At 32.7% G+C, this 72,089-nt stretch overlaps 2 protein-coding genes across 2 annotated transcripts; both read right to left on the reverse strand.

Moving 5' to 3' along the window:
- Positions 1–4,549: 4,549 nt before the first annotated feature.
- On the reverse strand, positions 4,550–40,714 carry fax (failed axon connections). Its single transcript, XM_035369717.2, has 5 exons — positions 40,408–40,714; positions 25,394–25,596; positions 23,427–23,559; positions 21,769–21,906; positions 4,550–5,728 (listed from the first exon to the last, which is right to left on the reverse strand). The coding sequence occupies exons 1-5, from the start codon at positions 40,615–40,617 to the stop codon at positions 5,366–5,368; spliced, it is 1,047 nt and encodes a 348-aa protein (XP_035225608.2). The 5' UTR covers positions 40,618–40,714; the 3' UTR covers positions 4,550–5,365.
- A 17,517-nt stretch (positions 40,715–58,231) lies between these two features.
- LOC118198113 (uncharacterized protein F54H12.2-like) lies at positions 58,232–59,515 on the reverse strand. The gene has a single exon (XM_035369718.2). The coding sequence runs from the start codon at positions 59,513–59,515 to the stop codon at positions 58,232–58,234; it is 1,284 nt and encodes a 427-aa protein (XP_035225609.2).
- Between the last annotated feature and the right edge of the window lie 12,574 nt (positions 59,516–72,089).

A 72,089-nucleotide genomic window follows, 5' to 3' on the forward strand; every position in this document is an offset into this window, starting at 1 on the left:
CATCACAAACCCTCAATTAGTCCGTTATACGAGGGCCATCCAGGAAGTAGATTACGTTTCCGTCTGTGTCCGCTAGGGGCGGGGCTAGCGCGGCCATCTTGGGGTCAGAGCGTTGCGCAGCTCAGTCTGCATCTAGCCGTTCGTGCTGTAGAGGTTCGTGCTGTGCTCCGTTCAGATACTATGACGGTTTGAAATGTCTGCGTTAATTGAAAATCCCGCGAGCTGCGAGGTGCGCTCAGTAATAAGGTTTCTGACTGCAAAAAACTGTAAACCGATAGAAATCTATCGGCAGCTTCGTGAAGTGTATGGGGACAACATTATCACTGAAGGTGGAGTGCGTCAGTGGGTCATAAGATTTCAAAATGGCCGAACCAATGTTCACGACGAAGATCGAAGTGGGAGACCCAGCATAGTGACCGCCGAACTTCTCGAAAAAGTCGATGCTAAAGTCCGTGAAAATCGAAATTTCACAATAACGGAACTTTCTTTGAGTTTTCCACAAATTTCGCGAAGTTTGTTGCACGAAATCATCAGCGAAAAGCTTGGTTACCACAAGTTTTGTGCAAGATGGATTCCAAAAATCTTGACAGAGGACCACAAAAATCAGCGAATGGCTGCAGCGTTGAACTTTTTGGACGCTTACCATAAGGATGGTGACTCTTTACTCGATCGCATCGTTACTGGTGACGAAACATGGGTGAAACATGTGAACTGTGAAACGAAATTGCAATCAATGCAGTGGGGGCACACAAGTTCTCCCCAAAAACCCAAGAAATGCATGCAAACAATGTCGGCAAGGAAGATGATGGCGACTGTTTTTTGGGACAGAAAAGGTGTAATTTTGGTGGACTTCCTGGAAAGAGGCACTACAATAAACTCTCAAAGGTATTGCCAAACTCTCCAAAAACTCAGAAGAGCAATTCAAAACAAGCGCAGAGGAATGTTGAGCTCTAAGATCTTGTTGATTCACGACAACGCCCGGCCCCACACGGCAAATGTCACTCGTAAAGTTCTTGAATCTTTTAAGTGGGAGTTGTTTCCTCATCCGCCGTACAGTCCCGACCTGGCACCGAGCGACTTCCACCTATTCCCAGCAATGAAGAAGTGGCTGGCTATGCAGCATTTTGATGACGACGCACAGCTGCAAGAAGAGGTAACGAAGTGGTTGAAGGCGCAGGCGGCCGAATTTTTCGACGAAGGAATTTCCAAGCTCGTGCATCGCTACGATAAATGCCTTAATTTGTATGGTGACTATGTAGAAAAGTAGTATTTAAGTGTGGCTTTCATCTGTATATAATAAAATTTGTTTCCTATACTTTGTTTATTTTTTTATTCCAAAACGTAATCTACTTTCTGGATAGCCCTCGTATCTCAGACCACGGACCATTTCCAACCTATTTTGAAAGATTTGGTATTTCACAGACCAATATATGCAGTTGCGGTTAAACAGGAACGCCTGAACACTATATCACTAACTGTCCGTTAACCAAAGATTTTCATATAAACATGCCTTTTACAAATATCGAAACGTTTAAAAAATTCTTAGTTAAACAAAAATATATACTAGTACAAAAAATCACGAAAACAATACAAATACTAGGAAGACTAGGAACAGACCTATGTCAAGTTATATAATTTATTCAAATGCTAAAAAATCAATATCATTTAAAGGATTCTACTTTCAAAATTACCTCTAAATATACATATGGAATGCATGTAATAAATCGTGATATTAAGATATGTCAAATAAAAATAATAATAATAAATAAATTTATTTATTCAGAGAAATACCATACATTCATAATGACATTGAATTTTAAAATATGCATTTACTATGCAGAAGAAGAAATTTGTAAAGAAGCAATACGATTTAAGGGTAAAAGTAAATCTAAAGCGCAGATCTTTCAACTGTTCCCTTAAAGAATATGGAGGCTACCTATGAAAATGAAGCATTTAATTCTTACAGGAAGATTCTACAGAGAAGAAAGAGAAATTTAGTTAACTTTTATAAAAAGAAGTTAAAAGGTAAAAGGACAAGTAATTCATGAAGAAGGAATGTTTTTCTTAAGAAACAAGAACTAACAAGAATGTTATTCTTAACTGTCCAATAAAGGAAGAAGGGGAAGGCTATACATGATTCAGCCATAGAACCTATTTATAACTTAATATTTGATTGCAAAGTTTTTGCATTCATGGTAATATATGTTTAAGATTTTTTAAAAACCTTTAAAACTATTTTTCAACAACATAAATATATCATAACTATATAATTTTCTTTAATATCTCTAATGATTTCCATGCTTTTACAAGCTAATTTTTTTAAATTTATACCATCTCAAACAAAAACAAAAAAAAAAAAAAAAAAAAGAGTATTTGATGAGTCAAATTTCCCATATCAGAGTCGTATATAGGGTATCTTATAAAGTTATTCATGTAGTATATAATAGTACCTAGTTTCTATATTTCAGCCAACTTGTGCATTTTTGTTTTAAAAAACTCAATACTCATTCACAAATGAAAAATAGGAAATTTGGAATATACTTGACTACTATTTAGAGTGGGTGATTTTTGGTACTTGTTCCTGATATACTTTAGGAAAAATAATTTAAATAAGTAAATTTAAAAAAAAGCATTGATCCACTTAAAATAAAAATATACTACTTTGTATGAACACCACACTTTTAAACATGAGCAGGATATGCTTTTCAAATGAAAAGCTTCCTTTCTTCATCAGATGCAAGTTGGCTCCTTTGCAGCTGGTGAAGTATGAAAGGTTTTTGTTCAAAATGTGCATCCTACTCGTGTTTAAAAGATTGGTGTTCATACAAAGTATTATGTTTTTATTTTACTTAACACCAGTTTTTTTAGTGTTTATTTGTAATTAATCCACTTACTTTTTTTCTGGACATTGCTAAGTTTATAAGCACTTTAATATGCAAGTAACTGAATAAAATGGGCATTTAAAATCAGTAGAAGATGTTTTTAAAAATAAAAAATTCTTTACTACCATACATTTCCAGAGTGCAAGTACTATTGGTAACACTGAAAGGTCAGAGGTAAATGAAATTCTTCCAAAAACTATTTCTAACTTCAAATTAAGTAAAATTATGTTTAGTAAAATATTTTTTCTATAAGATTTCAGTAAAATTTATCTTTTTGTACCATAAACTATAAGTTTGGAGAGTAATAGTTTATGGTTCCAGCTGAAAGCCAACAGTTTATATGTACACCTATTACAATGTGATTTTCTCTTTAGAATGCAATGCATTAAAAATAAAAAAGATTTTTTACCCCTTCAATTATAACAGTATTGCAATTAATTTTTAAATATTATTCAAAAAATAGTTTCCATCTCAGTTTTATTATTTTATATTTTCTTCCTAAAATTATTAAATAAAATTTTATATTTAATTAAATATATATTCCATTAATTGTATATTACAATGTAATTTTCTTTTTCTCTTTAGTGACTCTCTTTTACTCTTCTGGTTTTCTTTTTCTCAATGCATTAAAAAATAAGAGTTTTTAACCCCTTCAAATACAGTATTGCAATTAATTTTTAAAGTTTTTTTGATGCAGATAATCCATTAATAAATGATATAATCAAAAATCCCGCACAAATTAAATCAAAAATTAAAGAGACATGGCTGTAAAATTCTTTACTGCTGGATACTTGGTCAAACAGGAATAAAGAGAAATGAGCCAGTGGACAGAACAGCAGTCTGCATCTGTATTGTTAAATCTGCCTGTCCTCTACAGCGGCATCAAAAAGGCTATCTCTGGCAAGATTCTTAATACATGGTGGGATGGTCAGCTGCTGAACAAACTAAGAAACGTGAAGCCTAAGGAAAAGCACTAGAAACCAGAGGGAGGAAGTGTTGCTAAAACGTCTAAGGATTGGTCACTCTCGTGTCAACATAGTTTGAAGGCTGAGAGTGAACCTGTTTGTTCTTACGGTGGGAGTGTTCTGACAATGCGTCACTTTTTAATTGACTGCTTATATTTTAACACACCTCGATTAAAGTATTTTAATGACTCTGACTTTCCTTTTGACCGAATAACCGAGAAAGAGGTCCAATACTAATGTATTTCAGTATTTGAAAGAAACAGGTTTTTATCATCTAATTTGGTAATACCCTTGTATTTTAATGTAATTTACACTTTAATATGTCATGTTTTAAGATTTTATACCTACTTCACATTTCCTATTTTTATATAAATCATGAGTAACTTCATTTCAATATTCATCATTTTATTACTTTTCATTTTATATGTCTGTTGTGTTAAATATGTGATTGTGCTTGTTTTCTTTGTGTACTCTCAACATGCATCTGGCGCTAATAACCTTTCCAGGTTGTGCGCCATATAAAACACTAATCCGTCGAAATTTGATAACTGAAATTTTTCGTGATTGCAATACATTTACTTTTTACAAGGAATTTAAAACAGTTTTGTTAACAGAATGACACAAAAAGAATTCAGGGACAAGCAAGTGCTGACAGAATTATATTGAAAATACTTTGCAGTTTAGGCAGAAGTAAACAAGATACACAGTAAAGCTTTGTTTATTAACAGTAATACACAGTACAAAGGTATACATAATTTAAAAATGATTCTTGGGATATACACAAGACAGGTCACAGACTTAGTGCAAAAAGCTTGACAAATATGCACAGCAAAAGGTATAATCAGCATTAAAATTTATGAAATCTTGTACATATTACAATCCATTTGAACAAAATTTTTCTTGGTGGCCCATGTTAAACAGTGGGCCGATTAAAATGTATGATACACAGATAAAAAGTATGACATTGATTAAAAATATCACTCAAAATACTACTGTTTTAGTTTAAAATAATAATAAAAAAAAAATCATTTGGTATGTATATCTTATAAACGAAAAATGTAAAAGCCCAATAGGGGCACATAAAAATCATAAGATAAAGCTTTAATCCTTAAGTAGGTACAGAAATACTGCAATTAAAAAAGCAAAAAATGCATTCATGCATAAATGCAGTTTCACCGAAGTATAAGACTAGTGTAACAAATACAAATGACAGGAATAAAAATTCCTAACATTAAAAATTTGAGCAACACCCAGAGCTGCCGAAGACTTCAGACGCGTGTGCGCAGAGTCACTAACGTTGAGCTCGCCAAGTCTGTTAATAAAATACATCAAAAATGAAGAGGAAAATTCATTAAAATTGTAAAAATGGAATGAAATTTAAGGATACTTGAGCTACAACAAAAGAACAGCTGCAGTAGAACAAGCACAATGACACAACACTGATCCACTTAAAGCTTTGACTGAATGGGAGAAAATCACTTCTCATTCCTATTAAAATTATCCACATAATTACAAGCTTCACTCTTTTGTTTCATTACTGTCCTCTTTTGGCTTTTCAGAAGCTTCTTCTTCCTTGGTTTCAATTTTTTCATCCAATTTCTCAGCCTTATCCTCTTTCTCATTTTTCTCCTCGGTGGGTTCTTCGGCCTCTTTACTCTCTTTCTTCTCACCTTCTTCCTTTGGAGGTTCCTCAACTTTCTTCGGGAGGTGGGTATTTAATTCCAGAGTCTTGCACATTTCTTCCCAGTCAGGCCAATACCTTTCCTTCATGCGTTCAACAAAGGACAAGAGGTTTGTACAGTCTGACTCCAGGTATTCTTTCAAACCACCAAAAGGGATGTACACAAATTGGCAGAGATGTGAAAATGCCACACAGTCAAGCTAAAAAGATACCAAATGCAACGGTTAGAATTTTGAAAAGAAAGTGAGAGATATTCATTATCATCTTTTAAATATTCTGTTGAAATTATGATAACATTTTATAAGCTGAAAATCTGGACACAGAAAAGGCTAAAAATTAAAAATTCATAAAAATGGTATTTCCAAAAGTTAAGATTTATTTTAGAAATAAAAATCAATGGTCTTATACACATATAGCTATAAGAAATAGCAAACAAAGGCAAAATGCAATAGAATCTAAATACATTTTGAGATATTAAAAAGTCATTAAACTTTCAAATCTAACTTAGTTATATTAAAAATGAAAATTTAAATAAAGGAAATTAGTATTAAGTATTAAATTCAATAATGCAGTACTTCACTATTTTATGATATACTCGGAAGTTTTATAACTAAGCCCCCATGCATATGCAACTCTAGAAACTAATATAATTAATAATTCCAAGATCCTAAATCTACATTTTCTAGCAAATTTTCTTTTTCCAAACAAAAATTCATTCACAACATATGCACTGGTAAGTCACAGGTGAAATTGAATACTTAATAAAAACAATACCACTGACTTTTCTTTAAAAGTCAAAACACATCAACAGCCTCAACCATAAAATTAGTTCAATGCATTTATTACATCTGGAGTCTACATGTGGGAAGAGAATCATGGAATTGTAGGGAAATTTCTCAATATATTTGCGCAAGCGTTCTATAGGAAACAGCTCACAATCCTATAAATTACTTTGCAGTTTTGTAGCTTCTTCTCCCACATATTTATATAACATAACTATAATTTTCCCCCCAAAATATTAACTTATTAAGACAAATATCCAGATAATAGTTATTTCAACTACATAAAACATACCAATTTGCATTACAATATCTATGTATTCATGTCATTACATGAATACAGAATCTACATTTAAATTTAAGCTGAATAAATTTCAAGTTGCATTTCTTACTGTGTTAATATGATTTCAGCATTTTATAAAATAAAAACTTTTCTTAATACATTCAAACTAAGCTTGAAAAATTCTCAGTGAACTCTTACTTTCTACGAACATACTTTTCACTACATATACAAAACATAATTATTACCTTTTCAAATTTATAGTATTAATGTCAATAAAATAACCCTCCACAAAAACAGAGAAACAACATATACATTCTAAAACAGGTTTCACATATATTTCTGCATATGGAAATGAAAAAAATTAAGGATCTATCAACTAATGGGAATTGAATAAATTAATGCAATTATCATACTTAAAACTACCACTATAAGAATAAATCATCTCTAAGTAAGATCCATTATAATTAAATATAAGCTAATATTCAACAAAATATTTTTAAAAATACAGAATGAAAAGAACTTTATAAAATTTATCAAGAAACTAGCTTTACACTGCAAAATTTTTTGAAGCATTTATATTTTACACTTAAAATAGTCCAACATATTTTAGAGATGATTAGTGATGCTTTATTCAAGTTTTACTAACAGTTAGCTTTATGACAATTCTTTCTTTTAAGCTGTGTTTCATCATTCAGTCCAAAAGCGGTTTCATGGCCAGAAGCTTATACTAAAATGAGTAAAATCATAATCAGCATGCTTCATAGCAGAAAATCTTACCACTGCTGTTGTTTGTCCAGAGAGAGCCACTTAACCAGAACAGACATGAATGCCCGGTTAGCAAGTGCTGGAAGTTAGTAATGCTGTGGCTGTCTAACCCTGTTAATGTCATTGTTTTGCATAGTTGCTGGAATCCTAATCCAGTTAATATACTTAAAGTTCCAGTAAGCCACTGAAGCAAAACAGTGAAGAAAATTGTATTATTTTAAATTTCACTAGTTGTAAATAATAGCTTTATGTTAATTTTTGCATTTTATCTTGTACCCACAGTAAGGATTAGGGAAAGCCAGTAACTCACTTTAACATGTAGAGCATAACTTCCAAGCATGTGAGTTAGTTACAAATAATTAAGCAGTTAAATACCCTTACATGTTATAGATTTACATGGCTAATTAATTTTATTAAAAACGTAAAAGCACTATATTCACAATTTAAGAACATTTTATAATTTTAAATATCAGATAATTATACATATAATTCATGACACTGATTCTACAAAAATATTAGGATAAATTATGTTACAAAAGTTATAAAAAATGTACGTAGCATATTCGGAAACTAAGTACCGTTTCATTCTAGCGCCATTGCAGCGCTGTAGTAGGCGTCCCGCGCATGCGCACTAGCCTTTCTTGTTCACTGACTTTCAATTGTCGTCATTTTGGTTGCTCTATGTTGTGTTTTCAGTTTGCTGTGCACATTCAAAATGTTTAAGACAATTAGTTCTTCCGCTGACTGTGAGATTCGTGCCGCGATTAAATTTTTGAATGTGAGGAATGTTAAACCGGCTGAAATTTATCGTCAAGTGACAAAAGTTTACGGTGAATACACGATAAGTGATGGAATGGTGAGAAAGTTGGTAAGAATGTTTAATGCAGGTCGAACAAATGTCCACGCCGAGGCTCGGAGTGGTCGGCCTTCTGTTGTCACCGATGATTTGGTAAGGAAAGTTGATGAAGGAATTCATGAGAACAGACTCTTCACAATGACAACTCTTTCAGAGGCATTTCCACAAATTTCACGTACTGTTTTGTTCAAAATTGTGTCTGACCGCTTGAATTATCGCAAACTGTGTTCCCGATGGGTTCCAAAAATGCTCACTGATGTTCACAAAACAAAGCGACTTGGTAGTGCCCTGACATTTCTCACGCGGTACAGTGATGAGGGAGAAAACTTTTTAAACCAAATTGTGACAGGTGATGAAACTTGGGTGTGTCATTTCACACCAGAATCGAAACAATCGATGGAGTGGAGACATACTCATTCTCCGAAAAAACAAAAGTTCAAAGTGACAATGTCATCACAAAAAATCATGTGCACAGTCGGGATAGGAAAGGCATTTTGCTTACTGAATTTCTTCCTAGAGGTGAAACCATTAATGTGGCACAATATTGTGAGACTTCAACAAAACTAAAGGGTGCCATTCAAAACAAACGAAGAGGAATGCTCAGTAAAGGAATTGTGTTGCTCCATGACAATGCTCGGTCCCATACTGCTGGTGTCACTCAATCGTTAATCTGACAGTTTTATTGGGAGCAGTTCGATCACCCGCCGTACAGCCCGGACTTGGCGGCGGACTATCACGTGTTCCTGCACACGAAGCGCGAGCTTGGTGGCAAGCGCTTTGGATCTGACGATGACACGAAAAATGCTGTGGAGTCGTGGTTATCGAAACTGGCAGGAAGTTTCTTTGACGATGGTATACAAAAACTGGTCACCCGCTATGACAAGTGTTTGATCATTGGCAGAAACTATGTTGAAAAATAGTTTAAGACATGTATTTTCATGTAAAAATAAAATTGGATTCGAAAAAATTGTTTTACTATTTTTTCTTTTTTTTTCAAAACGGTACTTAGTTTCCGAATACGCCTCGTATATTTTATAGCAACAACATAAAATATTTAGGTGCCTTTTTAATTTGATAGTTCTCCAAATACTCTAGCTAATTTCCTTACTTCATCTCAATTATTTTTTAACGTTTCAATAATATAGCTTTGAAGAAAAATTTTATTTTCATTATATAATATTCTTCTAGTCTAAATTTTTTAGAATTTAGAACAGGCACAGGGCAGCAGAATTTAAGTGCAACAAAAAATTTAGAATTTAAGGAGGCATCGGGCAGTAGAATTTATGGTCCACAGAAATTGTACTAGCCGAAAAAATACTTTGCATCAGTCCTCTGTATGTTGCAGAACTCAAGGCCTTAAAAAAATAATCTTTTAGATTCTCAGCTTTCAGTTTCTTTATCAACAGAAAGACATCTGTCCATGTGACATGATTAGAATAATTTTTGCAATTTCCCATGCTTATGTCTAGTGAAAATAGAAAATAAAGGGATGACAAATATATTAAAAGAAAGACTCTGAGAATCAAAAGTAGAAAATTCAAATAATTTTGTTTTCATTATTCTAAAATTTCTTCAAAAAATAAAAAATCCATTACAAGTTTCCATAAAACATGCCATTACATGTTATCACCACAAAAATATTTTTCTTTTCATTTTGTCACATCGTTTATGAAATCTGCCTTAAAATCCTTTTAAACTGTTCAAGGTGCAATGTTTAAAATCTGAAAGAAAAAATATCCCTACCAATTTCATATGAGCAAAAAGTCAAAAGATTTGATTTGGGGGAAGAGGAGGGGATTCAGAAAAGAAAGAAGTACAGTGAATTTTTCAGAGAAAACTTATATGTATTTCAACATTTTGAAACAATTAAAGCAGAAAAGGCTCCTTTCAGAAAAAATATTAAAGACAAATGAAATTAATTTTAGAATAATTACAAAAAGCTTCTTCTGCTTTTGCTAATAAGTGTTTCAGAAACTGTGCCTCACAGCATTTAATATCTTATTTTTCTGAATCTGCACTTTATAACATTTATTATTTTGTTTATTTTTCAGAATCGAAATATTCCTAAATCATCAAAATAGTCTCATCTTACATTTGGGCAGGGAAGAATTAAACTGTTATCATTTTATTTCTTAAATGTAATTTTAATATATTATCAGTTTTTAATGATATTTATCACTGCTAAAAATTCTCTTATCTCAGTCAACAATTTTGATTACAAATTAATATGGCAAATCTTAAAATCGGAAAACTTAGTGCCACATAATAAAAAAATCATATCCCAAATGGAAACTTTAAAAAATCATTCAAAGCTCAAATGATTGAACACTGGAATTGTTATTATATCTCTTCTGATAAGGGACCTGTTACAATAAAATTTTTCCCAACTACTTTTGATAGACTGAAAAGTAAAGCTTTATTGTTCAATTTTTTAACGTTATGGAATTTTTGTCTGGACATGGTAAGTTTGAAGTTTATCTTGAACATTTTAAGCTGACATCTTTCAAATTGTGTTATTGCAAGCTTGGCATTCAGCAAAGTGTTTTCCACCTGCTTTTTGATTTCCAATTGCTTGATTATGTAAGAAATCTATTGAACTGCAGATTAAAATTAATTGGAATTCATTGGCCACGGAAATGTTACGATTTTGTATCTTCACCTTCGGCCTACTGAGCTTTTTTCATAACTTTGTTGGCTTTTATTTTTAAACACTGTAAATGATTTCTTTATATATTTAAATAATATATACATATTGTGTTTGATTTCATTGTATTATTGAAAGTTGATGTTATTACTTATGATTTTGCTTATTTCCAAGTAGCACACGACGTTGCAAAGTGGTCGTGGTAACTTTTATGACATCTTTACAACGTTGCAAAGACACAAAATATTTGCCGTTGCATCTTGGGAATTCGTCGACGTCACTGAAAGGTCATGATATGACCGCTTTTAGACGTGGTTGTTTTAACACCTTTTTCATAGTTCATCGACTAAATCTAAAGTCCACATAAGATTTACTTTGCAATGTTTCATTACGTTATTTCATCTAAATATGTTAATCTAAGGTAAGATTCATCTAATGAAATGTAAATTTAATGTAAATACTTTTGATTTATTAAATTTAATTAGTACTAAAAATATGTGCTAAATAATTGTTTAAAATTTTGTTAAAATAATAAATACTTAAAATATTTTTATAAATATTATAGCAAATTTTTTTAAATGAAACTAATCTATAAAGTAAGTTATTAAGTTATGTATTTTATATACTTTAAAAAATTATATTTCCAAAATTAATGCAAATCACAAGTTAGCGATTATTTCACTACTGAAATACGACTTTATTCTTATTTTTGAAGTAAGGACGAATTCATGGCTGTTCAATATATATGACAGAAAACTCTCGACAGTCAGAAGCAGAACTGTACATCATTTACTGGATGTTTATATAAACGAACATCTCAAAATTTGTGCGTTTTGGCTAACTGCCAAATTCGAACAACTGTACAATTAATTCAGATTCTAGCAGTTCTTTCAAGTAATTTGGTAAAGATGCCATCTGTAAAGTGTTCAAAAAGACTTACTTCATGTTTGAAATTGAATCAAGCAATAACCGATATAAATAATATTGCTTATGTTAAAAGTAAATGTAATGCACTGTCAAAGAACGCATTGAGAATATTCTCATTGTTCTGTATCTACTTATTTCAACTGCCTTCAGCAAGTGAAATTCCACTGCTGTGATCTACTGTTTGGAAAATTGAATTGAGGAGAAATCTCGAGAACGCTGAATTTGTGCTTATTTTGTGTGTGATTGTCTGCTCTACAAGAAAAGCTACAATGCTAATCGTGAATCTAGTGTTTGTGAAACAGTGTCTCTGTGGAATTAGTGTCTCTGTGGAATGTAGTGTTTGAGAAATAGTGTGTCTGTCTCCAATCACTGTGGTTCCACCGGTGCAATATTTGGATACGCTTATTAGCTTTGTGCTTCAGTTATAACGTCCTAAGTGCTATATCGCATATCATTCATATTAATCGATTATTGTGTTCATATTGAAAAGTTGATTTTCAGAATTAATTCATATAAAGCCAAAAATAACATACAATGATAAGCCACTTTCTCGTTTTGCTGAAAATGCAATCAATACAGAAGCAACAACAATTTAAGCTGTTATGGTATGTTCCTTATTTTCAAAATACAAAGAAATTATTAGACTGATACTAGTACTTAATATGACTGCTAAAGATGAATTAGATATATATATAATACAAGCAATTAATGAATAACTAAAATTAATAATAATGTAGATTCTATAGTACATTGTCTTTTGTACAACATGCAGAAAATGTTAATGATTTTAAATAGTGTATGAAAAGTATGATCAAAAAAACTAGTGTTAAGGAAACATTAGCATTTCTATGAAATATTGTAATCTATAATTATGTGATATTTAAATGTGTAATATTAAAAAAATTTAAATATTTTTATTGACTGCAAATTGCAGTTTTACTACTTTTCGTTTGGTATCTATTCTTCCAAACACTGTGTAATTCGCGTTTTTTTAAATATTGCCGTTATGTATGCTTATTAGGTTATCTCGATAAATGAATGTTGGAAATAAGCTTCATTTTTTATTAAATTTAAGTATATTCTATTTTCTTCGCTTACTTTTTATGCGCTTGTGATAACAAAGAAATTCATAATAGGAAAAAAAAAACTTTCATCGTATGCTATTTAACGAAGAACTTACTTTAATGTATTTAGCTTACTATCGTATACTATATTATTTAAATTATTTCTGTACAGTAACAAAAAAGAAAGTTATTGATTATAAAAAGTGCATGAAATAATCACTGTAATCTATCACTATTCAAAAATGTAGAAACTAAAAATAAGTAAATACATTAACATATGATCGAAAGAAATGGTGTTAAGAAACATCAGCATTACTAGTAAATACTGCAATCCATAATTATTGCACTTTTAATTACTTGCAATTTAAAAAACACAAATATTTTTTTATTAATTGGAAATTTTAGTTCTGTTACTTTCCTTCTGCTATTTATACTTTCAAGCACTACTAGTTCATGTTTTTTCTTAAATAGTGCTGTCATGTATGTTGTTTGTTAGGCTATTATTTCATTTTAGATATGAATATGGGAAGTTATTAGATTTAGGTACATTTTTGATCACATTTATTAACTACTTTATACTGTCTTTCATTTGCATATCTTGGAGATATAGAAGTTAATGGTTATATTTTTTACTGTGAAATGTAAATAAATTTATACTTGAGTTCAGGTAAAATACTGATTATGTTACCTTAAGAACCGTTTCCTAATTTATCATGACGGGCAATTTTCAATGTCTCTAAGATTTAACAGAAATAAATGTGATAATGCTGTTATCAGAAATGTTCTTTTTTTTTTACCTACATATATATCTTTACTTTTATTTATGTCTAACTGAGTTTTATTTACTTAAAACCTACTATTAGTGTTATATATTTATAATAAGCACTTTCATAATTACTCTCACTTAAGGGAGGGGGGAAATGATGAAATCTTAAATAATCGTAACTTAGAATTTAAGTTATTTAAAAACTATAGTTTAAAGTACTGAAAATAATTTAGGCTATTATTAATTATGCATATTTAGTCCAAAGAGAAAAAATTGTATTATCTTCTGGTTTTCAGGAAATGATAAAATATTTAAACTTTAGATAAATACAAAGAATACAAAATTTTAAAAAAGAAAAATATATTAATTATTAAACTTATTTTTCTGCATAAATCAATATGTAACACAAGGAAATCACAACTGTTGCAAAAAGGTAGAATTTTGCAAACATTTAGGCGTTTTTAAGATGTGATACAACGCTTTCACAACCAAAATATCACCTGCGAAAGACGCAATAATGACATCTATGCCACAAAAACCTCATCTGCAAAGACGTCTTTGCAATGGTTGCAAAACAGTGGAGTTTCGCAGACATCTGGGCGTATTAAAGATAACATATTGTAACGTTTATACAACAACATTGCTGTGCTACTTGAGTTTTACTTATGATTTGTAAGCCTGGTTTAATAACACTTTGTGGTGCACAAAGATTTTTTTTTAATAAAAAAGGGGGGAAAGAACATTTGTTTTTGATGCAATATTTTAAGAAATGACAATTTTCAAAACAATTCTGTTTCAATCAAGGTATGGGCCCAGAGAGATTATTACACTGTTTACATTAAAAATAGGAATGAATTCCAGTGATAACCCATCAAATACATATTAGTCAGTGAATTGGCAACACACATTCCTAAAAAATAATAATTCAATCAAAATGGCAATCATAAAAAACAGAAATATTGATGAAACTATATTATGAAGTAAATAGCAAAGTTTTCAAAAATAATTAAGAAAATTTAGGTGTCTACATCGCTGAATCAAAATTTAAATCTACTATCCAATCTTTCATAACTCTGTAAAAGGCACAAATGGCCACACCATCGTCCCATGACTTAACATAAAATTACATGAATCTTATTGTTAAGCAGGAATTACTTAGATCAGATAAGAGAAACTGTTAGTCGAAAGGAGGCAAAGATTCCACTCTTCACTGCAAACATTTTTGGTTTGGATACAAGAAAGAACATAATATGCATTTTTTTTAATATGAAACAGAGCATCATATAAACACTACAGCCTACTTTACCATTTCCACTTGACACAAAGGGAAAGAATGCAAACCTTCTTTCCAACAGAAATTGATACCCTGCCTTTACAACGGGTATAATTCATTCCATGCTGAAGGTATAACATGCTTTCAATTTACCACTTATATCATAAAAGGGAAACAACAACCTGTGTTAGGCATAGATAGCCACAAAGAAGGTAAGGGTTTTGATGGTAAAAAAGAAGACTTGCAATATATTTTATTTATTATTAATTCAATTGATCCATCCAGTTCACATTTGAATCTGAATCTGATAATATTTTTCCCTTCCTTGATATTCTTATAATTCACAATGAATCCGAATTCAACACTACTGTTTAAACCATTTTCGGTTTATTTGCCACCCCATGCTAAGTCATGTCAACCGACTTAAAAAAAAAAAAAAAAAAAAAAAAAGAGGGCCTCTTTTTTTTTTTTTTTTTTTTTTTTTTTTTTTTTTTTTTTTGCGTTCTCTCAAAGTTTGTTCCTCTGAATCTCTACTTGCCTTGCTGATGCTTGCTTCGCTAAAGCTATGATGTCATCACTCAGAAATGCAGTAATCAGTGAGACAGCGACCACATTGGTGGTTTGTGCGCACGATTGTCGTGTTTCTGTGGTTATTTATTTTTTTCTCATGTGAGTGACATTACCCGAGGCTCTATTGAGCATCAGTCATGCCAAAACGAAAGTCGAAATTCAAAGAGGAATTGCAAGGCAAGTGATGTGAGGTGCGACAAATGTGGATCACATTTCTCCAGCAATTACAGTGAGTGTGGAGATATGAAGCATTTGAATATGGATCGTCCCAAAACGTCCTGAAATTGTTAGCATCGTCAGGTACAATTACGAACTATTTTTCAAGATCTGAGTTAGGAGAAAAAGAAGCTTGGTTGGTTGCTACACAAGGCACCTTTGCGTACCTCACAATTTATCACAATCACAGCTTTAGGTCGATGGACTGTACTTCCAAATTAATGAAAAAGTGTTTTAATCCGAAATTCTCTTGCGCACGAACAAAATGTGAAGTCATTACCACGAATGTTCTGTGTCCATATGTCATGAACCAAGTCAAGGCAGAATTTTGTGAGTGTCTACAGACGCATCGAACCATAAGGACGTCAAGCTATTTCCTGCAATAGTGAGATATTTTGTGCCACTGTCAGGTGTGAAGGTTCCTGGACAAGCAATCTCTTTCTGAAGAAACACACAGACAATTTGCAATTTTCTTGTAAATGCATTACAACGCCATGGTCTGACAAAAAAGGTTGTTGGCTTCTGCGTAGACAATGCTAACACGAATTTCGGGGGATTAAAAAGAAGAGGTAGAAACAACGTTTTTGCAATATTACAAGATGCCTTCAGGAAGAAACTGCTAGGTATTGGTTGTGCTCCTCATATCGTTCACAACGCAATCCAAACAGGGAATTGCTTTCAAATTTATGTGGAAGCAGTTGTTATGAAAATTTATTATCATTTCCATATCTACACTGTTGAGTTTCTTACAATCCTTGGGGAATTTATAGCATATTTTATCAGTGCCGTTCAAGATAAGATATATATTAGCCAAACCAAAAAAGCATGTCCAAAAAGGTGACATTTACAAGTCTTCAATTGCTAATCATAGTTGGAAAAATAATCACAATTTTGACTTGGAATCTGCAAAAATTAGCCAGAAAGCTTCTTCCACTTGGGAATTAGTTTTTCTTGAAGCTTTTCACATTCACCAAAATTTACAGTGTTTAGTTACTGATTTTAATCCAATCCTACCTAACACTTTTAAATCTCTATTATCCTAATTTTTGCAATTTTCGTTATTATTTCTACTAACAGATGGCGCTACTTTCTCGACTTCCTTAGGGTATAAATATGTTCTAACTTAATCAAAATCGCAATAACAACCTTTTATTTAGCGTAAATATATTAAAACACTCAATCGATTTCGAGGGCAGGTCCTTCCTCATCAGGAGAATGAAATTACTAAAAAGGAGAAAAATAAAGTATTGGCAAAGAAGTCTCGGAAGCATGTGGTCATTAACACACGTGGTTCTAAGACTCCTTTGCCAATGCTTTATTTTTCTTCTTTTTTCCCCTTTCTAGTAATTTCGTTCTTATGATGAGGAGAATTATACTATTACTCCTGATGAGGAAGACCTTTAGCTGACTTGAAATCGATTGTTTTAATATATGTACGCTAAATACAAGGTTGTTATTGTGATTTTGATTATCACATTGGCATATTTCTCTTCTATCCTATATTCTCACTTAGTTTTTCAGTTGCAGATTTCTTTGCTTCTGATAAGGAGGGACTTTATTCGCCCTCAAAATCGACAGCGTTTCTATGCTAAAGTCTACACTTAACACGGGTTCTTGCTTCACTTTTATGATTTATTTGAAGCATGTTTCTTTTCTGTCTTTTAATAATAATAAAAAATTTTAATACACTTGTGGAAGAAAACAGCTGTATGCATAGCAGCGAGGTCAGTATTAAAAAAGACATTAAAAACTTGTCACAAGCAGCACCCCCGTTTTTTTCACTCTTCATTTAAACATTCATGGATGAAAAATTATTAACAGTCTGGTCTACTGCTCAGGTAAAAATTTCTTTTTGACATTGCACAATTTTTCAGTACTTGCATATTATACTGTTAAGTGTGAAACTAGTGGCAATTATAGACAAATGCAATGCAATAATACACACATAATGCCTAAACTTCTGTTTCTGTCATAACATGCTACTTTTAATGTTTAACATAATAATATGTTTTGTTTAATATATTCTAATAATCTTCAACAAGTCACCTTTGTTTTTAAGATTAAAGATATAATTCAACTGCTACAGCTGTAGTTTTCTAGCAATTTGAAAAATAAATAAAATAAAAATAAGTTAAAATTTGTGACCTGCCTTCTACTACTAGAAGATTATTTTCAAAGTTAAGAATCCTAGTTTAAAAAAGGGGAATACACATTAATAGACACGATATGGTCAAAAAAACAGTAACAACTTGAAAAATTTGCACGCGCGAAGTTTATACCTAAAGCATTCTAAAAAACTCCCGGTAAAATCGGGCAGCCTAAAAAAACGGTAACAGTGTTTTGTTTAATATATTCTAATAATCTTCAACAAGCCACCTTTGTTTTTAAGATTAAAGATATAATTCAACTGCTACAGCTGTAATTTTCTATCAATTTGAAAAATAAATAAAATAAAAATAAGTTAAAATTCATGACCTGCCTTCTACTACTAGAGGATTATTTTCAAAGTTAAGAATCCTAGTTTAAAAAAGGGGAATACATATTAAATAGACACGATATGGTCAAAAAAACAGTAACAACTTGAAAAATTTGCATGCGCGAAGTTTATACCTAAAGCATTCGAAAAAACTCCCGGTATAATCGGGCAGCCTAAAAAAACAGTAGAAATCGATGAAAGCCTTTTTATTTTTATGACAAGCCACGACAAAACAAGTCGAATACAGATTGATTATTAAATTAATAGCTGTCACTTTCCACAAAATTCCACAGGAGCGATTGGTGCAACTTTGGTAAGATCTCTGCCAATTTTCACGATCGACGAGTAATACATAAGTACCCAACTTTCTAAACTTCTCTGCACATGCACTTATAAAAATCAAAATTTAAACAGAGAGGAGTAAAATGCACACAGAATAAAAACTGTTCATACAACAGAAAACAAGGCAAATTCATGCCTCTGTACTAAAATGAAAACTGATATTCACATTTCTGACTACTCACAAAGTCAAAGAAACTGAATTATTTTATACATGAATGACATTCCCTTATAAATTCCACTTGACAAAATATCTAAGGGCTTCTGTTTTCAAAATATTATGTATAATTAGCAAAAATATTTCTGTAATTCAGTGACATGACATTGCATAAAATAAAATGCAACAAGAAAAATGTGAGCAAAAAACATTTCAATAGAAAGAAGAATATGAAATAAAACCTACTGTATTTCACTTTACAGCAGATCAACTTTTAAAGTGTGTTATACTTTAAAATATAATGTGTCTGAGGTTCAGTTGACTACAAATATTGCTGCTTTGCAACACTTATGAGCATAATTAGCAACTTAAATATTCATACAAAACATATGTCATTGACATCAATGTTTCATTTAAATATTAATAATATAATTATGTAGTTAAGAACAGCAGATCTCATATGTGACTTTTTACTTTGGTGTATGGTATACAGAATGATTCAGAACTACCTTTCAAAAATCTACATATAGGAAAGGAACACGGTAACAAGCAAGAAAAATACATGAACATTTGGTCGCATGCGCAAACCAGATGTGCAAGAGGGCGCTAGAGTTCACGTGAAAAGCTGGTCAGGTTCAACGGGCAAAAAGCCTATTTTTAGTGTATGAGCATAAGGAAGGATGAATCGCTACACATATAGAAAAACACCTAATTGCACCTCATTTATAAAGCAGCTAATTGCAGTAGCACAGCCGGTAGGGAACTATTGTTCCCAGTCTCCCAACAGACTCATATCATGTTTGGATGTCTGCATAATCGATTGCGTGAAACTGGATGTTTCAAAGCATGAAGTTGACAGAACAAGGCAGACACATAGCATGAAAGAAGCCATGCTGTCAGATGTTGAAAATGACACAGGGCAAGTGCTCGAAGTACTGCAGCATCTTTACATGCATCTCAGTTCAGCATTTTGCATATCTTACACAAGAACAAGTTGCACATATACCATATGCAGGCTCCGTCTGCTGGCGATTACCAGCAGTGTATGGACTTTGCATGTTGATTTGTAGAGCAGATCGCAGTGGTTCCTGAATCTGCAGCTGATATCCTGTTTAATGATGAAGTGATATTTATACAAGAAGGTATCTGCAATATGCACATGTGTAAACATATGAAAATCCAAGAGTCACACAACCCCATGCCGCTCAATGTTGGTACAGTGTCAATGCCAGGCAGGTTTGCTTGGTACTAGAATGATCGGCCCCTGCTTGCTTCTACCAACCCTAGATGATGTATATATCTGAGTGATGTACTGCAGCATGCATAGCAGTGGATATAGTTTCAATATGACAACTCCAGTGCATTTTCCCCCGGGTTGCCCACTAATATCTGGATGCTACATTTCGGTGGCAATGTTGGCTATGTTGACCCATCCCATGGTCACTCATTCACCAGGTCCGTCTTCTGTTTATTCGTATCTTTGGGATTACATGAAAACACTAGTATATGAAACCTCTGTAGAATTGGGAATGGATATGGTAGCACAAACTATTGCTGCAAGTGGAGTTATTGCCGATAACCAGGAACTCTTGCAAACGTTCATTGATTGCTGCATTGTTGCGAGGCACGTATTACTGCTGCAGGTCACAACTTTGAACACCTGCTTTAAAACTTTCTTGTAAACTACAATGTTGTATAATAAGTTATCATTATTTGAGGCTTATTTCACATATCTGGCTTTGTCAGCATGTAGTGCATCTAGATTGCATTCCTGACCTACATGCAGATTTTGTGATAATAGTTCTTGTATCATCCTGTATAGTTTAATAATTTATCTACAACAGAAACATATTTATTATTTCTGTGTTACACCTAGCTGCTCATTTAGAGGTAAATCTATTTGTTCATTTATGAATATTGTATATTGTTTCAAATACCCAAGATGTAAGCAAACTTGTATCTATGGAAACCACTATAAGAGGTACAATACTTAGAAATCTTAAATACCATGCTAGATTAGTACTGACAAGTTTTGTTCTGTATGCTCTGTGGTTGCAGTACATTCATACTTTTCACATTTTAGCTATGTTTTTCTTTGTTTTGTGCCGGCAAAATTATAGATAGCTATATGGTGAAAAACAACAGCAAATAGCCTAAAAAAGATTCAAATTCATCAAATTTGATAAATTATCCAGTAATTATAACAAAAGTAGCATGTCAAAACTAATGCCCTTTTTTTAACTGCAGAAAGATCATAAAACTTTTTTTTCCGCATAGGTTTCACGCAGTTTATCCGAAAGCTAAATATGACATGAGAATATATGTTTACACATCACTAGCATATTACAGACTCTTGAAACTAATAAACATAATCTAAAGTATCATTTATGTTTGAAAATATATATCTGGATCTTAAATAAACATCTGTCTTGTAAATAAATATTTTTCGACAAACCTACTAATATATTTTAGCTTACTCTAAAAGACTTTTTTGTTGCGACTTTTAGAAAACAAAACTATTAGTGGCAAAAAAACATAGATGAAAGAACACATAAAATACAAACTATAAATCCTCTGAAATCCAGCACTGAATGTAGATTTTCAGGCAGTGCACACAGAATCATTCTAAAGTTCAATATTTTTGTGAAATAAAGTTTCTTTTAAATGCCATATTTTCTGAAATTTCTCTTTTATTGCTTAATTTAATTGATATTCCTTTGCATATTATTATTGATGTAATTACAGACTGTAATTCACTGTAATTTACAGTGAATCAAAATTAAACCAAAAAAGACTACCCACAAGCCTACATGTTACATCATAACTTGATGCATAATATCAGAGAATACAGATGAACATGGCAAGAATTTGATTATGTTCTTGGCGCTATTCATATATAAGTAAAGGAAGTGAAATGGGATATATATTACTTAGTTTTATCTATCTACAGTCCATTTTACTCATTCTTCTGCATTTCTAAATTTAAGAAATAAAGGGAACCTGAAATTGGGCCAATTATTTGAGTAAGTTTGGGTAAATATTATAGAACAGATAAAGTAAACCTTAAAAGTTCATCAGGGTACCTATTTCAAAATAATAAAAAATTTAGTTATCATGTAACTTACTAGATGGGGCTCCTCTCCAAAGAAATATGGCTTTTCAGCTAAGTATTCACTTAAAGCTTTCAAGTCCTTCTTACCAAATTCATATATTTCATCAGAGTTATGACGGCCAACACCATGACCAACAGCACGCTTTATATTCTGCATATAAAAGGGAAATTATTTGAGGGAAAAAAATTGTACCTTAAAATTTTTTTAGAACATTAAGCAGAAATGCATAGAAAACATTAAATACAGTCAAAAGTCGTTAATTCGGACACCCATAATCCGGACCTCAAAACTACAAACTTTCTGCGCATGCGTCGCGTTCACGCATGCACACAGGCGTTTACGAGAGTGCGTAAGACCCTTACGGCTGCGAATATGTTTGTGCGCATGCGCGTTTAATGTGTAACGGAGTTATACGCTAAGCTAAAGTTATCTAATTCAGTTAATGTTGCAGATTGCGTTGTTCCTTAATCTTCGAATTGGATCCGGCTTATTATTTTTTGCAGACTGTTAGAGCAATTTTATAAAAGTAAGCTTGAACTTTCGATTATGTCAAATAGAATTTCCGATATATATTTACTACAAAGCGAAAGTATGTTTTGAAATCCGAAATCTGTTTATCAATTTCACACTGCTCTGCCGCAGAGGGGGGGGGGCAGAAACGTCATTATTAGATTATGATAGATTAGAAAGATTATGTCAAATTGAATTTCGGATATATATTTACTAATATGTAATTTGTATCTACAAAGCGAAAGTATGTTTTGAAATCCGAAATCCGTTTATCAATTTCACGCTGCTCTGAGGCAGAAGGGGGGGCAGAAACGTCATTATTAGATTATGATAGATTAGAAAGATTATGTCAAATAGAATTTCTGATATATATTTACTAATATGTAATTTGTATCTACAAAGCGAAAGTATGTTTTGAGATCCAAAATCTGTTTATCAATTTCAGGCAGCGGATTGGATTGGAAGTTGATCCGGATTGGATTGGAAGTTGATCCGTCAGCACTATCCTTATCTTCAGGGCAGATGTTTTTATTTTATTTGGTATTGGAAGTTGATCTGTCAGCACTATCCTTATCTTCAGGGCAGATGTTTTTATTTTATTTGGTTTATAATTCCATACTAAGTGTAGTATTTCATTCTGTCTTTGATATGGTTTAAATCAAGTTCCTGGTCATTATAATTCTCTTGGGATAGTGAAGAAAGTGACCCAGAGGTTATTGAAAACGAAAACATTTCGTGGGTATTCTCAACACAGCAATTATAGGACTTGAACAGCGGAACTTTGTAACTAAACAAGAAATTATGTCTGTTTAATAGAATTAAAGAGAAAGTATTATCACATGAAACGAAGCAACTTACATTGAAGGAAATGTTTAATAAAGTAAACAAATAAATATTAAGCTTTTTCTTTTTGTAAATTTTGATTAGATCATAATTGTTCTTTATTTCATAAATTACGGTTTCATATTTTTAATTTTGTAATTTCTGCATGCCATCTTACCAGATTTAAACTGATGATCTATAATCCGGAAAAATCGATAATCCGGAATCGCCGAAGTCCCGACGAGTCCGGATTAACGACTTTTGACTGTATATTATTTTTAAAATATCACTTGTTTTAAAATTATACAGGTACTCAAACTAAAAATTATTTAGCTTACACTTTTAAATCCCAGCTTAAAGAAGAAATGTAAGAGTCCTTTCGGTAGTTTTGAGTTCAAGGTTCGCTTAATATCCAACTGAGCTGCTTTCAGAAATTCTCCAGGGTGACTATAACGCCACCAGCGCATCACCCTAATCAAAAGAAAAACAATTAATTTCTAATTTTCTATGTATGATCAGACAGATTCATATTTTTCAAAATTTTCCATAATAATTACTTCTAAAACGATTAACACATATTTTACATAGTTTCTCTCAAACTGATCATTGGTAAATAAGAAAATATTCTATAGTAAACTCTTAAGAGCTATAGCATTAACCCCTTAACTGCCGCGGGCATATATATACACCTTGCTCAGCTGATGCGTTAACTGGCCTGGGCGTATATATACGCCCTTTTAAACTACTATCATTTGCTTTGCTCTGCTACCCGCAAAATTATTCGCAAAGCTTAGGAATGCAACACCACAATGACCTTACAAAGTATGCAAAGGAGGATACTATTTCAGAGAAGAGTGGGGAGAAATTGGAGAGAGGAGTGTGTCTAAAGCGGTGAAAGAAATGACTGTGCAGTATTGGCTGGTGTTGTTTGAGTAAAACGTATTTTTTTTATTCTGTGTCCTCCGTTTTTGTTTACTTTTTGAAGTAGGTTCCAGGAAAAAAAAAAAGATATAATGAATGTTTCAAACCCATTTATCTTTTTAGAATTATTTTTTGATGAATTGCTCATGCTTCATACTGTTACTGAAATTAGCCGTTTTGTAGACGAGTATATGAACAAACACCTTGAAAACGAAAAATCAAGAACAAAACCATGGCATTCAACCAGTTCAGAAGAAATATATGTTTCTTTAGGGATACTGATTTCAGAAGGTATAACACTGAAACCTGATATTACACTTAACTGGTCTAAAAATGAATTGATGGAAACTCCATTTTAGGGATCTTTTTTATTATAAAAACATCATTTTTATTACACTTACAACTTTTTATTATACTTTTACAATACATCACATAACTACGCGCTTGTGTGAAAAACCGTGGCACTGGGAAATGAATCTTGTACGCTTTCTGTGGCAGTTAAGGGGTTAATTTTATTCCAGGAGGAAAAGAAACAACTTGCAGGGTAAATTGTGATTTCATGAAACTTTTGAAGTCTGGTCTCATACTTTTACAGTCAAAAATTAATATTATATTCTTTGGAAATGGGGGTAACCATCAGTAATGAAGCAGTACTACAAATTCTGGAAGCATATTAAACCCATTACTTTAGATTACTATTTAACAACGCAGCATTTTTACATATTATAGTATACATACACATATAACCTTTATTACATTGTATTCTTAAGCTCCTAAGGCATTGGAATTCATCTGTATTTGTCAAGCAAGGTGGGAAACTTTGGTAACCAACTTTTTCTTGTATTCTAGAAATTCTAAAAAACTTTACGTACTTCAAAGTTTTGCTTTGGATTTTGAATAAGAATTATTTTGCAGTGCATTTCTATGGTAACTATCACAGTAAACAGTACACAAAGGCACACGACATACATATAATGTATGTATTCTGACTTCCCCTTCATATGATTATTTGCGAATTCACTTTGAAAGCAGACTTTGCAATATTTCTGCTTGCATAAATAATAAAGTTCAAACTTTTAATAAAATATGCATATAATTTATAAGAAGTATTTTTAATTCTTTATGGATCCTAAGTTAAATGTAGAAAGGTAAGGTAGAAAGGAAAACAAGTGCATTATGTGCATTTTTAAATTACATTAAAAATTAAATTAATGCATTATTACAAGTGCATTTTTAAAGCTGTAAAAATGTAATTCACACAATCACTATTGACAAGTTGTTCTGTACAATGGAGTCTGAAAAATCACAACCATTTTCTGGTAAATTTGTATAAGTAATATTTCTTCATAGTTAACCACAACTAGAGGGAAAAAAAAACACTTACCAACTAGTATGATTATTGAGCATCGATACGAAAGCATGACTAACATTTTTCTGATCTAATGTCAAATTTTCATCCAAATCTTTACCAAAAATCTGACTCAGCTCCTTTATAATAATATCAGAGTCGGCAATTTCAACACCATTTATTTCAACAAATGGCAGCTGTCCTTTCTTTGATTTATATTTCATTTTATGATCCACATTCTAAAAAGAAAAAGAAAAAAAAGAAGAATTATTGCCCAGAGAAACAAATATTAATTTTATTGGGCTAAATTTCCTAACTCATAGTTAGGAGAAAATTAATGAAATATTTTTCTTAAATACATTAATATAGATAATTCCATGACAATATTGTAACCTGTTCAGAAAAGCTGCAATACATATTAATGTTAGATAATTTTTATGAGTACCTAACTAAAATATACAAGAATGTTTCACTAGATCGCAATTTCTCTTTTTTGGGGGAAGGGTGGGGGCAGGGGCTCATCGACTTCTTTTCAAAACTTTTTTTCTCTCCACCCTTTTACAGGTTCTCTAAAATATGGTCTATAAACACTGATGCAGTGGAATTCAGTTAGTCAGAGTTTCTTAAACTATGGGTCGCTACCCCAAATGGGGTCATAAACCAAAATTTTGGTGTCACAAAAAATTCAATTTGATAGTTTAATTTAAAGAAACTGTATTCATAAGACTTTCAAAGGAATTACATTAATAAGATTATAATTTTAAAGACATTACGTTGATTATTATGTGATTATTACGTGTTATATAAAGTGCAAAAGGAATTTTTAAAGCTATCTAGCTATTCAAACTTAAAACTTGAGTTTTAACAAAAATCCTGGATTGGAGTTAGAATTAGGTTTCTCACTATTTCTCAAATGGCATTAAATGTTCTTCTCTCATCCAGCACTACACATTTTTATGAAACTACTTTTTCAGTTTTAAAGCTAATTAAAATCCTATGTTATTCAACGCTGAAACATGCTGAAAATGCTTTATGTCCAGCAGTGTCAAATATCGCATCAACATTTAACTTGTGGAATTGGTTTTGTGAACCTGGCTCAGTAAAAGTAGGGAGCCAGTGCAGTTAACTCTTAAAGTTTGATTTTGATTGCCTTTAGTCTATAGTGTTACCTTCGGGTATCACTGCGAAAAATGTCCTTCCTTCAGGACACCCACTACTAATGATGATGAATATAGTGACTCTGCTGATCCAGTTTTCTCTTCAGTTTCTCAAAGAGTTAATCCATCTGATGAATTCCGGAGAAATCTCGAAAGGAATTGGGATGCCTTAGAAAGGTTAGAAGAAACGAGTAATTCGAAGAAAAATATGAAAGGAAAGGGTGAAATGTCATCAAATCCCGAAGTGCCGAGGAAAAGGAAAAAAGAAAAGCAATTGATTCTACCTATCACTCTAAAGAGGAAAAAAAGTAAAGCTGCCAAATTACAGAAATATATTGACACCTATGGACCTGCTGAAATAGTGAAAATTCTTCAACAGCCCAAGCCAACTGATGTTATCCATAGCAAAAAACCTCGTCCAGACGAGTGTACAACCCTGAGCGGATCCGTGACTAATAATGAATGGAAAACTCCAAGCAATCCCTCGAAAAGTCCAGTTCCCAGCAAACCTGTGGATATTATACATGCGAATAAACTCCAGAAATTGGATGCCATGAATCCTGACACTGAAGAAGGCAGAAATACTACAGATGAAACTCTCCCTCTTATTTTTTTCTAGGCAATGTCTCCGATTGGATGAAAGTAGATGAACCAAAACTGTTCAGAAACTCATGAAGCTAATATGAAAAGTCGAAGCATCCATGTATATGTGAAAAATATAACGAATTATAGTAGAACCATGACAAAGTTATTAAACGAGAAATCAATCCCGTTTCACACGTACCCGTTACTAAGTGAAAAGAATCTCAAAGTTATACGTCAGAACTTTCCCTCTTCAATTCATGAAGCTATTTTTAATGATCTGAAACATAAGAAATTCCTATAATAAAGATCAAGCAATTTACGAGACAAGAAAAGGAATCGAAGAAAAGTTACCCATACATTTCCTGGAGTTATGTATGAATGCACACAGAAATCAGATTTTTCATCCGAATGACATGTTTAGTTTTTATCGGAAAATCGAGAAATACAATCAGAAAAAACAGCCTACCTACACAATGTTTCCACTGTCAGGCCTACAGACATACACAGCATCTTTGTCACAATCCAGAAAGATGTGTTAAATGTGGTGGTCCACACAGAAGCAACACCTGTTCGAAAAAACCTGAAGAAAAGATTCGCTGTATTTTTCGGAACATGTAAACAGTCACAGAGGGTACAAGCTTATAAGGAAAAATTTGAAAGGAAGATCAATCCTAAAATTCAGCAAAAAAACAGCTCCTGAAATGAATACCAAGAATATTCTAAATTCGAATCCAAACTGACTCAGGAAACCGGCAAAATCCAGAAATCTAAGATCCAGTACAGTGAAAAATTAAAATCTTTGAAATCCACTCAGGAAAATATCAAGGATGATCTTTCATGGATACTGGACAAGAAGATTCAATAATTATTAAAGCCTGAGCCTTTTATCATAATGGCTGATTTTAATGGCCGACAAATTGAGCAGATAGTTGAAGACCATTGCCTTTTTCTCCTGAATACATACTTCCATGAACCTACAAGGATATTCCACGTTCTTGATCTAACCATCTGTTGACCATCTCTATTCCCATTTTGCAATTTTAGTGTTGGAAGTGATCTTTACAACAGGGATCATTATCCCATTTTTGTGTCTCTTGCACGAAGAGGAGCAAACCCCATGTCGAGATCCCCTCGGTTTATATTTGATAAGGAAGACTGGAAATTCTCCTCCACTGCAAAGCTCACAGACAACATGGTACAAGATGTGCATATCGATGATGCAGTTGAAGCAGTTACTAATACATTCAGGCAGCTATTATCTCCATCCCTAAGACATCAGGAAAAATGCTCAAGTATACGAAACCATGGTGGAATCCTGACTGTCATGAAGCACTGAAAAAACAGAAAAAAAGCATTGGAAATTCTCCGCAGATACCCTACTTTGCGAAACCTCATAGCATTCAAAACAGCAACAGCAAGTGCACAAAAAGTAAGAAGGCAGAGCCAGAGGGGTTCCTGGATTACATGTGTCATCAATAACATCCTCTACGCCTAGTAAGCAGGTTTGGCAAAGAGTTCGAACACCATGCGGAATATATAAAGACCACTCACTTTCCTGTTTGGAAAAAGATTGGCCCTATAGAAGAAATTGTGAATACTATTGGTGACACATTTGCTGCTGTTTCTTCCAACAGAAATTACTCACCTGCATTTCTATCACGCAGCGTTCTAAGAGAAATCCCATCACTTTCAACTCTTCCAACTTTGCGCCTTATAATGGAGATTTCACCGTGCTAGAGTTAAAGAGAGCTTTGTTACAGATTCATAGCTCTTGTCCGGGTCTGGATGGCGTGTATTATGAAATGCTGAAGCACTTGTCCTATCAGTCACTAACTGCACTTCTCACTCTTTACAATAGGAAGCGGAAGGAGCAAACTTTTCCCAATGCATGGAGGAGAGCTGTTGTGTGATTCCTATTGCTAAGCCAGGGAAAGACCCAAGGAATCACCTGAACTATCAGCCAATTGCCCTTACAAGTTACGTATGCAAACTGTTTGAAAAAATGGTAAACAGCCGCCTAGTCTACTTCTTGGAAAAAAATATATCGCCTTAGCAAAGCGGTTTTCAAAAGGGGAGAACAACCGTAAATAACATACTCCTCTTGGAGACATCCATTCGAAAAGCTTTTGTAAAGTCACCTTGTCTCAGTATTCTTTGACATTGAGAAAGCTTGTGATAAGGCATGAGATACAGTATACTTCAGGATCTTCATGATAGTGGCTTGCGGGGCAACCGACCATTCTTCATTCAGAATTTTTTGGAATCTAGAACTTTTCAAGTATGTCTGTATTGTCAGCAGTTTTCAAACAGGAAGAGGGTGTTCCTCAACGCTGTGTGCTTAGCATAACCCTGTTCAGCCTAAAAATAAACTCTGTATTAAAATAACTTCCTCTCACAATTTTAGGTTCTTCATATGTTGATGGCCTACAAATTAGCTGTCGAGGAGCAGATATGAGACATGTAGAGGCAGCTCCAGATCGCTTTAAACAGGATACTTGAATGGGCAAACAGAAAGGAGTTACGTTTTTGAAACAGAAGACTGCATGTGTGCACTTTTGTAGAAAGCGAGGTCTCCATCCTGAGCCTGAATTATATCTTAATGTGTTAGCGATTCCAGTTGCACCTGAAATACAATTTTTAGGAGTGATTCTTCGACCGAAAATTGACTTTCTCATGTCCTAAACGTGAGAAAGAAATTTTTTTAATATTTTAAAAGTCCTGGCAAACACCTGCTTGGGTGCAGAGCATTGCTCTATGCTTTGTATTTACAGAGCTCTTGTTCGCTCTAGACTGGAGTATGGCTGAGTTGTTTACGGATTCGGTCGGTCTTCAGTGTTGTTAAAACTAGATCCTGTTCATCATCAGGCTCTGCAGATTTGTTCTGGAGCCTTCAGGACATTTCCTGTCCAGAGACTATGTTGACTGTTACAAACCATCACTCTGTTTGAGGCATGAGGTGTTGTCTCTTTTACAGTATTCTAATATATTGTCTCAAGCTGACCATCCTTATAAACTGTGTTTACTTGATAATAGCTGTGATCTTTTATTTGAAGCACGTCCATCCTGTGTTTTATCTTTTCCTGTCAGAGTTCGTCCTCTCATTGAAGAATTCTCCCTTTGTGATATGTCCCCACAAGCAGTACAGCATTTTGAAATCCCACCCAGGGAAAATGCAAAAATACAGCTTCTTGATATTTTCCACAGTTACATCAAAAGTACTACTAATGAGACCATGTACAGACAAAATTTTCCTGAGCATAGGCATAGTTACAGCAGTTATCTTTCCATATACACTGGATGGATCCAAGTCATCTTGTCATGCTGGGATGTCATTTATAATTGGTGACCACTTGGAGGGCAGCCATTTACATCTCTCCTCGGTCTTAACCACGGAACTGACTGCCGTATATTATACGCTTTTGTACATTTCAACGCTACAACATAGAAAATTCATTATATATACAGACTCCTACAGTGCATTGAAAGTTTTAGAATCCTTATCCAGCACCGAGAATCCTGTGATAGTACTCAAGTTGAATATTAAATTAACAAATCGTGGATATAAAATTCTGTACTGCTGGGTCCCCGGACATACAGGAATAAAAAGCAATTAATTGGCGGACATCACAGCGAAATCTGCTGTTGAAATGTCTGGCCGCCTCATCCCTTTTAGAGATATCTTTTGTGTCATCAAAGAGAGGATCAGAAATAAATGGCAGCAACTTTGGAACATTCAGCTTCATAACAAGTTGAGAAGGGTGAAGTCTAAAATAGAGCATTGGAATACTACTCGAAATCGTAAGGAGGAAGTTCTTTTGACTCACCTTAGAATTGGTCACACTACAGCGACACATAGCTATTTACTAAAAGCTGAGGATGAGCCTATTTGTCCAAATTGTACTTTTTGTCTGTCAGTTCAACACATTTTAAGCCTTCGTCAGAAGTATTTTAATAGCTGTGACCTGCCTCTCAACCTTTTAATCAGAAGAGAGGTCAATACCAATTTGTTTCAGTACTTGAAAGAAACAGGTCTCTATTATTTAATTTGATTTTATTTTGAGAATTTGTGCTAGAATTTTAATGCTATATATTTTAATGAATCAGATATGTTACGATTTTAAATCCATACTGCATATATCATTATCTGAAATTTGATAAGAACTTCATCCACCATTACATTATCTTACTACTTGCCTCGATTTTATAAGTGTGCTCTTGTTTTTTAAACCTTTTTTCTCTATCTAGCGTACATACAATAAATCCTGTGTTTGGCACATATGGTCTTTAGAGCTTTGCGCCATAAACCTACTACCACCACGAAAAAAGTACTATTTCATGAACAAACCCTGTCTTATAGCACTGTTACTTTATAGCATAATACAATAATTGTGCAGCATAATTCTCCTAATAAGCCCACCAGCGGCCGAGCGTTACAGTCACTGAATGCAGGTAATTCGGACCGAGTTTCGAATCCCACAAACGGGCTGGCCACATCAGTGTTTTTGTGGCTTTCCCCAAGTTTAAGGTGTACATGGATCAATTTCCCTCAGAAATTCCTCCCTTAGAAACCAGTTTTAAATTGTACTAAAATTACACACACACACACACACAAAAATCTGAAAGCCTTCAGATTTTATATTACGCCCAAAGGGGCTTTCTTTAACGTTTTGTGTGTTACCTTTATTTACTTCATGTTCTTCACACTTACAGCATAAATTTCAATTCAACAGCAATATTATATAATTTAAAAAGAGCATATCTTTAGAATTTCCGATACAGATTACGCCCAAAGGTGTTTTTTTTAACGTTTTGTGTGTTACCTTTATTTACTTCATGTTCTTCACACTTACAGCATAAATTTCAATTCAACAGCAATATTATATAATTTAAAAAGAGCATATCTTTAGAATTTCCGATACAGAGTCTCGCACACTAGAGATGAAAATGTTTTTTTCCTCTTTTCCTTCCCCCCCCCTTTTTTTTCCTCCGTAAAGTGTTGCCATTGCTCGCTTTGAAATCATAGAGCTTCTTAATCAAATACTCATAAATGCTTTACAAAATATGAAATAGGTAATAAAACAAATTCCCAGTTCCAAATTTGGGCTTCCAGATGCCTATATTAGAGTGGAGGATTACGTTATTCAAAATTTGATGGCTGCAGGTACCGTCGTTTTATCACAGTGAGAGAAACATTCATACATTTATGCAGATTTTTCATTATTTAATTTCTTTAATTTGAAAAGGGAAATGCCACAAAATGGCAAAACATAATTAATTGCCCTTCTGGGCTAAGGCCCTTTGAGCTAAAAATTATTTTTAAGAGTATCACACTAGTAGTAATACTACTACTAATAAAATATTATAAAACTATGTTATATTTTTATATACAGTCAAAAATCTTTAATCCGGACCTCAACGCTACAAACTTTCTGCGCACGCATCAACGCATTACGCGTTTACGCATAAAGTAAAGGAGAAAATCTCGAAACTAAATGCTGAAACAGAAATCAAATTTTGTGGACTTCAGGGAAAACACAGTACCTAGCAATTAGCAACAGATGGAATATGCAACATTTTTTAAACTGAGCTGGAATTATATGAGAAGACAGAACAGCTGTTTTTACTTTTGTGAGATCAGAAACTGAAGGGTCTTTAGGGATCAAGCAATATTGGCCTTCATTCATCAGTTTCAACACTCACAAAGTATACGTGTTTGTGCATAACAATGATCTGTTCACCCTTCTCAGCTTTAGAAATTATAATGTTAGAATGAATTTCACATAAGGCCCCCGTTTGAATTAAGATTCGAAATGAATGATTTGTTATTAAAATTCATGTATGAATAATTAAGTGATGGATTGTTTCCGTCTGTGTTTCTGAAATTTTAGAATTTATAAAAGCATTTTCAAGCTTATTGAAAAAGCTTAAAGTTTTGGGTGTTCTTTGTTATTTTATATTTCACTTTGGCATGCTTCTCATCTGTTTTGAAGCACAGGCAGTCATATATACTGGTCTTGAAAATTAAAGGATAATGACAGAAATAAAATGTAACTGATACTTAATGAAAACTTATTAATGGAAATTTGTACAAAAGCATTAGTTGACATAAATTATGTTTGGCAGTTGATTATTTATAAAATAAAATAATCTTTTGTGGACATTTTTTTTACTTTAATATGGTGTATGGTCACCTCAGATGGATATGCATACCTCACATCTTGATTTCACAGACTTTACCAAAGTGTTAATCAAGTCTTGTGTAATTCCACATCATTCTTCTAAAAGAACACTTTTCAATTCGTGGATGGTCCGGGGAAGAATTTGGCGCTGAAATTCGGCATCCTATGGCATCCCACACATGCTCAATTGGGTTCAAGTCTGATGTATAAAGTCACCAATCCATTCGAGTGATATCTTCTCCTGGAAGTAATCTGACATCACATATACTGGAGATCGAGCATTGTCATCCACTAGCAAAAACTCTGGGTCAACAGCACTCCTAAATAGTCAAACTTGGAGTTCTAATACCTCGCTCACATATCTCCAAAGCAGTTACAGAACATCTCTGAAACACATGCAGCTCAGTGTATTATTCCTTCCCAAATAATTAACCCATGGTTGCAAAAATGGGATATTTCAGGGACAAGGGAATGCAAGTTGCATGTTTTTTCCCCTCTCCATATCAAAACACATCTAGAATCACCGTTCAGACTATATCTGGACTCGTCAGTAAACAAAAATCAGACCCAGTCGTCTTGGCTCTACTGACCATGATAACATCACCAATTTAAACGGGACACTGTGGAAGTTGGAGTAAGTGGGACACAAACCATTGGTTTTTCTCGCAAATAGTCCAACCTCACTTCATGTAATTTCTTCCTTTACACTTTTCTTTTGCTTTTTCTCGTTTTTATTTTTTAGTTAAAATAATACAGGTTTTTTTTAATATTTTATTTGACACAAAATACATAACTCTTATTATAAATAAATAATTACACGTGCATAAATACATACACTCTTATCATAATAAAAATATATACCTTTATCACATAAGACTATGGTTTTTAATCTCATTAAATCAACTGCCCAGACTAATAATTTATTTTGATGGCTTCTCACAGCAATTTGAAGTGAAAAAGTTTATTTTATTATTTATCATAACTGTGGCTGTTTCCTCAAATAAAAGATGATTGAAAATTCATATTCTAATAAGAAAATACAATACCTTACTAACACAGGTTGAAGCAAGACTGGCACTTTGCATTCAAGTAGGCATATTAAGTATTGCGGAGTCTTGCTAATTGCTGAGCTTCATCGTGAATGGAATTCAGAGGGTCTTCTGTTTCTCATTCCCTACCACCAACTTCGAGAGGATTTATCCTTGCTGTGTGTGTTGAGTGTATCCTTACCACACAAGCACTATATGCTTACAATAATTTGAATTACTTATTGAACATCTTATTGACACAGGTACAGGTTGAAGCAAAGCTAGCACCTGTGCATACAGTTAGGCAGTTGCTAACTGCCAAGTTTCTATCCCGGATAGAGTTCGGAGGGACAGCATCCTAGGTTGTGATCCCAGGGTCTCCAACACCAAACTCTCGATGAGACTTCAGCTCACCATGTACTTTGAGTGTGCCTTTGCTGTGCAGGTACACTCAAAATGTTTTAACATTCATGCCTTTCCTAGCATTTGAAACCAGACCCTTTGTTACAGCAGTCAGCATCACTAACCATTTTCCCACCTGGGTGGCAATTTATTGACACAGGGAGATAGTCTGTATGCCTTGTTACTTACAACTGCTGTAGTTACACTTTTAGCTAGGAAATATTACAATACATCTAAGCTGAGTTGGAGTACTGCTTGGATATGTATCATGCAATAAGAGAAATGCATGTAGAACATTCAGAATATTATCACTGAAATTTGAAAGATGTGTACTTCACTGAAAACAATTTATGAAATATACCATTTAGAAATCAAATAAATAATTTAAAAATCTGTAAAAAAAATGTATGTAATCTGTTTAATCTGTTTTATGCAAAATAATTTCTATTTTATTTTTTACAGTATAATTTATTAACAATCTCATAAAAGTTGTTTTTGAATTCAGTGTCAGATACAAGTACAGAGGGTATTAACATAGTCTTAGGATGATTTTGAGACCATTTCAATAACATTTTAAATGTAAATATATATTATTGAAATGTTAAACCTGATCGCCTTCCTTTGGGCAATAAGTATGCACTGTGCTCTCCATAACAGAAAGAACTTAATAGAAACCATAACAGAAATAACAAAATCATCAATATTATTGCTTTCTATTTCTCTTTAATTTTCAATCAATTGTAACCTATTAATATGAATATTTGACTTTGCCTTTAAACTTAGATTTGCATGTGTTATGGAATTTTAACACCACCAGATGTTTTAATTTTCCTAATTTATATATAGCTCTGTACTCAGGTTTGCGAACATTTGCTCGAGTAATTTTGATCACCAAGAAAGCTTGCCTTACAGTATAAAAAAAATACTGAAAGTATATATATTATTATTATAAGGGCACAGCCTCGATCCTCCTAGCCAGCATAAGCCAGCCATATGATAAAAAAAAGGGGACTGGCCAGAAAAAAAAACAAATTAAGTCCAAAATCTGAGTCTCAGTGCCAAATTACAATTCTATCTTTGTTTGTATTTATAATTTTCATTATTGTCTCTGCAAAATCTTTCAATTTATATATACTTACCTGTTATGGTGTATTCAATATATGTTATGGTGTATTCAGTATATATACTCACCTGAGGTGCAATTTCAGTTTTATTGATTGCAGTAAATATAGCAGTCCTGTATACAGAATTTTAATGTCCTACAGCCAATAATTTTTTATTTATGCCAGATATGTATGTGCATACAGATGTCATGAAAAATTTCTTTCTGCTTTGGGGGAAAAAAAAGAATCCTTTATTCTGTCCATATGTAAAAAAATTTTCAAAAGTGATATTTCTGTTGAAATATAATACCTGACATTTTTTGTGATAACAATACTTTCTTTACTTTCATACAAAGAAGTAAAAATAATACATAAGAAAACTGATGCAACATACATTGCCTCAATCTACATCTGTTAACTTATTTAAATCTCTAACACATTTCAATAAAGGAAATAAATAATAACATTTAGCTTTCTAAAGCAGCCTATAATGTAAAGTAATATCTGACATCATTTGTTAATTGAAGAAATCCTGTAACTGCAACAAGTCTCTGCCCATACTAGAACTGAAGGTAAGACTGAAGGATAGGAATTTTAAGTCCTTTAGCATATTCTAGTCCAATCTGATCTTACATAAAATAATTACTAAAAGGTTTTTATAAAAATGGTTTATGAAGAGATATTGTGCAAAACCTTCAGCAATTTAAAATGAACTCTATTATTAAAAAATTTTTAAATAATTTTTATTAGTTAAGATTTCAGACCAGGGTTTCTCATTTGGGTTGATGAATTTTTAAAGGGTCTCTATGATGGTCAACGATTCGATATCCGAATATGCAATGACAATTGATCAGCACAATTAAGATTCTACTGACTGTAAAACAAAGTATTCATAAAAAAAAGATAAGTAATTATACAAATAAATCAAGTCATATTCAAAATATATGAGTGCACTAAGTTCGGTAATTTATAAATAATCCGAGAGAAATATCCAAAAATTAAAGACGATTATAGCATTTCTCTTCCTTGTACTTACTGAAAAGAAGCTTTAGTCAAGTCAACAACTTACTACGGAAAACAAGAAACAAGCTGAACTTTTTTAAATGAGCTGATTTAAGAATTAAGCAATTTTATGCCAAATATTTAAAAAATTATTTCAATACATCAAGTTACAGCCATTACATTCATTAAAATCGAACTCTGGGGCAATTATAATCTGTGATTTTGCATCTTGCTTATATCTCTAAAGTTCAAAATAATAATAAAGCATAAATCTAAAAAAAAAATCATTTTTTTCCAAATCTGTTATGCATATTCTTAATCTACTACTATAATCTTTAAGCTATGTATGCACAATTATTTGTATTGATACTATGTTATATGCTATATATTACAGGAGAAAATATAAAAGGGTTAATGAAGCAAAAGGCTGGGAATCTTTAAACTATAATTTTTTAAAAAAGTACTCTGCTTTACAGGACTCATTCTTGGTACTTTCAGATATTATGCAATCTATATAAAGAATGAAATATTATGGAAATATGTGTGGCTACTTATATTAATTTGTCTGTAGAAAAAAAAATCAGAGCAAACGACAAAATTATCTACAATTAAAAGCTTAATTGTACAGAAAAATATAGTTTTTCATGAACTAAAACTAAACAGAGTGTTTAAAAAATTCAAACAATATAAAGTTCAACTGAGGAAAGTTAATAATGAATTTGAGTTCTACATTTTCAGTGTTTATAGAAATCAGGTTGTGCTCTTCTGTTATTGGGACCACATTCAGAAATGTATGCATACAAAATGTATATATTTTGATTTATACACACAAATCATGCGTATTTACTTCCTGAATGTATTTTATATTTTCTGTATGGTTTACTGTTACATACATACTGACATAAAATTTTGATTGAAAATAAGGTTTCTCACATTTACTAAGTACATGAGTAATTTTTTCTTTCAGTCAAACAATTCTGGGTTTTTTTTTTTCCCCTTTCCCTAAATTTACTTTATTCTCATATGAGTTTACCACACTATAAGGGGAAAAAACCATAAATTAATAAATAGCATCTTCAAAAGTTTATTAATTTTCTATACTATTTTTCTTTCCGAAACGAAATTTTACGTCCTGTGACATAAACAGCCTGAAATTTTCAAACAATTTTTTGGATTAAAGGCTCTAAAAATGAGAATAAATAACATTAAATAAAATAGCTAGATAAACTACATATAAACTTAGTAAGGATCATTCATTTTCTCGGCAATGCTTTGCTTGAAATGTATTTTCTTCAAGATAAAGTGCTAAATATGACACATTTAAAGTAACCCCATATTTTTGTGCATGCGCAACTGAACTGTTATCATGAGAAAAAGCACGGAATAAGTCTGTATTTAACGTTGTGTAAGTCACGACACCCGAAGTATCAACCATATAGAAAATATCCCTTTTCTTTTCCCTATCTTAGCTAACATCTGGGTGCCGTTTATTTGAGTATCCCTGAAAAAACAGTGTCAACCATTTTTTTTTTTCTTTTTTTCTGAAACATGGATACTTGCTCTTGCATCACCTATGAATTTTCTGATGCAAGCATGTGTGCATCCAAGCACTGAAGCATCACCAGTTACACACATTAAAGCTTTGTGTCTCTTCATGCATCAGTTAATTTGAAGCTCTGTTTCACCTTAGGCTAATAAAAAAACAACAGTTTAAACTTTAATAAGGAAAATTTTATTTTAAAATAAACATTAACATCCTTTTAAAACCAAATTCTCGACTTTACAACATTCATCTAAAATATCAATTATATTATTAATCTGTGAAAAATAAATAAATAATAAATTAATAGAAAAGTAAGAATATGTGGAGTTGAGGTTCTGAAAAAAGAGAAAGAATGCTGGAATTTTTCCCTGCAAGACTAAAAAGAAAAAAAGGAATGTTATCAAAGCAACTATTCCCATTGTATACAATGACTAATTTTTCATTTAACTTCCCTGACTAGCTAGGAATGAACTCTAATCACTTCCTGCCTATGATTCAAAGCTGATTTTGATTCATCCTATTCTTGACACAGCTTGAGCCTTGAACTTTGAACTGGAATCCAATCAGGACATTTCCTATTTCATTCACTCAAAGAGAATAAAAACTGGGAACTGAGAAATCAAAACAATTTTAAACAGGAAAAAAGCATTTAAGGCTCAACTCTTTTTTGCTTTGCTGCTTTAAATGGACACAAATCCTTGATATCAAGATTATTTCTTTCTATATGACAAATTTTTTGGAGGGAGTGGGGATTTTTGTATTAAACTGAAGCATTAAATGAATTTTTAAAAGAAGCAGCTTTCAGACATTGTACTTTAAACTACCCAAGTAAAATCATCAAATTTTTTCAAATTTAAAGCTTCTCGTGTTCTTTCAGCATAACAGGATGCAAAATTGATTATTTTCACTATGAATATAAACCATTAGCTTCCCTGCTACAGCTGTACTACAATTTAAAAATTGTATTTCTATAAGTAGATGGTTATTTTTTATCTTTAAACATTATTCTGTTCTTTAATTTAAAGCACATTTAAATAGTCTGCTCAGAACATGACTCTAGCTTTTATCAACAATTTAAAACATGTACTTCTCTTCCCTCGAAAGAAAATTGTGTAACTATTGAAATAAGACCATATACCATACAAATATGTAATTTGAGGAATACCATGGACAAATTACAATTAAAAAACTTATTAGATGACACATTCCTTCCTTTTAACATCATGAAAACACTGAACAGGCATATTTTCACAATGCATAATTTCTAAGCTGAAATACAATATGGAAACCATTTCACACATTTAGAAATCTAAATTAATGGATAATTTACATCTAAAAGCTCTAAGATATGACCTTTATTATAGTTTTCATTAGGGTATCTTACGGTGTTTTAACAGCTAATATTATACAGACGAGAAAGAAAGCGATTATGTCAAATTTGGAAGAGCTGACATATTACTGCACATTTTACATTTAAAAATCTGACAAAATTTACAAAAACTGTAAAACTCACGACTTTATAAGTTCTTCCCTATATTCTTAAATTCTTAATCGCAATTAAATACATAGATTAAACTTCACAATTAAATTTAAATAATTTTATATAGTTGCACGTACAAGATGTGCATTAAATATAGAGCACAAAAATGGTATTTTGAATGAGGAAAAATAATGCTACATAAAAGAATATACTTTAACTATACGATTATTAATAGTTTGGCGGTTTATACATAAGCAACAAATAATAAGAACTGATCATAAACTCACAAACGCAAATCATACATTAATTTTCAAAAAATTCCATAAAAGTTAAATAACTATTTTTACTGTTACAAATAAATGCCATTATTTAATTAAAAAAGTTAATATATTTTCATTAATTCTGAAACGATCTTATATGTGATGTACGATCTGGTACAGCAGCCGGCAGCGCCATTTTATACGTCACTTGGATACATATTACAAAATTTTTATTTAATATAAAGCTATTAAATGTACATTTTAAATTTAATATACTACCACAACATCTCAGTAATATCTGCGTATATTACCTCGTATCTGACTTCGGTCATTCTCAGCCATGTTTCAACTTTGAGGCAGAATGGAGACGCCGATGGCAATGTCGGGCATCGGGAAAACTGGTAGAGATAAACAACATCTTTTTCATAATCTGTTTTATGAACAGCTGGCTTGCCTTTGTCAGCTGAAGCGGTATTTGTAGTATTAGAGGCAGGTGTCTCTTCAGCTTGTACACTAGTCATCGTTTATAAACCAACAGTAACAATTACTATAAGGTTAACGCCGATTCCCAGAATGACAAGCTCAAATGACGACTAGCAATCAGAGAAGAATTTGTAGACTTTGCCCTGCCCAATGCCGCTGTTGCCAACATTAAGTAAGAAATTTTAACCGCATAAAAATTATCACGGTCACCCTATGTCAGCTCAAATTCAAAATATTACTGAATTTCCCAGTAATTTACTAAGGAATAATGTTTTCTCTTTTTTAATTATTTCGTAGTTCTTAGTTTGATATTTTTAAGGGTATGCCGTGAGAGCTCACACTGCTAAGATTTTAACACTACTACTGATTAATTTCTAATACATTCATTGATGGTAAAGGAGAACGTAGTTCTTGAATGTGCATCTTTAATCCTCCCTTCTACATAAAAAATCTCTCTTTCGGTAAAAGTATAGTTTAGGGTACCCCTTGCCGAAACTTGGCGGCACATGGATACCGATTTTGTGCAATCCTTTGACTCGTTATTTTGGCTTGCGAAGCGGCGATTTTTGCGCCAAAAATCACCGCTACACAAACCCAAAATAACCAGACAAAACAATTGCACAAACTCGGTACCATTGTACACATCGACTTATTTTCACTTAAAAAAAAATCCCCGAATTGCACAAAAATGGCATTGCGCACTCCTTTGACTTTATCCATGTACACGTCGACCTAATTTCACTTTAAAAAAAATCCTCGAATTGCACAAACTTCTATTGCGCACTAACTTTACTTTGTACACGTCGATATATTTTCATTTTATATTCAAGTCAAAGGAACACCCAATTCTACAATATAGGCAAACAAGAAATACATAATCTCAATAAAATACATTTTAAACCAAACAATAAAATAACATAAAAAAGGAAAAACATGTTATACATTTAAGCACTACCAAAAGCAAATATTCACTTACCATGATTTTCGAGTTCGCTTCGTACACCCAGAGCCACGTAAAATTCAAAATATCAGTCATACTCAAATGACTTTTTTCAAACCAGGTACTCTTTCTGATCGAACGCTTCACATAGTGACCATCTGAACCTTTCTTCCTACAAACCCTTTCAAATCCATCTAAACAGTTTTTACATTCGACTAGACGCATATCCTTCCTATATACAGGACAATTATAATGGCTACTAAGTAAACCTTCATTTACACACTAGTCAGTTAACGCTCTTTTCCTCTTTCTCTCCAAATCGTACAGAAACTTCAAATTAATCCTACTACATTCGGCCATTCTACCGTCTAAAGAATCAAACCAACACACACCACAAAAACGCTTACAAAACATCTCATGATTCAAAATTTCCCAGAGAATCATGTACCCAATTACGTCACAATAGGGTTTCCATAACATTCAACTACTCAGGCTATCATAAATCAAACAACAACTTAGCCATAATACAAGGGGTACCTTAAAGTCTACTCTATCCTGTCTTTCCTAATTATAATTCTTGCTTCCAGTAACTTGCATGCAGTTTTTTAAAATTCTAAGTTTTTTCTCATTATTTGTTTATTCTTGGCATTCACACAGATCGTATTTTATTCTCGAGCCTCAAGATGTAGAAACATCTTTTTACTCGGCTTCTGATAACAATCTGGAAAGAAAGGAAAAAAGAAAAGTGTAGTAGGAGGTGTGGAAGGGAGGAAAGAGAGTCAGGTCCGCGCAAGGCCAACTAGATATTTACAGGCCTGCTCCAATCTGATGATCACATGATCTGACGTCATAAATCTTAGTGCTTCAATTTTGTAGGCTGAGCTTGCTTCGCCGTAGGACTAGTGCTAGTGAGATAATTGTTTACATGTGTTTCTTGTTCTGAAAAATTTTGTATTTTACCGGAAACTAAAATATTATATTGGGAATTCGAATTTATAAGAAAAAGTGTGGAATGCCAAGAAAGTGTAATGTACCTAAATGCCGATCAAATTACGATAGCACTAATGAACATGTGTCCACTTTCAAATTTCCTTCGGATCCTGTACTCTCTCAGAAATGGATAAAAAATATTAATCGCAAAGATTTTGTAGCTAGCAAACACAGTAGTGTATGCATTAAGCATTTCGAAGAATTTATCGTTCGAGAAGATAAAGCTGTTCGTGATCATGGAACGGTATTAGTAGTTCCTAGAACTATTCCAGTTTTAAAAAAAGATGCTTATCCAACGATTTTTCAAAACCAGCCATCTTATTTATCGAAGAAACTTCCCACAAAAAGAAAAACACCGGAAGAAAGAGAAGCAGAAATTGATATTAGTTGTGATAAACAATTTGAACAGTGGAAAAAGAATGATATTATTAGCGATTTTGAAAACCTAATAAATGGTTTTGCAAAAAAAAATAGATCTTCCCTCTTCATGGATATTCATTACCAAAGGTAGGATCTTTTGGCTATCGAAATTAGAATTTTTAAGCTGTCCAAAAGTGCTTGTATCTTTAAAAATATTGGAAGATTTAAATGTAAGAGTTTTTTTCAATGAAAATGAAATTCCCATTGAAACGTTCAAATAGATATTCGGAGAAGAAAAACTATGTGATAAATGGTCTAAACTTGAGACAATGATAAGCCATTTGGATGGTTTTTCTGCTTCTGATATTCATGATGACTGCAATTTAAATTTAGATAAAATATCAAAACTACTGTTGAAATGTGCAGAAACAGAAAATAATCCACATTCTGAGAAATTTAAGTTTTTGTATGAACAGATTCAATTAATGCAAATGAAACAGCCTTCGTATAGTGCAGAATTCCTTGCCTGGTCTTGTTATATATTTTATTGTAATCCAAACAGCTACAATATTATACGTAACAGTAAGTATTTTATATTGCCTCATCCGTCATACTTAAGGAAGTTATCTCTGAAAATTGGCCGAGCAGATTCTGGATTACAAACAAGTCACTGGATGTATTTGGAAAAAAAAATGTGAAATTTTAAATGATTCTGAAAAAATTGTCAATTTATTATTAGATGAGATATATATAAAACCACAAGTTTCGTATAAAAATGGTCGTGTTTTAAATTTTTCGGATAATTCGCAGATGGAGGCCACAACTCTGCAAACATTTATGATAAGCTCTATATTATCAAAAAACAGAGATATTTTAGCAATGTTTCCCGTAAAAAACTTATCATCACATCAATTATTAATATTTACAAAACAAGTAATTCACCATGTACAGTCTTGTGGCTATCGAATTATAACTCTAATATCAGACAATAAAAGAATTTACAGAAATATGTTCGAAATGCTTTGTGGTGGTGTATTAAAATCCTCATTTTATCAGGTTCAATGTTCCTTCTAACCTTCTTCCGGAACATACAAGGACCTGACTAGGAACAGAGAGCTTACTAAAGCTATGTTCACTAATTGTAGTAAGTAGACAGGATACAGACGAAGGGTATACAAAACCCTTTATTTTTCTCTATATACAATGACTTCCGTACTTCGGAATACACTGACCCTCCACTCGGGGTCTAACGTAAAAAAGTATAAAAAATAAAACTAAACTCTAATTTAACTTTAGAATAATACACGTGGAAGATTGGCCTTATAATAACAGGAAGCGTATGTAGCACAGAGACTGTGAACACTACAATACGTTTAATTTATCAAGAGGATTAAAACCTCTGGCCTGGAAGGCAAATAGCAACTGCGTAACTTCTAAGGTAAGCGGCCTGCTTCGAACTCACTGCTTCCTCTCTTTCGCTTGGCAAAAAGGCCACACTTAAATACTTGGCGTTCGCCAGACAAACTTTGCATAAAATCCTTAACGCTTATAATTCTGGCCGGAAGTAGAAAATAAGAAGTGATAGTAAAGATTTAAAATAAAATAAACGTTAGTAAAACTTAAGATCCTTAGAATTTATAAACCCTACCATGCATAATCTTCCTATATTTATATTATTTGATACAGTTCATTTATTGAAATCTATACGAAACAACTAGTTCAATCAGAAAGATTCAAACCAAACATTTTTTATACCGTCATTTGAAAACTCAAATATTGTTTACAATTCCAGTGTTCTACATTTAAAAAAATTGTATGAAATAGAAAAAAAAATGATAATATTAAAATGGCTCCAGCTTTATCAAGAAAAATTTTATTTCCGTCTTCTATAGAGAAGCGGAATGTAAGTACTGCTATTAAACGTTTTGATGAAAAGACTTTAGCTGCTCTGCAAATTGAATCGCAGAATAATAGAACTGGGTATGGAAAAGATGTCTTAGAAACTAAACATTTTATTGATATAATTTTAAAGTGGTGGAAAATTGTGAATGTTAAACCCTTACAGCTTCGAGATGTATTTATGCAGCCTATAAGGACACCAGAAGATAAAAGCTTATATTTATCACAGTTTTGTTCGTGGCTTATATCATGGAACGATTTTTGCCCAACAACAGAAAACTGTAAGTCACAAATTGGGAAACTGTCAAAAGAAATCCAAGTTGCTCTTCTCCATACAACAGCAACATTGAATGAACTTTCAAAGTATTTGTTAAAAGAATTTAAATTACCTTTTATTCTTTTAGGAAAATTTCAGACAGATAACCTTGAGGGACGTTTCGGTCAATTTCTACAAATGAGTGGCTGTAATTATAATGTATCCTTACAGCAGATTATGGAGTCGAAAAGAAAGCTAAAATTAATTAGTTTGCTTAAAATGCAGTCTTCTGAGAAAGGTTAATTTATTTTACAGCATTTTTCTTGTAATGATATTGAAGATTTTAATGATCATCAACTTATTGATAAGGAATTTGTTGATGTTTTGCATCAATCCAATGATGTTAATGTTACAGGAAAAGATACAATGTGTCTAATTTACATTTCTGGATATGTTTGTAGATATGTATTGAAGCATATAAATTGTAATCTCTGCAGGAAAAAATTAATTCTTGACAAAGAATTGATAGTTGAATATTGTGAAGATTTTGCGTACTTAGCTGCTATTGATCGAGGTGGTTTATTTTGGCCAACAGAATTCGTGCTTTTCATTAATACCTCTGCATTTAAAATATTTTCAATCCTAATATCTGAAATGTATGAGAAATTATATATTTCATCAAAAAATCAACGTTCTATATTAATAAGTCTCATCACAGAGAAAGGTTGAAAACAGGATTATTTGGGATGATAGTATTTGTGAGTGTGGCAAATCATTTTATGATTTGTTGAAAGGTTGTGCCACATGCATTTCCAATATATTGCTGAATAATTACTGTAAGGTTAAAAATAACAATTTAAAGGAAACCAATGTCCAAAAAAGAAAAATGAATAAATTAAATAATTCTGGAATTTAGGTGAATTTTTTATGTAATTTTAAAGTTAAATAATTAGTATTTGCAAATTGTGCATAACTGAGCCATAGAAACTTGTTGCTGCCTACTAGTGGTTGAGTGGTAAAATAACTGAAAACTGATAGTTTATTCTCGAGTTCCAATCTCGGCGAACGGGCTGGCTGATAATTACCTTATACGGGCAAATAGAATTGATAATTACCTTATACGGGCAAATAGAATTGATAATTACCTTATACGGGCAAATAGAATTGATAATTACCTTATATGATCAAATAGAATCGAAAGTGAATTAAATTTGAAAATATGGAGAAGTGTGATAGAAGCTGATGAACTGCCAAAACCAACAAAAAGGAATATGTTAATTTTAAAAGTGAAATAAAACTTGGAAAATATGGGATGATAATAACGCGATAGCAAGAAATCTAATGAATCAAACTATGACAGCTCTATAAGCGTTAAAATATGTGAATGAACAGAATACAAAGAAATGATGGGAGAAAATAAAAAATGAAATTGCGGCAAGAACAGAAGATATTCATATCAAATGTAGAAAGAATTAGCTCAACTGAAAATGAGTCAAAACGAATCTGTAGATGCTTACATGAATACAGCTGTAATTCTAAAAAGTATAAGCATTCAAGTTGGGGATAAAATAAGAGATAAAAAATTAATTTACTTCATACTAGAAGGACGTTAAAGGATTGTTGTTAAAATTAGTAAAAGCAATAAAGAGAAAGATATAGCTTCAATTAGACAAGCTTTATAATAAACAAATTTATGATTTAAAAGAATTATTCATGATTTAAAAGTAATTTTTACCAAAACTAAAGCAGCTTCCATTATTAATATTTAAAAAATTCAAATGACAACTTATTGCAGACGTGAAATGATAATTTCAACTGGCTAATCAGTATCTTATACAATCGTAATGACTCGCAGGATTTTTCATTGCTTAATATTGTGTATTTTTAATCAGATTTTCTTTCATACGAATTTTTTGGAGCATGATATGATGCTCATTGGGATTGATTGCATAGTTATGATCTTGCTTTTTTTAAGAGAATTTAAAATATATTTTTGAATATTCTGTGTAATGTTTTTGCTGTAAAGCATCTTTAGAATGAATCTTTTTTTTTTCAATATGTAGACTAAACTTCAGATATACTCTTAATATATTAATGTATTAATAAGATTTATGTATTTCACTTAATATCCACATGTGTATTTATTATTAAAAAGCATCTTAGGATCTCTGATTGAATCTTGAAAAATCTTTATGGGAATAAAGAAAAGAAAGAGTTCATTTTGCTTCATTATCATTGCACCGAAAAACAATTATAAAGCAATATTTTATTATATTAGAATTGATGAATTGATATTAATTTTATTATCAAATACTATATATGTTAGTTTAGTATTCAAGCAGTATAAATCAGTCTTCATAATTTAAGCAATATAAAATCATCTGAGAGGCTTAACATTGTAAGGATCTTAAGTTTTACTAACGTTTATTTTATTTTAAATCCTTACTATCACTTCTTATTTTCTACTTCCGGCCAGAATTAAAAGCTTTAACTTATTTATGCAAATTTGTCTGGCGAACGCCAAGTACTTAAGTTGTGGCTTTTTTGCCAAGTAAGAGAGAGGAAGGAGTTAGTAGAAGCAGGCCGCTTGCCTTAGCATTTTTACTCGGTTGCTGTTGCCTTCCAGGCCAGAGGTTTAATACTCTTAATAATTTTAAACGTATTGTAGTGTTAACAGTTCTCTGTACTACATACGGCTTCCTGTTAACATACGGCCAATCTTCCACGTAGGCCCTTGTTTATTATTCCAAAGTTAAGTTAGAGTTTAATTAATGTTTTTATATTCTTACGTTCAGACCACAAGTGGTTGGTCTCTGTATTCCGAAGTCCGGAAATTATTATAAAGAGTGAAAGGTAAAGGGTTTCGTATACCCTTCCTGTGTATCTTGTCTACTTCCCACATTTATTGAACATAGCTTTAGTAAGCTCCCTGTTCCGAGTCAGGTTCTTGAATGTTCCCCAAGCAAGTAAGGCGGAACACTGAACCTGATAGTGGCGCCCGACGAAGAAGAATAACCATGGCCGAGTTTCAAAAAGAACCTGTGCTGCCTGCAGAAGCGGCTAAGAATCCAGAAATGCTAGCTGCTGCCCTGGAAGGATTTGGTTACATCGTCCAGACCATGCGCACTTCGTTGAAACCAGAAGCAACATTTAATGGAAACTCACCGGTAACCAGGTTTTTGGAAAAACTAGATGACCACTTCATGATGTATCCTGTGCATGAGTTCCAAAAAGTCACCTTAGCTACCAGCGCTTTGAGGGGCCAAGAGCTTAATTGGTTCACATGCATAGGCAGAAGTCTCTTGGGTCAAGCGGGAAGTCCCACCTATACTTACGAAAATTTCAAGACTGCCTTAGTAAAAGCCTTCTCTGTCGTAAGGGATCGTGCGAAATTAGAAGCGGAACTTTTCAGCATATACCAGAAACCAATTGAAAATCTCTCAAGCTTTATTTTAAGAAAAATTCCCGTCTTCAAACTCTTGTATGGAAACCGTCCGGATCCTGAGATAATTCAAGTGATTTTGCCGAGGTTACTTCCCCAAGTTCAAGACTTTATTGAATTAAGGAATCCGACTACACTGGAAAAGTTATTTGAGCTAGCAATCCAATTTGAAAGTAGAAGAACGGCGGACATTGAAAGAAGACGCCAATATCAACAAGGAAACCAATTTGGTGAGCCAAGACCACAGCAAAGTCAAGCACACGGCTATGGAAGCAAAGCGAATCAGTGGGCAAGGAAACCCGAGCATCCAAAAGCAGCCGGCGAACGTCGACAGTTCAATAGCAATCCAGGAAAAAAGTCTCAGTGGAAAAAGAAGGAAAGCATGGAAAGAAAAAAAGATATAAACTAAAACGGATTTCTGCTGACGGGAGGGTGCGGAAATCCGAAAGCCAAGAAAACCCCTCTTCCTTCAAGTTGAATACAGTAATGGTGAAAAATTTGACTCTTCCGAAGATTGAAGTGTTGGTGAATAACATCCCAGCCACCGCACTCCTGGATACAGGCGCGCAGTGTTCCAGTGTGGCAGAAGATTTTTTAGGAAGTATTTTCGTAAATATCGCATATATAATTCGGATAATACGACAGTGTTAGCTGCGCAAGGAGAAAGATGTAAGTGCATAGGTAAATTACCGCTATACGTTCGTATCAAGGACGAACAAGTAAAGGTGATGTTTTTTATAGTAAAGAATCTGCAAGCACATATTATCTTAGGGATAGATTTTCTTTCAGAGGCAGAAGCAACGCTGGATTTTAATGAAGCGTCCCTTAAGCTGACGATGAAACCAGTTCGAGAAGAAAAAACGGAACCGTCAAGTCTGGCACTTATGCATTCCTGCGTATGCCGTTTGGCCTTTCAGGGGCACCGGCAACATTTCAGCGATGTATGGACATGGTGCTAAGGCCTGTTCTTGAAAGTCCACATTTATCTATTTAGACGATATCATTATTACTAGTGATAATTTGGACCAACATGTACAGGATTTAAGACAGGTGTTTTCATTATTAAATGAGGCCGGTCTAAAAGTTAATGTCGAAAAGTGCAAATTTGCAGCCCTGAATTAAAATACTTAGGTTAAAAATATCTCAGAAAGGAATAGAGACAGACGAATCAAAAATAATCGCTGTGCAAAAGTATCCGCCGCCAAACACGGCGAAGAAGCTCTCTTCTTTTCTAGGACCTTGTTCATATTATAGGTCCTTTATAAAAGATTTTGCAGCTATTGCTGAACCATTGTTAAAATTAAAAAGGAAAAAGGCAAGATTCTCGTGGACGGCCGAAGCCAATAGTGCTTTCGAAAAATTAAAACAAGCATTAACGCAAGCCCCCGTGTTGAAATTTCCTGAAAAGTAGGAGAATTTAGAAATTTCAGCGGATGCTTCGGATTTACGGTAGGAGCGGTACTTTCGCAAAATCAGCAGCCCGTGGCATTTTTAGTCGAACTTTAAATCAAACACAAAGAAATTATTCCGCGACTGAGAGAGAGGCACTTGCAGTTCTGTTAGCAGTGCAAAAGTTCCGAGTCTATTTTGGAAGAGCGCCACTAACAGTCTATTCTGATCATGCCATGCGGCGGTAACTAGATTGTACTCAGGGAAAAACTTATCCCCAAGGTTAATAAGATGGGCACTCAAGTTACAAGAGTATAATCTGGTTATCAAGCACACCCCCGGAAAGGAAAATATCGTAGCAGATGCCCTATCCAGAATAAAAATAGATGAAGAAGGTAATACTGTAAAGGTGCCAATGATCACAGCATGTACGATAAATTCCCGATAAACTGTAATAACCGAACTGGGTAAGGATCCTGAATTTAAAAACATTTATGAGTATTTAAAGGATCCTGAAAATTTTAGCCACCAAGATATTGTGGCGATATTAAATAGGGCGGCCCATTACGAACTAATAGATGGTCTATTATTTTATACAAAAACTACAAATTCCAACAACGAATTTCGACCTGTTATCCCAGCTAGTCTTAGATTAAATATACTGCAGGAGTTAAACTACTGCCCTTTAGCTTCTCATGCTCGTATTCGAAAAACTATCCAACGCGTACGCGAGGCAGTCTATTTTCCTAAACTGCAAAAGTTAACAAGGGCGTATGTCCAGTCCTGCCCAACATGTCAAGCAGTTAATTATATTAATTTCCGCCCGGCCGGATTTCTAAATCGTATTAAATCCGAATTTCCAAATGAAATAATTGGCATCGATTTATTGGGCCCTTTCAAAAAAAGTCAGTTAAATAAAAGTCGCTATCTCCTTGTTATGGTTGATCATTTTAGTAAGTGGACAGTAGTATATACCTGATTGCATCTGGATAGAATTTTACTCTCTTTAGTGGCGATGGTGGTTTTACTCTCTTTAGTGGCTATGGTGGCGATGGTGGCGATGGTGGTTTTACTCTCTTTAGTGGCTATGGTGGCGATCGCCTCGATGGTGGCGATGGTGGTTTTACTCTCTTTAGTGGCTATGGAGTCGATGGTGTGTAAGGAAACTTGATGTTGTCGGAGTTGAGTTAAAATATGTAATAATTTCAGATTATTACATTTCAGATGATTTTGAAATGTTTAGTCATGTCATATATTTTTTTTTCTGTGATTCCTACTTTTATGAAACGAAAGATATGCTTTTTATGATGAGAGAAGTAAAAAAAAATTTTTTTAAGTATGTAAAACGGTTGTATTGTTAGTACATATGAGTTTTGAACGGAAACAAACATCAGGGGGATGGAGATGTCGAAGGTGTGTTAGGAATCGGAGGATATGTAGATGTGATGGAGAGTTGTTGTCGGAGCTGAGTTAAAATATGTAATAATTTTCAGATTATTATGATTTTGAAATGCTTAGTCATGTCATATATATTTTTTTTCTGTGATTCCTACTTTTCTGAAACGAAAGATATGCTATTATGATGTTTTGGTGTATATACATTGTTTTAATTCGGTATCGAGTTGACACGTTTATATATATAATGATGAGACGCTATGTGATAATAATTATTCGCTTCCCTTGGAAAAAGGAAGGAGGAAAAATCCATTTTAGAACTAGAGGAAAAAAAATGAGAACACACGTTCGAACGAATTTAGATTACAGGATGTTTTTTTTTTTTTTTTTTTTTTTGTTAAAAGGATGACAACTAGATTGGTGTGGTTCTTTATTAAGTCTATATGAGTATAATGACAGAATGATATATGGTATTTTTTTTACTTTCGGAAAAGAACAGAAAACGTTTTTAAAAGGAGGAAGGAAAAAGATTTAAAAAAGAATGAGAAAAAAAACTCGAGAGAATTTAGATTACAGGAAGGAACAGTTCTTAATTTGTGATTGACATATGACATGATTTATTTTACTTATGGAAAAAGAGTAAAAAAAAAAACTTTAAAAATAATAAAAAAGGAGGACGCACGTTTTTTCCTAGAGAAATTAAAGATTGCAGGGGAGCGCACACGTTATCAAAACAGATGAGTATTCCGAGGACGGGAACATAAAAAGATGTGGAAACGAGGATTGTTTTTTTTTCCTTCTTCCTTCTTTGAATGTGCCATCGAAGCTGCATAGAGGAAACGCGAATGGAGGTCGCAAAGAGGGAGAGGGAAAACCTCAAGTATGGAAAACGAAAGCAGTTAGTTTTAGCGCGGAGGTGAATCTATTGGGTCGAATGCGAAAAAAAAAATGTGGGTCACTGAATAAAGTTTAGCAACTCCTTTTTCTTGGTAATAGAAATAATATTGAGGGGAGAAAAAAGTAAGCATATAAATGTACTGGAGAGGCGATGAGGGAAATTAGGACACGAATAGCGTATTTAAAGAGAAAAATTCGCAACGAAAAACATATTCCTCCACTCGTTTGATTTGCAGTTCCTGACAGAATGGAAAGTTCAGCTTCGACGAGCAATGGTAAGACATTTTTTATTTTATGCTTTGCGCTATGTTTTTCAAAAAAACTATTTTTTTTTCTGCTCCCTAGAATTTCGTTCATAGTATGTGTAGTTTTAAATTATTTTTTTAGACTGCAAAGTGAAAAGACACATTAACTTGCTTGACGACGAAGATGTGGAATTGAATAATCCCCACCGTAAAAAAGCAAAGAGCTTCGATTTAGATTTAGCAAGCGAAGAGAAAAAAACCCTCTTCCCATCGTACTCAATACATCTTGGTCGTAATCTTGTCATGGAACTCAAGGAGTTCCGGGGATCTCATTACATCGGCTTATCCAGACAGACCTCCAATAACGACATCAAAAATCGGTTTAATATCCCGCTCGAAATGCTGGATACCTTGAAACAAGCCTGCGAGCACATGATCAATCACATTAAACGCAATCGAGTGGTTTAAAAAAAACGCTTGTTTTTTTAAATTTAATTGTATTATTTTTATTTTTATTTTTTTTTCATTTTTCTTTTTTTGAAATCAGTGTGTTATTATGTATAAATGAATGTGTTATATATTTAACATTGACTACTTTTTTTTTAATTGTTTAGCATTTGTAAAGTACGTTTTGTTTAAAATTATTCAAAAAAAAATGAATATATCAATTTGAAGTAATTTAAGGAAATCATATGAGGTTGTTTTGTTCAGCACAACCTTTTTTTTTGTAACAATCCAAAGTAATAGTTTCTAAAATCAGTATGCTAAATTTTAATGTGCACAGAAATGCCCATCGCGGCTTTGTGCGTTCGTATAGAGCTATTTGCAACAATTACAGAGATCCTCATCTACTATATCAGGACAGTCGACAAATAATTTTTTCATTATTAAGTAGTAGTAATATTCTTAGGTTAAGAATACTTATATGCTTAAGCATATTATTTAAGAAAGGCGATGGAGATGAAGAAACAGAAAAAAGTTTCTATTTTTGCTCCAAATGTGAACGAATCCTAACACGAGGACAGATATTGATAGCAATTGACAATGCATTTCGAAAAATATTTCTAGGCATTGATAACTTTATTAGAAACGGTAGTGGATGGACAATAAAGCGTCTGAACTATATCGACATTCAAGTAGGCAATTTAAGAGAAATAAGAGGCGGATGTAAACACATAGAATTGCCAGCAAAAATTAGGAACAAAAAAGCGGTTTTAAACATTAATTGTTATGATAATAAATGCTTTTTGTATTCTGTTATCGCAAAACTATATCCAAGGAAACAGAATAAAAACACGTTAAATTATTATAAAAAATATTTGAGATGTCTTAAAATTAGCGGGATAAAATTTCCGATTTCCTTAAGTGGAATTCAAAAATTTGAAAAGCTAAATGATTTAAAAATTAATGTATTTGCGTTTGAAGAAAATGAAATCTTTCCTTTAAGCATAAGCAAACAAAAAAATATCGACTTAATGAAAGAAATTGATTTACTTTTTTTTGAAAATCATTTTTTTAATCACAAACTTAAATAGATTATTAAATGTTCGTAAAGGTATTCATCACTATTGTAAAAACTGTTTGTTAGGGTTTCAGCGAAAATGCAGTTTAGAAACCCACATAAAATTGTGCGAAGGCAAAGAACCTCAGAAAGTAAGCATCCCTCAAAATTTAGTAGTTAAATTCACTGATTTGTCTAAACAATTATATCATCCTTTTTGCATTTTTGCGGATTTCGAGTCTCTCACTAGAAAAATTTCTTCAGCTTTTCCGTTTGAGTTTCAGAGTTTTTCAGTAGCAGTAGAACACCACGAACCTATAAGCTATGCAATTCTTGTCACAAACATTAACGATGAAATAATATTTACGGAATACTACTCCGGAAATAATGTCATTAATAACTTTCTAAAAACTTTGAAATACCTATCACATAAATTGTTACAGAAAATGAAAAGGATTCTACCGATGGTGGAAAGCTCTGAAACTTATGACAGAAACTGTTGTCACATATGTCAAAAGCAATTTTTACCAAACGAGATACGTGTTCGAGATCACTGCCACTGGAGCGATGGACATATACGCGGATTAGCACACCAGACATGTAATCTAAATTATAGATGTACATATTTTATTCCAGTGGTAATACATAATGCGCGTAATTACGATTCCCATTTAATTTTACGAAATGCCGAAAGATGTTTTCAAATGCATTAATATCACACCAGTAAATTTGGAAAAATTTACTATGTTTACTCTAGACGAAATCAAATTTTTGGATTCTTATCAATTTTTAGACGCTTCGCTAGATACATTAGTTGAGAACTTAAAAAAGTCCGAAAACCAATTCGAGATTTTTAATAGTTTTTTCAAAGATGAAACAAACAGATTTCTACTGCTGAGGAAAGGAGTATTCCCATACAGTTATCTGGATTCAGAAGCGGTTTTAAAGGAAACCTGCTTACCAGATAAAAGTGCTTTTTTAATATTTTAACAAATAACCATATAACAGATGATGAATATGAACATGCACAACTCGTGTACAAAACATTTCACTGTGAAACAATAGGAGATTATTTAGAGCTTTATCAAAATGTTGATACTGTTCTACTAGCCGAAATATTTTCGGCCTTTCGCCGAATGTCCATGACGTACTATAATTTGGATCCCCTCCATTTCGTGACAGGAGCGGATCTCACATGGAATGCGGGATTGAAATATACAAAAGTAGAATTACAGCTATTCAGCAATGCCAACGATTACATGTGGATAGAATCACAAATGCGTGGGGGGATTTGTTTATTAGGCAAGCGACATGTAGTGGCTAATAATCCGTATACTTCAGATTATGACCCATACAAACCCCATAATTATATTTTAGCACTTGATGCTAACAATTTGTATGGATATGTCATGAGTCAGTCGCTACCATATGGACATTTCACATGGTTGACGACTGACGAAGTACGACATTTCGATATTTTGAACATCGATCCTAATTCAAGCGTTGGATATATTTTAGAGGTAGATCTCCTATATCCACTTGAATTGCATGATATCCACAATGATTTTCCGTTGGCCCCAGAACATTTAACAATAACATATGACATGTTGTCTCCATATGCGAAAAAGATGTGCGACAAATTAAACATGAAAAGTGTTTTACCCTGCAAAAAATTGACACCGAATTTTTTCGAAAAGAAAAATTATATATGTCATTATTTAAACTTAAAATTTTATCTTGAACAAGGACTTGTTCTACAAAAGATACATAAGATTTTGGCTTTTTCCCAATGCAAATGGTTAGAAAGCTATATAGCTTTTAATAACGATAAAAGAACGGCATCCGAAAATGATTTTGAAAAATCTTTCTTTAAAAAAATGAATAATAGTTTTTATGGCAAAACATGTCAAAACGTAAGAAAGCGTGTTAATGTTAAAGCGGCCTTAAATGAAATTCAGAGCAAAAAATACTTGCAAAGTCCCTTACTGGATTATTTTGAAGTGATAAATGAAAATTTATCATTATATAAAATGAAAAAACAAAATTTGTGTTTAGATAAACCAATTTATGTGGGTTTCACTGTGTTAGAATTGTCGAAATTGCATATGTATAATTTATATTATAAGTATTTTAAGAGCGTGTACAATGATAAATGTGAATTCATTTATACTGATACTGACTCATTATATATGAATATTGAAACTCACGATATTTTTAATGACATGAAAAAGTATTTCAATGAAATTTTAGATTGTAGTAATTTCGAAAAACATCATTTAATGTACAGTATAAATAATAAAGGCAAATTAGGGTTTTTGAAAAATGAAAACAATTTACCCATCAAAGAATTTGTGGGGTTAAAGTGCAAAATGTATGCATTCTCTTCCGGAAATACATGTAAAAAAAAGTTAAAAGGAATTAAAAAAGCTAGTGTCGCAGATCTGACCACTGAGTCATATAAAAAGATTTTGTATGATGAAACATTAATGAGACAGTATCAATATACAATTACTTCCAAAAAGCATGATATATGCACTGTTCTTCAAAACAAAGTAGGATTGTCGCCATTTTACGACAAGAAGTTCTTAAAAGCAGACGGCATAAATGCCAATTGCTATGGTCATCATAAAAATCTGCTTTTAGAAGATGAATGTATAGAAAACACATTTTAATATGTAATTATTTTTATATAAACAGCAGTCATTTCAAGAAAATTGAAAAAAACTGTTTCATGTATTTTTTTTTTTTCCTCTACTTAGAATATAAAAAACAACGAAATGTTGTTCCACGTCGATTATTCGATCCCGAATTTCTTACATCATGTAAAAGAAAGAATCTCACTACGAAAGAACTAATCAATATATTTGCCAATGGATTTTATCCACTCCAGTGAAAAACAGGCTACACACAATATGTTTTTTTTAATAATTTTTTTGTATGTATGTTTTTGAATGCTATGTTTTTTCATGTTATTTTATGTTATTCATATTTTGTTATTATGTATTTTGATTTGTATAGTTACTTTTTTCATGTAAACTAGTTTTTACGATTAAAAAAAAATTAAAAAAAAATGGCAAGCCCCTCAAGGGCTTGCATATTCACGATGAAGAGCAATCTGTCGAAATATATATCAGATGCTTTTTAACGTGAGTATGCCAGACAGAGGGGAAAAAGATATGGTATGAAACTTATAGTATAATTTGTATATTTTTAAAAAATATCTAGTCTGTGTGATTATAAAATAAGAATGAGTAAAAACATGTTTTGTTAAATATACTTTTTTTTTATTTATTGCAGAAAAAAAGAGATTACATAGTTTTTTTTTTTAACATAATAATTGTTTACAAATGAAGTTCCCGAATAACTTCGTCGTCGGGAAGGATGATGAAGTATCCAATCTTCTTTTTAGTGCAAGGAACTGTATCTGGAACATCTTCACCGCCGCGTATATTTTGTTTCCCCATCATCACACAGTCAAATAAATTGTTAAACAAATTTAGTGATGAGTCATGCAATAACATTTTATCGCAGGAGAGTTGTAGTAGTAAATATCCATATTCATTTGCTTTCGAATGAGCATGAATGTGATTCATCACTTCCGAATTGTTCAAAATTTTAAAATAGCATCGTTTTCCAATCATTTCATTTTCAATTGAATTCCTGATACAGCTAGTAATATCTTTAAATAAAACATTATGCACATAATAATATTCTGTGCCATTGGAATCAAACAACAGATATCCGTAACGTTCCATGTTTCGTCGATGAACTAATGTTTGATGGCTTTGCTCATATATATAAGCGCAGTACAACGTTGATTTCCCCAATGAAATGTGTGGTGGCAACATCTATTCAGTTTAAAATTTTTCTTCACGAATAGTTTGATAAATTTTTCATTTCTTCTTGTATTTCTTTTGTTAAGATCCTTTAATGTCAAATTTCTTGAATACTGATATAAAAAATAAAGCGTAAAGTAACCGCATGAGGAAGAAAAATTATTCTGAAAGCAAAACTTGTTATAAAATACTTTTTGAGAATTTTGATTCAAAAATCGCAGGATGTTTTTATTTGATGGAGGTAATCCATAGCTGTCGAAATAATACGCTTCATCGTTTCTAAAATAAATAGCAACCCAGTGACTGCCCGGTAGATTTTGAGGATCTAAATTCACTATAAAGCTTCTAAATTGATTTTTTACTTTAGGTAAAATATCCGATGCATATACTCCGCCAAAATGTTCCTTGATTTTTAAATCACTACAAGCTAATCTACACAAACTTATCGTATTCATTTCTCCTTTCGCCACAAGATTTTTTTTTTTTTTTTTTTTTTTTTTTTTTAGTAATCCGTAAATACACTTCGAGATTTATCAATCTCTATGACATTACGATATTCTGCAAATGCCAATAAAGTGACTGTCTCTGGTAAACTATGGGAAAACTTTATATCGATTCCGATATTTCCATTTTTATTCACGCTTGTATGTGATTCACTTGCCGCATAATCAGGAGTCAAATCAAAAACATAAAGCGTATATCCATTTTTATATTCCTCATAATTAATGTTAATATTCTGAAAATTATGGTAACGGTTTAAATCAGTAAAAAGATTCATATAACATTTTGCATAACAATCCTGTTGAAAATCAAGTTGGAGAGGCTTAGAAGGAATCATTTGACTCCCATTTAATATACAGAGATAATTTAAATTATAATGAGAAAATTGAAAAGGATTTTTTGAAACATTCCCGTTATATGCTTCATTTGATAAAAAACCTAAAATGATGCGCGTTGGTAGCTGCCCAATAAATGCATTCGCTATTGTTGTCGATTGTAGTCCATATGATAGAGCAAAGGTCTTAACTTCTATTCGACGTATTGGCATTTTAATCACGCCACTTTCTAACGCTTTTTCATGCGCCAGAAAAACGGAAGGTGAGACGTTTACCTTACGAACGTATAATTTTGCAGAATGAATCACAGTTTTAAATTCGTCGTCTTTGGACATCAAAGAAAAAATGTCTTTGTTTTGTTCTAATTTGATGCGCACATTAACACCATTAATCAGTAGCTTCGGTTGAGTAGCTAAATCAAAATGAAGAGGTCCTATTAAATCCATTAAATTGCTTTTAGCACAAATTTCGTGTCGCTTCTTGTATCCTGAGTTGGTTGAATTTTTGCCAAATACATTATGTTGTGATGCCGTATCTTTATAAAACAATGAGGATGTTAACATATTCTCTTGGCTAGATTTAGAAGAAAATAAAAGACTTTCGAGGATTGAACGATATGCGTAATTTCCCTGTGAAGAAATTTGTCTATCATTGAGGTAAACACTGCACTCGGAAAACATAGTGTTTAGGAAATAATTGATCGGAGCAACATCATCTGTTTCTGTTAAATCGTGTCCGTTTTTTTTCACAATCTTTGCCTGTATATGTATAAGAGTATGTGCCAAATCTAGATAATGCTCTCCATTTCCACTTATATAACACTCTATCGGAGTTTTATCATTCAGCGAGGCCACAGGATGAATTTCTAAAAATGAGGATTCTTCAATGGCAAGTTGTGTTGGTGAAGATGTAAAAAGATCCAGTTCACTTTTTAAGCACATGGATTCCATCGTGAAAAATATCTTTATGCTGTGTTTTTCGACGTTTTGTTTTAGTAGACTGAGTAGATTTTTTGTTTCGCTTTCTTTTTATACCCTTTCCATGTTGTAATTTGTTAAAAATATCATCTTTTATTTTTTTTGTTGTCTCACGTAATCTAGAGCGCGCCGAGTCTTTTAGAGAAGCACCAGATGCGACGTCTGAAAGGACATTTTTTCCAGTTTGTAGCAAATGCCTGCCTAAATAGCGTGAAGCTTTTAATGCCAATGGAGTAATATATCGCCTCAAATCTTCAAAAATTCCATAACCTCGTTGATGTGCTATACCTTGAAAGTAGGGACCTCCTCCACCAACCTGGGAACAGTAATAAAATTCGCACTCTTTTGCGCTCAAATGCATGTTGTTTCGTTTCGGAAACAAAGAATGACAAAATTGTGCTCAAACTATTTAATTTATAGAGTGTTTCGTTTTTTTAAAGGACAACACTACAAACGTTTTTCCACCAGTAAATATTATATTATTACCACTACTTGTTTTTAATTCAATTTCAATTGTGTCAACAAAATTCTTTCTGATCGGGAAATAAAGCGGTTTATGATAGTGTTTTACTACTTGTTCTTCCTTTTCATTCATACATGGTATAACTCGAAGAAGAGGTGAGTAAGAATCTCCAACATGATGTGGATGTTTTAAATCTGTGTAAACAAATATTTCAGTTATTCCAGCATCCAACTCTAGTGGATAATTACTGATATAATTTCCAGCCTTAAAATGCAAGACATTAAATCCTAACATGTCTGCCAGACCTTTTCCGAAATTTACTTCATGTTCGGAAGGAACGTTTAAAGCAACCTTTTGGTTCGGTAGCTGTTGCAATCGAATGTATTTAAATTCTTCGAATAATTTTAATGCATTTTTATACATTCCCACATTCACTGATAGATGTTCAGTTTGCATTTCTGTCCTTTTTGTTTGATGATATTCTTTTATAATTAACTCCATTTGTTCTCTCTCTGCTATTAAAATCAACGGGTTGCAAGCGAATCGTTGAGTTCCTTTTATGACTGTATCATGATTCAAATTTAGGTTTTGCATTAGTGAATTAGCGTTGCTTTTTTTCAATACCAATTCGACATAATCTGAAAGTTTAATTTCCACTTCTTTTTTTATTGGTTCATATGAAAACTTAACATAATTCTGAAGCCCCAATAATTCGATATTTTCATTTATGATGCTGTAAGCGTCTTTTTCATTATTTACACCACGCTTGATAGGTGTTGCTGGTATTATATGCGAAATTATATTTTTAGGATTTTTATTTATGATTGTAAATGTTTGTTGTATTTGTCTCTGAACTGTTGGTCTAAACCTGAAAGTCTGATTCTTTTTTATAATTATATCTTTAAACGGCAAATTCAACATATAAAGTATTATGGGAGCTTGTTTTGTTGTAATATGGACTTCAAATCCTTCTTTGACTTCGATTGTAATCCGATTTTTTCTGTCTCCATCGGAAGCAAATCTTACATTCGAGTTCACACTATGTGTCTTTTCAGTTTCTCCATTCACTTTTAACAAAAAATTCTCAAGACTATCTTTTGATTCACACATTAAAGATATGTCATATTGTATATTTTCCATTACTATGCTTTCCTCTTTTCTAAAAGAAACAGAATATTTGTTGTTATGATCACCAATGTTAAACCAATTTCGTGGAATGAATATCTCAGAAAGTCCTACAACATAATTATTATCATTAAAAATAAGAGGTTTACAGAGTTTGGTACGATATGAAGATTGAGTGTTTTGTGGGAAATATTTTATGCTGGAATTGCTTGGTAAGGTAACATAAAAATCAGTTACTGCTTCATCCATGATGCTTTTACCCAAGAATTAAAACGATGATCAAATCCTTTCCACTTCACATAGAATTCTTTGTTTTCTCCTGTTCCTTTCGTTTTTAGAATCTTTTCTATTCGCCAAAAATCACTTGATCGCTTGTTCACTTTCTGAAGCTCTTCCTCATAGAACCTTCCTTTTAAAATTTCTTCTTTCAAATCTTTCAACACATATGTAGGAGGATTCGAAGGATATCGTTTAACTATGGTAAATATTTCATCAGTCCAATTAGGTAAATATCCACGACGAAATGTCTTCTTTGCTTTCGAAATTCTCACTTGATCACCAATATTGAACTTATATTCTGACTCTATTTGAAAATTGTATAATTTTTTAAAAATTTCAGGTTCCAGTTCAGACGTGACTGCAGCAGGAGCAAAACCGGTACTGCGATGCACACTTTCATTATAACTTTTTAAAACAGATTTTAAGATGTCTAAATATTTATAGGAATTTCGATGTGTAAATATGCGATACAATTTAGATTTTAGAGTACGATTAAATCTTTCTACAACACTAGCTTTATGCTCACTATATGAGGAATAATGGTGTATCTTATTCTTTTTGAGTAGTGCTTGTACTTTTTTATTATAGAATTCTTTCCCTTCGTCAGTTTGCAAGTTTACTATTGTCTTTAATTGCTTAAATAATTTTTTAAAAGCTTCAACGAGTGCATCAGCATTTTTAGATTTTATTGGTATCGCATAGCCATATTTTGAGAAAACATCTATCTCAGTTAAAAGATATTTTACACCTTTATTGTATCTAGATACTTTTGACATGTCGACTAAATCACATTGGATCAGTTCACCAATTCCAAAAGATAAAACTTTTCTTCTCTTAAACTTGTATCTTATCGGTTTATGGAGTGTATAAGTGTCTTGTGTCATTAACCATTCTTTAGTCTTTTTTATGGGAATGCCACTTGTTTTTGAAAGACGTAATACACCCCCAAATGCTGCTGGATTATTTACATCATAATATATTTTTTCTAGAATTCTAGCCACTTGTCCGTTTTTAGATCGTGAGCTTTCCATGTTCTTGAATAGGGTCCAACAAGCGAAGGATGACTTCGAGTCTTCTTTCCTTTTAATATTCTACTTTCCGATTCTTGTAAAATTTCTTCACTTCTGCTTTTCTCTCGTGTTAGTTCGCTTTTTGTTTCGCGCAACTTCGATACTAATTTCTTATTTCCTATCCAAGACAGAGGAATATTTATTTCTTTAATAGCTTTTAAAAATTCACTAAAATGATCGGGTTCAATTTGAGATTTTGTATTTCGAAACATGTAGGAGAAGAAATCGGCTACTCTGCTGCCTCTGACAGGAATACCATCATGGGTGAATTCTCCCTTTTCATTCCAGTAATATTGTCTTGTTTTAAGTTTTTCAACAATCAGCGGTACATATTTGGAATACTGATGAGGTGATGAAACCACGATATCTCTCACCTTGGGATCGTTGTCGTAATCCTCTTTCAAATGTCTCTTTTTGTCTTCCTTCTCATCATCTAGTAGTTGTTCATTAGTAATGCTTACCCGCACTGGATCTGCGGACGTATGAATAGTTTTTTGATAGCGAGTGATAAGTTGATTTAATAATTTTACTTTCATATCATCTGGTAGTTTGTTTCTCTCTAACAAAGTTTCAATATCATCCTCAATGCGAATTTCTGGTTTGTGCAAATGATACGATGAAACCAACTCTTCAGGAATAAGTGCTACCTTTCTCGCCATGATATCCTTTTTCTTTTTTTTAAACTGTAATAATGTATATCATGAAATTTTTTTTTTTTTTGCTTATAGTGTTTGTTCAATATGTTAATAATTTTTCTTTATATTCTTTTACCAATAGCACTCCCAGCAATACCAGCTAAAGCAGAAATGATAGCAGGAGCTATCAGCGGCAAGAAACCACCAGTCTGATTTATTAAAAGTCTTTTTTTACTTTGAATCGAAGACGTTCGTTTGGCCAATCTTCTCACGATATTTTTATATTTTTGAAGTTTTTTTACGTTTACAGGAAGATGTCCAGCTAAAATGTTTAAACAAATTTCACACAAAGAAGCGATTTGTGCGTTATTTGCAGTTCTCAGTAAGGCTCGTTTTTGATTAGGAGATGATTTGGCTAACACTTGTAGAAAATGATAGTTCTTTTTCAAATTCTTTTTCATTTTGGACGGTAAATCCAAAAAACTCCTTCATTAGTAGGAAATAAATTCCCTCGCAGACGATACTCTTCCTCCGTCTCGGGATGTAAATTAATAACTAAATATTTATATGGTTCAGCAGTAGCTTTTATATAAGCATCCAATAAAAATTGTGAATTACGTGGATATATTTGTCTTCCTAGACAATTAATTTGACTCATATCTCTTGCATTTTTAAATAAAATAATGTAATGAGAATTAAGACTAATGTCTCTCATAACTTTTAAACGAGGAAATAAATTTTGTAGTATTAGTATTACACTGATATTGCAATGATGAGATGCGGCTGTGAATAAATCTGCAATTTTTTCATTTAATCGATGCATTAAATCATCTATGATTATCAAATCTCTATTTTCATATACTTCTGGCAACCCGTGTATAAATTCAATATTTGGTTCTTCAAGAAACCATGGTGCACTATATGAATAACACCACTTAATATTTTGTTTCGGAATATCGAAGATATTATTTTTTATCATTTAACTAGTGATGTTTTTCCAGATTGACTCGGACCAACAATCAAACACGAACTTGGATGTTTTAACTTTAACATCTTCTCAACAGTGTTTTTTTATAAGTTTTATTTTTAATAAATTGTTTTAATACCGTTTAACAACAACGGAAGGTAATGTATCTCATCTCCGCATAATGTTCCTCGAATAAATAAATTTTTTGTTGTTATATCTGTGTTTTTATCGCTGTGGATTTCTCTCTTTAAAAAAAAATGTTTCAGATCCTCATTCCTTATTGACTATTTGATTGTATATGGTTTTTCGAATTTTTTAGGAAAAAAAATAAACATACAATTTTAAAAAAAAATGTTACTGTAGAATGAAAAGTGTGCTTTTTCAAAATAAATAAAGATAGAAGAAAGTAAAGAGAAACAACACAAGAGTTTTTGCAATTTATCCATATCTTTTTTATTATTTTTTCTTTAGATTACATGTTTACATTGATAACAAACTTTCTTAAATTCATTTTGGTTTAACTGTACTCCAATAATTTCGGGTTTCAAATAATCAGTTTCATTTCTCCAAAAGTAACGTAAATCATATATCCTTTTTCCATCCTTAATACAAATATGTAGAAATATTCTTCTCCCAACATGTTCAGAATATATGCAAGATGTTTTGTTCAAATCTACTTTTGGTTCCTCTTCTTTCTGTCTTTCCACACAGTTTAAACATATGTATATTAGAATTTCTATGATACAAACACTGAGACAAATTAAGATTATTTTTTTTCGATCTTGTAACGTCCACTTCATTTTTATAGTCTTTCTATTACGACAGCAACAACTCAAATTAACCTTCTCCAAACATTTCATGAAAATTATATTAAAAAAACACAAGAAAAATCATTTTTTCCCTTACAATTTCTTGCAAATATGTGCTAAATATTTTAAAACCAATCGCTTGTATAACGTATTTATTACATTTTCAGAAAAATGCTTGTTTAGTATTACATCGCATTCAGATATTTTATGCATATTTCTTGAGATAAACTCTTCTGATATTTCTTGATGAATTAGCACTTGATTCCAGTCAATGACATCTTCTAGCTCCTCAATTGTATCTTCATCCAGCTTTTGATATTTTGCAATACGCGACATATCCAAAACTGCTGCATTATCTCTGATGAATTTTCCACTCAAATCCTGATACTGAGAAATTTCTTTCCAATCAACTTTGTGAGCAAACTGAACCATAAAATCTTCTGATAAAGACTGACATCTAAATATAAATTTCCAATTCACGACATCTTGGTGGGCTTCAATAAATGATTGAGATAAAGTTTGATATGCTGAAATGTTATCCCAATCCACAAGGTGTTGAAATTCAAGAATAAAACTTTCACTTAATTTCTGATATTTTGAAATAGTCGTCCAATTTACCATGTTCTGTAAATCTCTAATAATCTCTTCGCTTAGTTCATTTTCCTTCCCAAAATTTTCCCAATTCATTTCTGTTTTCGACATCTTCATCAATTAAAAAGCACTCGTCAAATCAGGTTATCTAATCGTTACGCCTTATTAATATAGTCTTTTTTTCGAACATTTCTTCACTTCTTTTCTTTCTGCATGTCAAAACATGTCTATTAAAAAGTATTTCAAATTCCGCAATTCTTTGACGAAAACGTTCAGCGTCTATTTCCCAAAAACCTCTTCGTTCTTCACTTTTGGGGATATAGATCACATCGACATGATTCGAAAATCTCACGCATTTGCTCATTTTTTAATATATTTCTATGATATGTACAAAATAAAAAAAATATTATTCAATATGCATCAGTCAAATTTTGTTTTCCCTTCTCATTTTTTTAAACATCAAAATAAATGTTTTTTTGCAGAGCGAATACGGAAAGATTTCATGAAGATGGAAAAGGAAAATACAGAAGGAAAAAAGCGATATTTTGTTTTCCCAACGAATGTCTACAATTAATATGCGTTTCTTTTCGTGTCAGTACACACATAAATTTGATATTTGAAATAGTTTATGTGCGTACTGGCACGCCAAGCAATGCACACATCAACACTCCACCCAAGACGAAGATATCTCCATATCGAAAAAATCTCAAAATATTCAGAGAAGAAGAATATTCACAGTTAATATGCGTTTCTTTTCGTGTCAGTACACACATAAATTTGATATTTGAAATAGTTTATGTGCGTACTGGCACGCCAAGCAATGCACACATCAACACTCCATCCAAGACGAAGATATCTCCATATCGAAAAAATCTCAAAATATTCAGAGAAGAAGAAGAAGAATATTCATAGTTAATATGCGTTTCTTTTCGTGTCAGTATGCACATAAATTTGATATTTGAAATAGTTTATGTGCATATTGGCACGCCAAGCAATGAACATATCAACAATTTGTCCAAAACATTCCCAAGAATCGAAAATATAACTCTGTCTTATTATGCCAATATGCTCACAAAAAAGCTGTAAACAATGTATATACACCAAAACATCATAAAAAGCATATCTTTCGTTTCATAAAAGTAGGAATCACAGAAAAAAATTTATGACATGACTAAACATTTCAAAATCATAATAATCTGAAATTATTACATATTTTAACTCAACTCCGACAACATCAAGTTTCCTTACACACCATCGACTCCATAGCCACTAAAGAGAGTAAAACCACCATCGCCACCATCGAGGCGATCGCCACCATAGCCACTAAAGAGAGTAAAACCACCATCGCCACCATCGCCACCATAGCCACCATCGCCACCATAGCCACTAAAGAGAGTAAAACCACCATCGCCACTAAAGAGAGTAAAATTCTATCCAGATGCAATCAGGTATATACTACTGTGGACCGAAATTGTTCCCTTAAAACGAGCTTCCGCGAAATTAGTTACTGATTCTATTTTAAATAAATATATTTTAAAATACGGGGTGCCCCTAAAAGTTATATCGGATAATGGTCCTCAATTTGTAAGTAATATATTTGAAGACATGTGAAAAAAACTGGGCATACGTCATTTGAAAATGGTCCCGTATCGGCCGCAATCAAATATAGCGGAACGGGTCAATAGAAATATAGCGAAAATTATCCGTAGTTATGTTAAAAACTTTCATAAAAGCTGGGATAACTATGTCAATGAATTTGCTTTCGCCCTTAGGACCGCAAAACATGATACAACGGGCAAAACTCCTGCTTAGTTATTTTTAGGCAGAAAGATTATAACGCCGTTAGATAATTTATTTTATGTTCAACAAAGAGCCCCAGAATTTAAAATGGGTGATATAGAAAAATTAATTAAAGAAGCAAAAAAGAACACTGAAATAGCACAAAGAAAACAGAAGCTCTATTATGATTTGAAACGACGGGGAGTAACTTATAAAGAAGGAGATGAAGTATTAAAAATTAAGCATTCACTTTCTTCAGCACCAGAAGATAAAACCGCCAAATGTTTTCCACGATTTGAAGGACCATATGTCATAGAAAAAATAACTCACGCTGTAGTGTTGTTAAAAGCCAGGAATGGTGAACCATGCTCCGCAAACATTGACCAAATAAAACCATACTATGACCGTAATAAAATGGAAATATTTAAAGATCTTTTGCAGGATCCGGCACGGCAGGCACTGCAGGCACAAGCTCCAGAGGTGGAACAACGACAAGCACAAGGACAAGCCGTTAGGAGGCAGGAGCAATTGAAAAGAAAGTTTCCCCGTTGGAAAATTGAAGGTAACAAGAAAAAGAAGCCGTTCCACCGACCAGAAAAGAGAGCACACGACCACCCCCAGAATGAAGAAGGGAGAAGTACACGAATGCAAATAGAGCCAGGAGAAATAACGGCAACTATAACCCGGCTCCCAAACGGAAGATCTACTCATCGGACAGGACTCTACGCAGCAAATGTCGCCGAACTGCGGAAGGACCACCAGCGGCGGAGGAAAAGATACAAGGAAAATTTGAACGGCCAGCAACGAGGTCCAAGCAGGAACGAGACAGAAGTGTCCCGGTTCCGCCAAGACCAGCGGCCATCAAACGGCCAAGACCACAGGCAGAAGCGAAAATGAAGGTATTCAATGGTGACCGAACTGGAAGGAAAAGAAAGCTCCTAGAGGAAGGAACTGAAGGGCAAGCCCGCACAAGAAGGAGGATAAATCAAACTCGAATCTTCGCTACCTTCCAGGACTGGGCAGAGAAAAAAATGTCCGAATATCACAAAGATAGGTAAAATTTTATGTTACTTTGCAAACTTAAGTTAATCTTTCATTCTTACTGCAAGTGGCAGATTTCAAGACGTTTTACCTCATGTGAGGTCTACCTTTATCGCCAAAAAGGCGAGAAATGAGTTGTTACCTATTTTGGTATTATGTTTTTCAATTACTCGCGAGTAAAACTAAAGTTGATGTATAATAGGAATGTGTAAATACTTGAATAATTTAAAAGTTATTGTATAAATTTTAAAACATTCTGGCAAGAAAGAAGTTTTAGTCTGAAAGACTTTTGAAATGTAGTGTTTCAATGTAGAAGAATTGGCACTTGCTTGGAAAAGAATAGAAGTTAACAATGTACTACTAATGTATGTTTTAAAATGCGTAAAATTAACGGCATGTTAATATGTTCTTATATACAATGTGAACTGTTATTTTAAATGTTAAGAAGTACTGTGGTATGGTAAAAGTGAAAGTAATGCCAAAAAATTTTAAACTTATTCGTGTGACTGAAAAAAAGAGAAAAGTATTGTGAATATGTGTTAAAGGTTGAATGAATGTATTTAGGCTCTCTGACGCTACACTTCAGAGTTAGCCACTTTCAGAATAGTACCTCAGGGTTTAGAGATGAAGATAAGGTGTGTTACGAGGTCTTGTTATGTTGAATTTTAACACGTTAGTGTTTTGATTGTAGACGATAGTGTTGAACACTGGTACATAAACACATTCGTGTTCGGTGTTTTCTTTTACAACACATGTCAGAGAGCACGGGGAGAGATAATTAAATAAAAGTCATGAATGAAATAAGAATGTTAGGAGAAATATAAATATTCATGTGACTTGCCATTTAATTGTGTAACATTTCATTAAACTAGTTTTCCTTCCAGATATCTGGAAGTAACCAGATTTCAACTAAAAGCTCCTGTTTAGATGCAGTACAGATGAAAAGTAATTGTCCATGGAGCTCATAATGTAAAAAAAAATCTTTTTAATTTCTAGTTTCTAGTGAGAAATGTTTGTAAAAGATTGGCCTCGCGTTAGATTCTAGAGCTAAAAGTTTTCAACAAGGTCGTTTTAGACCTCAGTTTCAAACTAATTAACTCTGGCTGGAAGTATGTAAGGATCTTAAGTTTTACTAACGTTTATTTTTATTTTAAATCTTTACTATCACTTCTTATTTTCTACTTCCGGCCAGAATTAAAAGCTTTAACTTATTTATGCAAATTTCTCTGGCGAACGCCAAGTACTTAAGTTGTGGCTTTTTGCCAAGCGAGAGAGAGGAAGGAGTTAGTCGAAGCAGGCCGCTTGCCTTAGCAGTTTTACTCGGTTGCTGGTTGCCTTCCAGGCCAGAGGTTTAATCCTCTTAATAATTTTAAACGTATTGTAGTGTTAACAGTTCTCTGTTCTACATACGGCTTCCTGTTAATATACGGCCAATCTTCCACGTAGGCCCTTGTTTATTATTCCAAAGTTAAGTTAGAGTTTAGTTAATATTTTTATATTCTTACGTTCAGACCACAAGTGGTTGGTCTCTGTATTCCGAAGTCCGGAAATTATTGTAAAGAGTGAAAAATAAAGGGTTTCGTATACCCTTCCTGTGTATCTTGTCTACTTCCCACATTTATTGAATATAGCTTTAGTAAGCTCCCTGTTCCGAGTCAGGTTCTTGAATGTTCCCCAAGCAAGTAAGGCGGAACACTGAACCTGATAATATATTTTTTCTTTTTATTACAAAATGAAAACATCTCATGTTTAGTTCATATGTTATATTTTCATTGATATTAACATACCGTATAATTTTTATAAATAATTTTGTGTTAATTTTATTTCCGTATAAACGTTCAGATATGTTTCAGTTTATTTAAATCAGCTCTGCTAAATTTACAATATCACTCGAATCTTATTTCTATTTTCTTTTTGATAAATCGGTAGAACGGTATTTAGTATTTAAATATCATTACGATATAACATAGTACGTTATTATTCCTAAAATTCGAAATATTAGTTGTAAAAATTAATTTAACTTGACTTGTGTTTGAAATAAAACGCTGCGTACTACAAAAATGAATCAGTCGGCTGCGTCTACCGGGGAACGATCGCCTTCGATTGTGACGTCACAAATCGGTGGAGCAGGCCTGTAGATATCTAGTTGGCCTTGGTCCGCGCTAGCAGCGGCGAATGGGGGGATGGTGAGGTCAGTGTCGTTACAAGATGTAGCAGCGGGTGACAGACCGCAGAGTCAGTTTAGCGTGAATGAGGCAATTAATGTTGTAATTCTTATGTGGGTAGGATGTCTCGTGGGTACCGATGTTTTTCACCGGGATGCGGAGAGTGTCTGAGAGTGCTAATAAAGCTATTACTGTGGGTTTGTACTGAATGAAAGAAGTTGACCGCTAATAGTTTAACATACCCTTGAATAGGTTCCATTTGAAACTCTGTGAATGTAGATGTTTGGAATAAACCAAGCAGCATTAATAATTTCTCGTAAAATTTTATTTTGCAGAATTTGTAATCATTTGAACTTGGTTTTAGCTACATGTCCCCAAATCGGAACTGCATACAGGAGGGCTGGACGAAGTATGGAGCGAAATAAAATTAATTTGTTTGTAGTAGATAAGTTGCTTCTTTTACCAAGAAGAGGTCGCATAGTAGCTGAGGTGATTTTAAATTTTTGTGCTACGGAGCGGAAGTGGGTTCCGAAGGTAAGTTTTGATCTAGTGTGTCTTCAAGGTACTGTCTAACCACACTAGCAAGAGGAGTTTGGCTGAGAGCCAAGATGGGTTAGTTTTATTGAAGAGGTGTGGGTGAAAAGCGTGGGCATTTTTCCCTCTTGGAGGTCGTAGCAGGACTTAGAAGAGAAAAGCTAGCTCATAGAGCTTTTCCCCCTGAAGCAGAAAGTGAGAAGTGATGACGTAGTCATGATGACACTGAGCGCACAGATGCAATTCACAGCTTGAAAATTAGCGTTTTTGAACCAGCGTTTGAAATGAGCTGTGTGTGAAAGATAGCTATAATTTGGAAGAGACAATGTTACTGCTTTATGCATTTTAGACTAAATCATTAAAAAAAAGTAATAATACTTATTCAATTTTAAAATAGTAGATAGAATGTGCTACTCTTTTAACATAATGTTCCGTGAGTTTTTTTTAATTTTTATTTGCAGGTTTTTTATTTAATGCACGCTTATTTCTAATCATTTCTTTATCTGCATGTTAACTGAGAGAATTTATATACTGCTTCTAAGATAACTATAATAGCAGCTATTTAAATTTACTCAAAAACATTTTTACATTGACATAGTTTTAAACATATATGACATATATGGCAACATTTCTGCTAACCTACGTTTGATTTTTTGCCTAATTGTAAATTTTACATTGTTATAATTCTCTTCCGATTCAATATAATAATAGATATTTTTTTTAATAATTATGTAATTTATACTTATATCTATATTACAATTAAATAAATGTATGTAAGATTGTTACCTTAATTTTGACAAAATAGTTTTACTCAGAGTACCTAATACAGTTATTAATTTTTCAAAAGTGTGAGTAAAGGAAACAAGTCTTTTTATGCCAATTACTTTGATATTTTATACTATTATATTTTATCTAGAATGCTAATCTAGCACAAAATCGAATCAATAATTAGTTACAAAGGATACAATAAGAATAACTTTAACAAGTACTTAACAAAATTAGTTGGTATTCTTGTTATTCTTGCTGATACTATTTTGGTACTATTCATAATACCGAAAATATTATCGATTAACTCATACAAGTCAGATG

This window comes from Stegodyphus dumicola, chromosome 7 (genome assembly GCF_044657685.1).
Source record: "Stegodyphus dumicola isolate Sdum_Otavi_A_Nest chromosome 7, ASM4465768v1".
NCBI lineage: Eukaryota > Metazoa > Arthropoda > Arachnida > Araneae > Eresidae > Stegodyphus > Stegodyphus dumicola.

What these genes read in the sequence shown, in the direction of transcription:
- LOC118198113 (XM_035369718.2), bottom strand. Translation starts at nt 59,515, where the DNA reads ATGGAATCCATGTGCTTAAAAAGTGAACTGGATCTTTTTACATCTTCA.
- fax (XM_035369717.2), bottom strand. Translation starts at nt 40,617, where the DNA reads ATGACTAGTGTACAAGCTGAAGAGACACCTGCCTCTAATACTACAAAT. An exon ending in TGACCGAAGTCAGATACGAG is followed by an intron (nt 25,597 to 40,407) that starts GTAATATACGCA and finishes TTTTCTTTTTAG; the next exon opens with AATGTGGATCATAAAATGAA. An exon ending in TTAAGCTGGGATTTAAAAGT is followed by an intron (nt 21,907 to 23,426) that starts GTAAGCTAAATA and finishes TTTTATATGCAG; the next exon opens with AATATAAAGCGTGCTGTTGG.